The sequence below is a fragment of the Pyrus communis genome, chromosome 14 (assembly GCF_041283825.1).
Source record: "Pyrus communis isolate YQ-2024b chromosome 14, ASM4128382v1, whole genome shotgun sequence".
Taxonomy (NCBI): domain Eukaryota; kingdom Viridiplantae; phylum Streptophyta; class Magnoliopsida; order Rosales; family Rosaceae; genus Pyrus; species Pyrus communis.
This window is the reverse complement of record NC_142578.1, coordinates 10,526,732-10,598,820: the sequence shown is the minus strand read 5'-3', so window position 1 is coordinate 10,598,820 and position 72,089 is coordinate 10,526,732. Positions and strand designations below refer to the sequence as shown.

Below are 72,089 nucleotides of genomic sequence, written 5' to 3'. Positions count from 1 at the left end.
GCTTTGTAACGCATAATTCTATTCTTCTCATTACACTTCCAAATGAAAACCAACTTGTAGCCAATGGGCTTCACATGTGTAGGAGTAGGAGCTACGGGTCCAAACGCCATATGTTTCGCAACCGAATCGAGTTCAACTTAGATTGCTTGTTTTCAGTTTGACCAATCGGTTCTACGTCGACATTCATCAAAGGAACAAGGTTTATTGTCATCGCTCAACATGATCTCAGTAGCTACTGCATATGGTAATGCATCATTGACAATCATCTTATTTCTACGCCACACATCATCTAAGCTAGCATAATAGACCCAAATCTCATGAGTCTTGAGAGAAGGATTCTTCTCTTCAAGGACGCTTATGTAATCTAGAACTTCCTTATGAGTTGGATAAAATGAGTAAGCAATAATCGGATTCACGGTAGGCTCTTCCAAAGCCTGTGCCGTGAGTTTCCTTTTCTGGGGGTATGAATCATTTGAACTAAGAGGTCTGCCACGCTTTTGTGTAGGGGTAGATGATTGGCTAGCCGCTAATGTACGTGGATCACTAAGATAAGCATCCCAGGCCTTCAAGAGGGAAGTCTTTTGTACATTTGGTACATCCATCTTTGCAGGCACATTCGTAGCTGGAATATGTGATTTTGTCACTTAAGCTAGATCGATGAAAGCATCTAGCATGCTCTGAGCTATGCTCTGGAGATCTAATATGCGCTGCACTTTAGTTTCAGACTGAGTGGTGCGGGGATCTAAATGAGACAAAGTGGGAGTCGTGCATGATAATTCGCATTGTTATTCAGGAACACTGACGTTCATATCTCCCCCTAATGACGGGAAGACTATCTCATAGAAGTGATAATCCGCAAAACAAGCGGTAAACAGATCGCCTGTCAAAGGTTCTAAGTTACGAATAATCGAAGGAGAATCATGTCTGACATAGATTCTCATCCTTTGCTGAGGCCCTATTTTGGTACGTAAGGGTGGTGAAATTGGCACATAGACCGCACAACAAAAAATGCAACAGATGCGATATGTCAGGTTCATATTTGGTAACCAATTGACGGACGCTATATGGTTGGGTTAAAACAAGCCTCAGGCGAACCAACATGGCTGCGTGCAATATTGCTTGGCCCCAAGCAACGATCGGGAACTTGGTACATATGACCAACAATCGACCAATCATTTATAAGTGCTTAATGAATGCTTCTGCCAGGCCGTTCTGGGTGCGAACATGGGGTATTAGCTATTTAACTTCAACCCCCACCGACATGCAATAGTCATCAAAAGTTTAACAAGTGAATTCTCCAGCATTATCCAATCGAATAGATTTCATCAGATAATCAAGGTGGTGAACCCTGACCTTGATAACCTAAGCCAACAATTTAGAGAATGTAGCATTCCTTGTGGACAACAAGCACATGTGTGACCAAGGTGTGGAAGCGTCAACCAAAACCATAACGTATCTAAATGGTCGACATGAAGGGTGAATCAGTCCACAAATGTCCCTCTGAATCCGTCGTAGAAAAATGGGAGGATTTGAATGAATCTTGTCATAAGAAGGCTTAGTAATAAGCTTTCCCATAGAACATGTTTGAAATGCGATTTCTTGAATCAAACCTAAACTTTGGGTTAGTGGATACCCGTGTGATGATTTGAGGATACGGTGCATCGTTATTCATCTAGGATGTCCCAAATGATCATGCCGAATTGTAATTTCATGCGCGGTCCCAAAGGTAGGGCTGGCCACGTATTGGCTTTCTATAAGGTGTATGTTCATAGTATACATACTACTTTGGATACGCTCCATCTTTTCTAGAATACGCTTCTGGCCATATTCGTAGGAGGTTATGCACATAAGTTCAACTTCATTTTCTACGTGGGTTTGAGCGTGGTAATTGTTATCTCTAATGTCCTTAAAGCTCAACAACATTCTTTCGGGGACGTGGAGAATAAAGAGCCTCATCAATGGCCAAAATTGTACCATTGGACAACATTATACGTGCCTTACCGTATCCTTCGATCAGGTTGGATGGGCCTGAGTGGGTAGTCAAAGGTGCATTCTTAGGTATGAAGTTAGTGAAATAAATGCGTTCACGCAAAACGGTGTGTGTGGTTGCACTATGTGCCAGACAACTAACTTCCACACTAGTCATACCTAGAATGAAAAAATTAATTTGAATCGGTCACATGCATAAAAGTTCTAAAAACAAATATCCATTCAAAATAATTTTAAGTACTCAAGGATGGAAATTAATTAAAACTTAATATCTAAAAACAAATCACCAACCAATAATCCAAACATAAAGGAAAATTGTTCAAAATTAATAAAAAAACAAGGGTGGGGTTTGGCCACTACTGTGGAATTTGGCCCCAATGTCATATTTCAACTAAAAAATAAGTCTATGTCTAAAATTCTAATCTTCCATAGGTGTGATAGCCTCCTGACAGTCAAAAATCTCTATCTTCGAACTCTCCTGTTTGTCCACTTGCATAAAGTTTGATTCAAACTTCTGACTAGAATAATATTCAATTACAACGGTCTGGGGAGCTCGACAAACACAGGACCAATGGTCATTTGAACCACAGTGATAGCACATATCTGCATCCATGGTTTCAGGTGCTTTGCCTTTATTCTTGAAGTTTAGGGCCTTGGGAGTAAGGTTTTGGCACTTCTGGGCTTTGTTTCCTCCCTTAGATGGGCCTTGGCTCAATTGACCTTGATAGGGTTGCTTCTGACTGTCCCTACCATGCCTCTTGGGCGTTGGTTTGTGTTATAATGTGCTTCAAGCACAACAGTCGCCCCAATATGTTGTGCTTGATGATTTTTCATCAACAGCTAATTCTACTTTTCAGCAATAAGTAGAATAGAGATCAAATCTGAGAACTTAGTGAACTTCTGAGCTCTATATTGTTGCTTCAGGACAATATTAGTAGCAGAGAAGCTCTAATAGGTATTCTCCAGGAGATCATTTTTCGGTTAAAGTTTCATTACAAAACTTGAGAAGTGATTAAATTCGACAAACTTCAGAATTATATTCACTCACAGACTTAGTCTTGGAAGTGAAAATGTTGCCAATCTTGTCTTGCTTTAGGCAAGAAGATGTCATTTTGGTGATCAAAGTAATAAGCCAAAGCGACCTATAGTGCACGTGGATCCTCATCAGCAAGGTATTCAGTTTGCAGAGCGTCATGAATATGTCTTCAGATGAAGATCATAGCGGTGGCTTCTCAGCTTCTCCAACAGGGTTGTCCGTCTCATCTTCAATGACGGGATGCAAATTCTTTGCAGTGAGGTGGAGCTTTACATCTTGGACCACTTGAGGTAGTTCTTTCCAGAGACCTCCAAAACAGTGAAGTCAAGTTTGTTCAAATTCGACATGTTCCTATCACAAAGTAGATGAACAAGATGTGGTTAGTGTAATGGAGAAAAATCAATCCATTCACAGAGGAGTAGAATATTCAGATTCTAATAGACATATATTGGTTAAATTCGCATGAAAAAGCTTCGTGTTTTCATGGGTGGTGTTTTTTAAGTGAAAAACTTCAGGTTTTCAAACAAGGCATGTTTTTAGAAACTTTAGATTTCAAAATAATTATGAACTTTAGGTTCATATGTTCCTGCGGGCAAATGAAAATATATACACAAAAAAAAAAAAAATGCAACAAGGAAATATGCAAATAGAACTTCAGGTCTATAATTATAATTGAATTAATTATTTGGACTTCGGGCCAATTTAAAGTGTGGTCAAAAAAATATAAAACCATTGGGCCTAAAAATAATTAGGCAATTGAACTCAGGCCCAAAATGAGGCCTTAGCCCACGGGTGGGCTTAATGAAAGGGTGCTGTACATCCCAGGCCCAAAACTGGGTGGGTTTGGTTGATCAGGCTAAAGGGGCTTCAGGCCTAATATATCAGAGGTCCAAGATAGGCATGGATTAGGTGGGATGCGGTGCAGTGCATCGATTTTCTAGCTACATGCTGGGATTTGGTGCGTCATCGTGCACGGGAGAACAGTGAAGCCACATGGGCTGGTGTTACTAGTGGATAAAAAAGGAGCTGCTATAGGCTGCAACATGCAAGCCCAAAACCAAAGCTAGGTTTTAGGTTAGGCTAAGATGAACCAAAGCCCAAAGGGCTATGTTGTTAGACCAAAAGAACATACCAGTCGTGTACTAGGTGTGCTTCGCTGAAGAAGAACATTGAACTTGTCGCTTTTGGTAGCGGTCTGGTGGTTCACCGTAGAACCTCTTCCCAGGTGATGGAGAGTGAAATCTCGATGTCGTTGAACCTAGAAACCCTCGGGTTCGAGTTAGGATTTTCGTACTCCGACGAGATTATGAAAATCTAGGCCACGATTTTGATGGGATGACTTCTGGTCGTCGGAAAAGGCAGCCGCGATGGCTGGGCATGGCTGCAGGCTATGCATTCGTCGGAAAATTAGTGGTGACACCAATGGTGGCTTCGGGTTCTGGTGTTGGAGACAAGTGGGGCTACATGGTCTTGACTGGCTCGCGAGTGTGGGTTTGAAGAACCCAAATGGCTTTTTTTTTTTCTTTATTTCAATTCAATTAATTCAATGCATATTTAATTCAAATATTTTAATTCATGTACATATATTTGATGCATGGAAAATATCAAATTCATATAATTCAACAATTATGAATATAATGCATACACAATTTATGTAGAATCCAAAATTTGAAAAACGTAAAGTTGGGTCATGCATTATGGTGAATGTTCATGTTATGAGGGTTGCAAAAATATCGAGATAAAAACCGTTGTTTTGAAAGAACCTGATTGCGTGATGATAGGGATGAACTGGTTTGATGCAGAAAATCTCCTCGTCAAATTCCTAAGCCCATCGGTAGGAGTGTGCTGATAACGTGTTGCGTGTTGTAGCCTATTTATCTGACAAAGGAGAGAGGGCCGGTGGCAAGGGAAGAGAGAGAGAGAGGAGAGATGTGTTTGTAGAATTGTCGGGGAATTGTGTGTTGAAGATATGTTATTCCCCATACGTAGTGTCTTTATGTATAGTAGTAAAAAGAAGAAGAAATCCTTCATCCCCAAGGAATACAAGTCCATATAGGAAAAAAATAACTATAATTAAATCTAATTTAGGATTTACACAATCACACTTAAACTAGGATAGTTCATAACAAAACTAACCGATAAAATACTCTAAACTCTGATTAATATATAGCATTGAAGCCATAAATCGAACAATACGATTATTTTAAAGGTTCTGAATCCTCCCATGCAATTAGACTTGTGTGGTACAATACCACAACGATTTTTGTTTCCTTATATATATATATATATATAAACGCAATGCAATGAATGGCGGCCTGCACCTTATACACAAGATATTGGTGGACGTGACGGCAGACTAGTGTTTTTGAAAAGTCTATGCCTGCTGGGACATCCCCTTTACCAGCAGAAAAGTAGGTAGAAAGAAATTAAGAAAGGGAGTACACTTTCAGTTGCATATGACGTAATGGATACGTGGTCTATTTACGTACGGCATCAAGCAAAGTGATAAGCATGGCTAAGATAATGAGCATCTGGTAAGTTTGTAGCCCTACCAACCCCACCCACCCCCCCCCCCCCAGAGGGAAAAAGACAAGGCTGTAACTGGTGAGACAGTGACTAGGGGGTTCACATAGACCGTCAACGACTGCTCCGTTTGTAAGGACTATCAATAGTTGTTCCATCTTGCTCTGAAAATTTCATTTCTTGCTGCCGAAGAGTCTTAGACACTGCTCAAATTTTCTTTTCAAATGGCATTTTAGTTTTCACAATCACTTGACTTCAGTGCTTTCCTCAAATCAAAATAGAGTCTTCAATACCTAATGAATGTCATTTTTCAATTTGATGCCGACGAGTACAATTATGACATATTAGGTGAAGATAAATTATTTGGTGTGAGAGTAGAATTAACACTTCACGTTGTCTCCAACCATACATTTGACATGAATCCAAGCTCAGTCAAATTTTATGGCCACATAATTGAAAATTCTGATATGTTTTTAGAAGCTGAAAAATTCTGACATCAAGAGCTCTTGAGCAATTGACTTTTCATGTAGTCTCAATGGTAGAATATGCGGGTGCTGTTGTACGTAAAATTGTTCTACAAAATAAGAAATGTTAATAAGATTTTCACAAAAATGAAACTCGTCACTGAATCTTCTTAGCATTTCTCATTCACATTTTTTTTTCCTTTTTGACAAAAAAAAACCCACCTATTCATTACGACCAAAATTCTTGCCAAGTTATCATCTCATTTATGTGCATTATGACTTAGAAAAAAAAAATGGTCTGAACTTTCATTATGACTTAGAAAATTAGTCTCTCTTTGTTTTTGGGAAAACTTTTAAAATGTCTAATCAACTTATACATATTTTTTAATTTGTTATATTGACTAAAATTTTAAGCAATTTGTCATATGAATTTTCTGAAATAATTAATTAGTCATCTCACTCAAATCTAGTTAAGTTTTTCATTCCAAAGAAATTTATTTTGGACTTTTGACTTCATTTTTCACAAGTTTATTTATTTATTTATTATTTTTATACAAAGATATATGTACACTAGGGGTGGGCTATAAATTGGTTTTCAACTTTTGATTGCCTTTTCACAGGTTTACAACTTATCTTTTGGTACCAAAAAAACAAGTCACATTCTTTTCATAAACTTATGGTGAACTACTAAAAAAGTACATAAAGTTTACTAACGTGGAGTTTAACTAATTACAGTCTTTGAGAATTCAACATGGGCAATCATATTCATTAAAAAAAAGTGAGTTTAAATGTCTGAAATAACTTTGAATGTCCAAAATTATCTTGAAGGGGATCAGAGTGGGAAGTTAAAATGTCTGAATGAACTTTAACAAGTATGACCACAACTTGGTTGCCCTTGGCAAAAAAAAAAAAAAAAAAAAAATTAAGAAACAGCTTAGAAGAAGTTAAGGGTCATGCATGTCCATGAAATAATGACAACAAGTATCATGTTTTCCACATGCACGGTTAAGCGGTGATTGATATACGTAACAAAACTTTTCGAACTGCCATTGTAACCTTATATACGTAACAATTATGTTTTAATTGTATCCACTATACTAATAGATTGTCGTTAAAATTTGTTATTAATGCGAAAAGCAACTCGTTGTTCGATCTCCAGTTCTATGCATATGATGTGCATGTGGTGTGCATATAGTGTATATGGTGGTGACGTCACAGGTGATGACGTCATTTTTCTAATTTCGAAGAGAGCTGTGAGCTCTGGGTTTTTGGGTTAGCTCAAATCTTTTAATGGGATTTCCAAGATCTAGGTTTAGGTCAAAGATTACAGATCTCTAAGGGATTTCTACAATCTAGGCCCCCACATATCCCTCAACATTGTTAATTGCACGATGCCCGTCCACAACAAAACTGACATCTATGCACGTATTGATATAGATAACAAATTTGGGATTTTCTTCGAATTTAGAAGGAGAAGGCGTTCATCGGCGGAGGAGAGAGAGATTGCAATAGAAAAAATGGTGTCCTTTTTTCATAATGGATTTTCTTCGACATCTGAAATTTTTTTGGACTGCAGATTGGTTTCGACCCATATGGGTTTTGAATGAAATTTTGATTTTGGGGAAGAAGATGGTGATTTGAGGAAGAAATCTCCAATCTGCAACTATAAGCACGTAAATGTGTTCTAATAGGAGAATATTTATGCTACTTAGTTATGTTGTTTCCTTGCATTTAGTGAGTTAATTACTATTTATTTTAGTCTTTTAAGCTATTTTCGTATGTTTTTAGGTCCTAATGGCAAAAGGAGCAAGAAAGGGCATTTTGAAGCTAAATGGAGCAGTTTTGGGCATGGATTGGATAGCTTAACCATGGAGCAAAGAGGATGGACGAAATTGAAGTCAAGAAGGGCTAGGAAAGGCTAAAAATCTGGAGAAAGGAGTCCAAATGCAAAGAAGATAAGGAAATAGCAAGAAATAAGGAACTTTATCCAACCTTATCTTATCCTATCCTAACCAACCTTATCCTTTCCTAACTCTAACATTATCCTATCTTATCCTATCCAAATCAGGTTGTGCCTTAAATCTAGCTAATTAGAAGGGATTAGATGTATATTTAAACACTTAGAACAGATTCTAGAAACCTCATTCCTTTGTATGCCGCATAGACACCATTCCTTGTAGGATTCGGAGTTGCAATCCTTCCTACACCTATATCATATGTCCTTATCCCTTTAGGACCAAAAATCTGTTCTAAAATATTCTTTCTAGAACACATTATCTTCTCCCTACATGTATGCCACACCTATCCTTCTAGAAGGCCCTAAATCCATGCCCTGCATTACCTATCCCATTCCCCTTTGGTTTCTGCCTAGACTTAATCCTTTTTCTATGGGATTGTGAAATCCTTTTCCTTCACTAATTGTGCATAATTAGCCTATAAATACAGCCCTATGCCACACCATTCAATTCATCCACTCACTCATTCATTCATTCATACTTTCAACCATCAAACACCACAATTCACCCTATACCACCATAGTGCCGCAAGCAAGGAAGGAAGGAGAGGAGGACTTGAGCAATCTGACATCCAAGGGAGTGCCGTGCATGCCATTGGAGTGTGGAGCGTTTTCTTGGTTCTTTCTATCCTTAGTCTTAGTTTAATGTTTATGTGAATTTGGTTTTCAATTATGATGAACATGAGGAACTAATTTCTTTTTAGTTGGAGGTGAATTCGAAGCCATGATTATATGTTTCATATGAATTGATTACGTCCGAAACACTTGTTGAGTCTAAAATTGAGTCTTTTTGATTCCTGGTTGCTGTTTTAAGTGTCTAAAGTTAGTTTAGAGTCTATAGAGTCTAGTTTAGTGTTTTTGAGTCTTAATTGTGTTGATTAGCATCCCTAGTTAATCCCCGGTCTAGAACGATCCCTACTTACATATCTACTACAATTGTCACAAATAGGGTTTAATTTGTGTGTCAAGTTAATTTTCACATCAGTTCCCTTCCCAAAAGGGCCAATCAACAAACACAAAGAATCTCCAAATAAATCAAATCTTCCAACTAGGTTTTCGAATTTAGGGAAGAAGATGATCATTTGAGGAAGAAATTTGCAATCTGTAACTATAAGCACATAAATGTGTTCATTTCCCAAAAGGGCCAATCAACAAACACAAACAATCTCCAAATAAATCAAATCTTCCAACTGGGTTTTTCATTATCTTTCACTAATCTAAGAACATCCAATAAATATCAATTTTATATAGAGAGAAAGAGAGAGAGAGAGAGAGAGAGAGAGAGAGAGAGAGAGAGAGAGAGTATATAGAGAGAAATAAAAAAAATTAGTGGAAAAAACCCATTTACATACGAGGGCAATTTGGTCATTTCAAGGTATAGAAAAATCGTATTTCTGTTCGATTAGTGTTCAATTGGTGTGCATGTCATGTGCATATTAAAAAAAAAAACCTATTTATGCCCAAGGTTAAAAAAATATCATTTTTTTGGGTAGTTCTTTAAATAATTTGACATCGTATAGAACAAGAAAGGTTTTTCCAGGTGCTTATGGTAACTTAACCTAACACTTAAACCGAGTTGATGACTACTTCAGCATCAAAAGTGATAAGTGTGATCGTTAAAATAACCTCAAAGAGACAAAGTACGTAATTTTTAGTGATCAAATGACTTTAATTTTAAGATATGGAGATGTGTCACGTCCTCCATTGAAAATTGAGGAGCGTATAATGTAGAAGACACATCTAGATTATGAATTTTCAATGAATTGCAAGATGCAGTAAGTGATTTTTCTTCAATGGTATCATTGAGTTGCACAAAAAATGAACGACTGAGATTGAAAATAGAAGATCAAATGGTTGTGAAAATTAAATTCAACGGCTAAAAATCTCGTAGCACTAAATGCTACGGAGAATAGAAGCCACACTAGTATTAAAGTCTCTTAATCTTAATGTTGATTATATGAGCGGACTATGATAATGAATCAGATATGAGGGTAATAAGCCAAGGTTTGGAAAAAAAGGTTACTTGAGATAAATCCTAGACAATACCACCAAAACCAGCCACGCCCGAGGTGAACCACAAGCCGCACTGACATTGTTAATGTTAATTTGAAAAGCACAAGAAGAGAGCGAAAGAACCCTGTAAGCACCCAACCTTCCATGCACTCCAAGCTCTCTAAATACATAGCTCTTCAACTGGAGTTTAACATAAAATTCTTACCCCAATAATTCACCTCACAAACTTACAAGCGAATGCCATTAATCAACTGATTAGTTGGAAATTTTTTTTATTCCAAACATATTAAATTTCTTTTTTTTTTTTATTGATTTTATGTTGGTAGCTTCATCTAACCAAGTGTGGTGCAGTTCTCTGGCGATTAATTACACCCAACCACCCGCAATGGATGTGGATGGGGGAATTTATTACTTACAATTATTCCCTACAATTAATGAAGATAATAGCAATACAACTACTCTTTGATCTTAACTGTACAGCAAAATCAACCAACTTGCAGCAGAAAACAGGTACTTGGCACTAAACCTCTAGTTTGTCATCGTTTTCTTTACTTACCACATAGAAAACTTGCAAAAATGAGGTCTGTGGGTGGACACCATATACTACCCGACAATTAACTTCAGTCCTAGTAGATCCATCACTTTCACCCTTGTTCGAAGAGATCATGAAACATGTAGCATCAGAGGATACATGAAGTAATTGGTGGTGGAGTTGGTGGTGCATTTGGAGAAGTCAATGGATCTCATGACAATGGAACATGGGGTTAAGCTGGTGGGGGCGGCTCTTACCAACAAGACTTTAAATAAGTAGGGGGTTAGGAATATCTTGCGGTTGGCATGGAAGGAAATGGGGGAAGTTAAAGTCAAATAGGTCTGTGACAACACCTTTATCATTATAGTATAGGATGGAAGCATTGCGTTTAGGATCCTGAACCAGGTGCCTTGGGTTGTCATGAAACATAATTTTTCTGTTAAGAGGTGGCCACCACAGTTAGCTCTTAAGGAGATTCAAGTGGAGTTGGTCCCATTCTGGGTCCAAATTAGAGGGGTTCCACTCAGTTTGTCCCATTCTGAGTCTAAATTAGAGGGGTTCCACTCTCTCTCAGCACAGAAACAAATGTGAGGTGCCTAGCAAGGGCAATTGGGGATTTCTTGGAATTGGAGGACCTTGCAAAAGCCCAGGGCTTTCTTCGTGTAAAGGTGATAGTCAACACAAGGAAGCCACTAGTTACAGGATGCTGGATCCCAAGGGAAAACAATAGAGATATATGGATCAAATTTCGATATGAAAGGTTACAGGATTTTTGTTATCATTGTGGGAGGATTGGCCACGTCAACAATGAATGTTCTTTAAAACCCGGGAGGGGGATGTTGTGGCATATGAAGATTGGACAAGAACTGGACCAATCCGTGAGGAAGTTGATGTACCAAGACCTTTAGCAGTCAATGTTGGGGAGAAGAGAGTTGCTGGAGCCATTAGAGGCGGAGCAGGGACAACCTCTTAGAGGCGCGTGAGGGCCACGGAGGGAGCAGAAAGTGAAAGTTCAATGGGCTATTCGAGGGACCCCTTCTCCTACAACAGGAAGAGGCACACATATCAAGAAGTAGGCTGAGGAAATGGCATAAGGTGCGGAACAGATTGGATGGTCAGGAGAGGGAAACATATCAATGGCTATTGGAGGAGAATGTTTCCTATGTGACCCCTCACGTGGTCAGGAGATATGGGCCACTAGGCCCTTAGCCCACCTATCTTTTTTACCTTCAAAGGCCAAAAGCTATTAATCAGGTTGTGCGGATCCATGAGATACAAGAGGAGGGCGAGTTAATACCTGCGGGCTTGGGAATTGAGATTAACCTAAGGCAATTAATTACCCATAATGTGGAACACTTCACAACCCACTTGCAATTCAACTTTGTGAACCCTCCCTACAATGGAGAAGTGGATCAATCTTCTCATAAGAAGAAGAAGGTGGAAGAATGTAGTTCTGAGAGGAGACAACATGCAGTAATTAGACTCCGAAATATGGCTGTGAGGGAGAGATGTCTAGAGATTGAAAAAGATTTATATGCTGAAGATGAGTTGCTGGAGTTTCCCATGGAATATCAGGAACTGTGGGAAAATTTGGAAGATATCTCAAAAATGAAGAAAAAAGCTATGGTGGAAATAGGGAAGGGTGACTTTTCACAGGGTGGTGGCGGTTGGCCCTTAACAGCTGCAAGGGAACCATGATACACCTACTATGGAACTGTCGTGGTCTTAGGTCGGATACGATAGTTCAAGCCCTTTATGGGCTAATTCGGAATTACAGACCCTCTATGATCTTTCTCTCTGAAACAAAAATGAAGGATCATATAATTGAAGGTGTTAGACGATGTATGGGGCATCCAAATGGTTTTAATGTTGCTCCAACTGGGCCTGTTGGGGGTTTGAGCATGTGATGGGATGACTTTTTAGAGGTGGAAGTTGGGTTTTCCTCCAAGCACATTATTGATGCTCGGATTAGAGTGGTGGGTGTGGAGTTTTGGGCCTGGGTCAGTTTACAGAACTGCATATCAGGCCGAGAAGGCTCTGTTCTCGGGTTGGATGAAGACTTGGTTTAGGTCGTCCAATCTTCTATGGCTTTGTGGATGTGACTTTAATGAGTTCTTTGGGATCATGAGAAAACAGGGGGATCAGAAGTCTAATACAACAGACTAAGGTTTTTGGAGGAATTTATGACTAATGTGGAGCTGATGGATTTAGATTTCAATGGGCGTAGCTTCACTTGGCGTGGCACTAGGAATGGACAGTTAGTGGAGGAACGACTAGACAAGGGTCTATCCAACAAGCTCTAGAAGGAGAATTGGCCCAATACATCGGTGACACACGGCACGGTTATTGGGTCCGATCACTGTCACTTAAGTATCCAATGCCAGCCAAGAGGTTAACGATTGAAGAAGCTTTTCAGGTTCGAAGCTTTTTGGTCTAAAGAGGATTGGTGTAGAGAGATTGTGGAAAGCTGCTGTGGGTATCGATGCAGTGGTGACGGGATCACTCGGTGGCAGAAAATGATGAATGATTGCCGATCACAGCTAATATGTTGGAGTTGAAATAAATTAAAGGAAAAAGGGAAAGAAATTGAAATCCTTCTGCATTAGCTTGGGGAGCTTCAATATAATTGGAGTATAAATTGGGAGGAAATCAAATTGATTTCAATGAGACTTGAAAGGTTGTGGGAGTTGGAAGAGAGCTACTGGCAACAACGTTTTAGGGTTAAGTGGCAGGGATGGAGATGCAAATACCACATTCTTTCACCAGTCCACACTGCAAAGGTGAAGGAGAAATAGTGTGGTGAAAATTAAATATCGGAATGATATGTGGGTCGACAACCAGGGGCCGCTCAAAGTTTAGTGGAAGAGCATTTTGTCACTCTGTTTACTTCTTCGGGGCATAGGGCTTGGGGTCAGTTGTTGGATTGCATTCAAAACTCGGTAAGTGGGGAGAAGGCTTTAACGAGTCTAATTATAGATGAGGAAATTAAAATTGCTGTTTTCCAAATGGGGGGAATGAAGGCCCCAGGATCTGATGGCTTCCAAGGATTATTCTACCACTTATTTTAGGAACCGTTAGTCACTAAGGTCAATGGTGTGGTTTGGGACATCGTGAACGGGGTAAGTTCTCCTCAAAGACTAAACTTTACCCATATTGTATTGGTCTCGAAAGTAAAAAATCCAGAATCTGTAGAGCAATTCAGGCCTATAAGTTTATGCAATTATTCCTATAAGATATTGTCTAAGGCGCTAACTAACCATTTTAAATCCATCCTTTCAGACATTATTTCTCCCATGCAAAATGCCTTTGCGGCGGGGAGGCAAATACAGGATAATATTGGAATTGCTTATGAGATATTCCAGTTCCTAAAGCTTCAAAAAATGAAACTAAAAATTTGAATGGGAATTAAGCTTGATATGCATAAGGCTTATGATAGAGTGGAGTGGGACTTTCTGGATAAGGTGATGGTGAAGATGGGATTCTGTACGAGGTGGAGAAATCTTGTTATGGGGTGTGGGAAATCGATGGATTTTGCGATGATTGTGAATGGGCAGTCGGGAAAGAAGTTTGTCCCTTCAAAGGGTATTCGTTAAGGCGACCTGTTATCCCCGTATCTCTTCCTCCTTATAAATGAGGTCTTATCTCGGCTAATTCAATCGGCGATTGATAGGCGTGAGCTAATGGGCTTTTGTACAAACTTTGGTGGCCCTATAATTTCACATATATTTTTTGCAGACGATACTTTGCTCTTTTTTCGGGCCAACCTACATAATTGTTGCAACCTGGTAAAGATTATTGATGCTTACTGCGCGGCATCTGGATAGCAGGATCTACAAAAATCCAGTGTTTTCTTTGGTGCTAACATCTCAGGAGGTCTATCTGCAGAACTCAGTCAGGTTCTTGGTATGCCCACGGTTGATGACCCGGGTACTTAATTAGGTTTTCCATCAATCTGGGGACGCTTGAAGAAGTAAGGCCTTGCTTATGTTAAAGGTAGGATTCTGGAAAAAATTCAAGGTTGGAAACAGTGCACTCTCTCACAAGTTGGGAAGCTATCCCTGCATACCCAATGAACATTTTAAAATTTTCGACTACTTTGTGTTTGGAATTGGACTCATTGATTGCTGATTTTTGGTGAGGGCAGCATGAAGGGGAGAGGCGAATCCATTGGGTTTCCCGGGAGCTTATGGGGCTACCAAAGCATGTGGGGAGGGGTATGGGCTTTCGTAATTTTCGTGATTTTAATGATGCCTTTGTTACTAAACAATGTTGGAGGCTACTGCAAGATCTAAACTCGTTACGGGCTTAAGTTGTTAAAGCCCAGTACTTCTATAATTGCTCTTTTTTGGAGGCCAAACGTGGGGGCAGGGCTTCTTTGGGATGCATGAGTCTGCTGGGGGGTCGTGATATTCTACTTTTGGGTGTCCATTGGCAAATAATGAATGGGGAAAGTGTTCGACTTTGGCATAACAGATGGATCCCGTCTCTTCCTCTCGGGAACCCTATTCCACAAGGTAATGTACATGTGTTGAGGAATTTATGTGTGAGTTCTTTAATTTGTGGGCCTACGTGGACATGGGATATTGACTTTCTCTAACCCTTTATATTGGAGGAGGAATGCAAAGAGATAATTGACACTAACATTGGCGACCAATTGCGAATTGATAGGCTGGTATGACAGAGAACAGGAATAAGATCTACACTGTGAGGTCGGGATACCACAAGGTACATTCCCGTGCGGTGCCAGTGGTGGCTAGGGTTATGTCCACATCGTTCTCAATTCCTTCCTAAGCTTGGAAGGTCATCTGGAAGTTGAAGCCCTCCCCCCCTCCCCCCAGCTACCACAGCGAAGATCCGAAGCTTTATGTGGAGGGCGTTGAATCGAGCGTAGGCTACAATGGAAGATCTTTATAGGCGTCGGTGTTTTCCCTCTCCGCTATGCCCTCTCTGTAATGGTCATGAGGAGTTGAGCACTTGCTCCTGTTGTGCCCGTGGGTTGAAACCATTTAGTTTGGTGGTTCTCTAAATTACAACGTGGATAGGGCTGGCATCACAACATTGGCTAATTGGTTATCATCTCTCATGAGTTTAAATATAGGGTCGAAGGAAGAAACTAATTGGCTCTTATCTTATGCAACCTTCACTTGTTTGCACATATGGAAGGCTAGGTGTAACTACCTCTATAACCAGAAGGCTATCGCACCACAACAGGTTATTATGTCTATCTCTTCCTCAGCTGAAGCCTTTTTAGAGGCTCCTCGTAACCCAATAGGGAACTCTCTTCTTGTGTAGTCAGCCCCTTCGTGCCTACCTCGCTGGTCTCCCACATATTCTCCGTTTACTAAACTAAATGTGGATGCGAGCTGGGCTGCGGCCAATGGTGAGGGTTTTGTTGAGGTCATTGCTAGAAACGATGAAGGGAGGTTTGTGGCGGCGAGAAAGTTGAAAATTAAGGCTCTAAGTGCAACTACGGCGGAGGCTCTTGCATTATTATATGGTTGTGAATTTGCTAGCTCACTGGGTTTAGAAAGAATTGTAGTTGAGTCCGACTCAAAGGAGAACATTTCCTGCGTAGTAAATGATAAATCCTCTGGCAGCTGGGAGGCTTTCCCTACGTTGACAAAAAATTTGCGGATTCGGAACTCCTTTCAGACGTGCCGCTGGTCTTAGGTTCCAAGATTGGCCAACATGGCGGCGGACCATTTGCTGTCGAGTTACAATACGGAAATGTGCAGTTCCACTTGGATTAACCATCTCCCATCTTCATTGGTGCATATTTTGAACAAAGATGGGCTCCCTTGTCCTCCGTAATTTTGTTTTGGTAGTAAAGGGGGCGACGCCTTTGCACTTGGTTTAGCCTTTGTACCCTGCTTCACTGCTTTATGTATGTACTTTCCTTGGTTCTTGCTGCCTTGTAGGCCTCCTTGTACTTTTGGCTCTAGTCCTAGTTATGCATATTTCCAGTTCTCCCAAAAAAAAAAAAAAAAAAACAAAAAAACAAAAGAACATGCCCATATCATACCCCACCATATTATCGACCATATTAACTTTGATACTTTGGGATATGAAAGACGCTTTTTTATTATTATACATATATATATAAACAAAGGATATTATCTACACTAAGGGAACGAGGGAGTGAGTTAAGCCTCACATTAAGCTAGCCATAATAATGTGGTTCAAATTCGCTTTGGTGAGAATCGTACTTAAGATATTTCACTTACAAATGAAGAAAAATATTATTAGACCATAGTATTAAGTGGCATGAAACTCTTAGGTTAAAAGTGAATTTTTTTTTTTTTCCCGGAGCATGTGAACGCATATATATGGTATTTGCCAATTCAAGGTAGCAATCAAATGTTTTATTTTTATTCTTATTTTTTGATCCGAAATTCTCAATCAAGTCACCACCCATAGAACCGAGACTCCCAGCCAAGCCTCAGTGAGGCCACGTGAGACCATCAATGGAAAGGATATGAACAAAAGCGGATGGGAGTCTGGGAAATCAAACTTCCAAACATATCCCTCTTCTACAATGGCAATCAAATGTTTTACTTGATTCAACGCATTAATATTTTTTTTACTGCTTATTGCGTCCAAGAAATATTTTATTCTTGTATGATAATAAAATAAGCTATAGACTCAAGAGAAGAAAGAGGTTTTTCTGTGTATTTGGAACCCAGACACTTAATTATATCATATATCATTATATAAGTGAAAGGGATTCTTGAAAAGATTTTCCTCAACTTTTATAATGACATGATGTAACGTCCTTTACTCTGGACACATTAAAATCTCTTTAAAAAAAAAAGACCCTTGCAAGCAACAAGCACAAAGCGCCTTGTTTCGTTATGCGTGAATCTTCTCTTTAACTGGTACAATGGAGAAGCCGTTTATTTTCATGAATATTTGATTTTTCTAGAACACACCTCTGTTGAGGTGATGTATTTAGTTCCAAATCTTGTCATTTGGCCGTATTTGGAAATGAAATCTACAATTTCACTGGTGTAGAAGAAATGTGTTACATAAGAGATGGTATTTGCTTTGTTGGAGGTGATGTATTTAGTTCCAAATCTTCTATCATAATATAGAAGAAATGTATTAGAATTGAATAAGTAGTTTGTTGTGCATGTAGTCATACTGGTGACAAATGAATATATGCACAACAAATTAGAACTTTATTTTATTTTAATAAATAAACCTCAACTAAATATAGATAGAGATATATAATCATCTCTGTAATTATTGCATATGTTATAGGAACGTATAATTCCCAAATGTACAAGGAGTCATATATCTACATAGTATCAAAGCAAGTCGTTTCATGTGTAAAGACCAACAGTCACACGTGCTCCACATCACTCGATATGTATTGCCTACGTGCTAGGCTTGAAAATTGGCCACATTTGAGGAGGCGTGTTGAGATTGTGAATTCCACATCAAAAAATTGAAGGACCTTTGTACGTATAAATAATTGAACTACTCTCCAGATTATCAATTAATTTTGTGATTGTACCTCAACTTTATTCAATTATTTTCAACATCAATCTGGGGCTCGGGGTAAGCAAAATATTCGTCGACGGAGTGTAATGTAAAAAAACAGGGGTCAACTTGATGGAAAGGCCGATATTGTAACAATCCATAACTTTATACTAGTAAAGTGTCAATTTTTTTTTTATAAAAAAAGATAGCCAAACTGTTACATGCCCTAAACTATGAAGGTGCAAAATGTAACTTACCCATAAGTTAAACATCCTCCCGTTCCAAGTAATTAACATCCTGGAGGCTATACCATATTATATAATTGAGTATTGCCCGCAAATTAATTGATGTCATTGATCATCATGACAAGGAGAAATAGGTATAATTGTTAAACAGTTAGACATATATGAGCCAAGCAAATAATCATATATAAGAATATATTGTCTAGAAAGTTATAGAGACTAGTTAAAGTATTTTTTTAACAAAATTGTATAATTCTTCTTCTTCTTGGACAAAATTGTACCTACGAAACAAATAACACCTTAGGTCAAGGCCAAAAGCCTCGCGCGCCCACGATGATTTGGGGCCGGGGGGGCCTTTGCCGAAGAACCTCCGATGCCAAAGTTAGAATTTTGAGGGAAAAATGTTTGGAGAACTTAGAGAATTTTGCAAGAGAGTTGGAATTGAGTTTTGGAGAAAATGAGGGTGTTTATATAGGGGTGTGGCCGGCCCTTTTGGGAGGAGATGGACCGGCCACTTGGATGGTTTTTTGGGTGAGATTCATGATTTGTAGCTAATTAATAAATTAATTGAATAATAAATCAATTCCAAAGTGCATGCTTTGTAGCTCATCCCAAAGTGCATGCTTTCCATGATTTTGGGTGAGATTCATGATTTGTAGCTCATCCCAAAGTGCATGCTTCTCTGCCAAAGTGAAAGAGCCTGCCAGAGTTAGATTTTTTTAAATGATTAGTTCTCCGAATAGCGGGTGGTCTGCTGGGAGTCCTTTTCAGAAGGCTGCTCTAGCCATCGAGTCATTGCATCTGACTATCATTGCCTTCTCTGCTTTGAACCTCTTCACATAGTTGCGAAGCGACTCCTTTGGTTGTTCTTGACATTGAACAAGTGGTAAGACTTTTTCTTGATTGAGCGATAGGATGAATATTCTTTGGTAAAAACCAAAGAAAATTCGTCGAAACTCCAAATGGATTGTGGCGGCAGGGTGCATAACCAATCTTGCGCCTCGCCTTGTAGAATGGTGACGAATATCTTGCACATGAGATCGTCGTTGCTTTGATAGATGATCATTGCGCTTCGGTAATGCTTTAGGTGTCTCTTCTGGTCTTCATCCTTTTTGAAAGATGTGAAATGTGGTATGCTGAACTTACATGGAAACTCTGCCTGCTCAATCTTATCCATGAAGGGTGACCTGCTTATGTTGGTCATGTCCCATTGTAGTGCCTCGTTAGTGACCTTGTTGCGTCGGAAATCACGCAATCGCTTCGGTCATGAGCCTTTCTACTTATTCCTGAATTTTCCTTTGTTGGGGGTAACAAAGCTCTCGGCTACCCCTAGTCGTGACTTACTGGTCTAGGCTGCTCTTCTACATGCTCTGCTTATCTATGTTGCGGCTACGGTGCATGTGGTGCGTTCCTAGCAGGTGAGGGAATTCTTTGCAGGCTGCTGGTTAAGCTTGAGCCGGACTGAGTGACTGCTTCTCTCCATTCGTCGTGCTGCTTACTCTGATGTGAGGTGGAGGATGCTCCTTACGGGCCTAGCCGTGAATGAACACTTCACTTGGAAGGTTGCTTATGTTAACTATTGGAGTGTGGCCCCAATCATGAATGTATGTTCGTCTATGGGCCTAGTCGAGAGTGGACGCTCCTCCGCGTGCTAAGATGAGAGTATACGCTATCTCGGGGGCCCATTCGGGAGTGTACACAACACGAATACTCGGTTCGTGGCTAGTTGAGTGGTTGATTATCGGTATGTTACTGGAGAGGTTCTTCGTCTGCCCTTGTCTTACTTCGGGACACCTCGTCTGGGGCACATTGCATCTCAGTGCGCTACAAGAGTTGATTTACCAAGGTTACCTGCTATGCGATGACGGTCGTCAATTCTATGACTTGTCGAGACAAGTGTTGATCTCTATTTGGGTTGGAAGAGCTTAGAAAGAATGCGTCTCCTTGAGCAGTGGAAGTGTGGTAGACTCTGAGTGAGATATTTGACTTGGAAAATGTCAAATCCAAGGAGAAATGTGGTGAAAATGCCCTCGGTTAAATCGTAGGCCCAAAAATTTAAAGCTGGGACGGTTAAACTAATCTTGGATCGATTGAGGCTGCTTGGAAGGCTACGGGAACAAGCTGGGCCAATTTGTGGCACTCGTGGGTGTGAGGCTAGGGCTCGGCTTGGCAACGCGTTGGGCTTGAGTGGCTCGGGCCGTCTCACCTTGGGCTTGGGCCCATGTGGGCTTGAATGGCACGACTTGGGCTGTGGTTGTGGTGTTGTGGGCCTTGCTGAGGGTGGCCACCGTGGTGGTTGCCACGATGGTGCCCCGTGGGGGTGGTGCCACTCCACTCTTCGTTGTGTTGAGCCTCGTAGATCACCGTGGTCCTAATCCTTGAACGCTGGAATTTCCATTCATCGAGGTTTCCAAATCTCTTGTCATTGTACTTTTCTTTTACATTTTATCGAGGAATTTTTAAAAATAAAAATTCCAAGAATAAGAATGTACAAAAAATCTACAAGTGAATAAGAAAATGAAAAACCTTGAATGCGAGAGTCTTCTACGAGCATTTGATCAAGACTCCCAATGAAAGCACCAATTTGTGGATGCAAATTTCCGTCTTCCTCTTCTTGGACAAAATTGCACCTACAAAACAAATAACACATTAGGTCAAGGCCAAGAGCCTCATGGGCCACGATGAATGGGGGGTTTTGTCCGAAGAATTTAGAGAATTTTGCAAGAGAGTTGGAATTGAGTTTTGAAGAAAATGAGGGTGTTTATATAGGGGTGTGGCCGACCCCTTTGGAAGGAGATGGACCGGCCACTTGGATGGTTTTTTTGTGTGAGATTCATGGTTTGTAACTAATTAATAAATTTATTGAATAATAAATCAATTAATTAGCTAATGAATATAATTTGAAAGGAAAGATTTGGGGGTTACCTTGTGGAAAATATTTGATGAGGATGGATGAAATAGGTTTTGAATAAATACCTATTTTGAGCACTTTTGACTTGATTGAGGGACGGTTATCCACTGCTCGCGTGTACGAGTTCCGGTGTTCCTCGAGGCTAATTTTGTCCTTTTCACCCTAGAATCCACGTGTCACCTCTATATTCTTCTTGATTATTTTTTGGCTCCACAAGCTGTCCATTTATTTGATGAATATGAATAACTAAAAAACCTCTAAATAGAATGATTTTTTTTGCCTATATGATTTTTTTTATTTTTTTTAAATTTTTGCATATATGATCTTTGGATAATGAGTATGAACGGTTTTGATTCATATGATGATACATTAATCATAAATACAGAGACAAGTAGGTTCCTCTGTGCGGGGAACATAAGCATTAGAGGCATGAGCTGTAACTCATGATGCATATGAAAGATGGTCAATTGAGATTAAAAGATGCGTTAATTTTCGGCCAATTAAAGTAAAACGGCAGTATGGGTTAGTGCAAGGTCATATTCATAAAGATCAAATTTTTACAAAAGAAAAATAAAATCCAAGTTACTGTATTAAGGCTAATATCACACGAAATACTTCTCCGTTGGAATTTTTTGTTTTATCGTTTTCTAATCTTTTGGTTTCTTTTGCGGTTTTACCTACTAGGTACAGAAAATAGGATATTATTCTTTAAGCACTTGTTATATAACACCATCACATTCTTTTTTCTTTGTTTATTCATTTGACTGCAACGTAAGTCTATTGTAAGGTTGGATTTGGATATGTGTTGAAAGTTAAAAGCATTTCTCTAGATCTATTAGCATTGGAAGCTACAAGCATTATTTTAGGTATACAAATCAACCTACCCAAAATCTTACAAGCTCGTTAGTGTAAATTCCTGTAATTGAAACACTTCTTCCTTTTTGTTACGATTTATCCTGAAAATTATTCTATTTTAATTCCCGAAAGTATGAAACAACCAAAATGCTCCTAGAAAGGGAATCTGTTTGACTTTAGTTGACCTTTTTAGTTGTGATACCCATGACCTATCAAATTAGCATATTTTTATAGTACTCATCGACACGAACGCATGGGCTTAAACGGAACAGAATTCAAAGTTGAAATGAAGATTCTACGAAACTACAAAGTTCGAAGGTGTTTTATTAATTTTCCAATCTTCTAGATATTTCTTTTATTTTAATCTGTTTAGGTTTTTTGTCCACAAAGTTCAAAGGGTATGGACTTATCTTCAACCCTTTGAAGCGTTCCCCAGAGGAAAACCAGTAGAAAACAGGAGCACATTAACCTTTTTATCGGGAGCCCCACGAGCTACTTGCTCCTCAATGGCGTGAATTTCGTCCAACTCATGTTATGGAAGCCCAAGGAATAGACGTGCTAGAAGAACCACATCACCTTGTGCGATCGCTAGGGCCAACAGGATCACTTGTCGATGGAAGGTGTCCTTATTGTCACAGAAGATGAAGCGGCTAAGCCATAAACACAACATGACTTCAAATATGTAGTTCGATCAACTCCTGACTCTTCTGCCAAAAGTGCTTAATCCATTTCATTAAACCATAGGGCTTTGCTTGGAGAAGTAGGAGCACCCTTCTTCAGAGTCTTGTACACCTCATCATCCACGGGAGGAATGTCATAGTGGAACAGATCCATGTTCCCCATGTTGTCTTCCAACATCGAAGTAAACTCTTCCCAAGCACAGATGAAGGTGTGGGTCTCCGTACTCCAGCTCTTGACCACATGTCGGAGGAAATCAGGCTCCACACAGAAGCAACCGGACATGCCATTGGAGCAGCTGACACCTGTTTTAATTCAGATGTGTCTCTACAATTGCTGATGGACGAGATTGGGCAAAAGAAATGCCATGAGGTCCACAGCGTAGAAGCGAGAAGGGTTCAGGACGTCGAGGGATCTTCTTCATCTAGCTAATAGCCTCCAAGTGGGACGTCTTCTAGACTACAGTAGTTGGAGATATAGTTAGAGGCCATGCACCAGCGAGAAGAAGAAGCCCGCCAGTGAGAAGAAAAAGGGCGTTAGGAAGGAGAAGCTCGAGAAGAAGCTGCGCACCAACGGGAGGAAAAGTTTCGGTGTTACATTGCTGGGATGACGCAAACAATGACATGCTCTAGAATTAGGCTCCCTAATCGGGCGAGCAACCTTCAATCACCGCCCTAAAAGTAGTTTAACATATTTTACATGTATACATTTGTAAGAATATTTCAGTTTTAATATAAATATTTTTTTTTTAATATTGTGATTTGTTTTGAGATTAATATAATTAAAACTAACTAATTTCTTTAAATTATAATTTTTTTCTAAAAATAAATTAAACATTTGGCCAATGGCTATTTTTGTCGTGCATTTATTTTGTATTTATTTTTCTTTAATTTCCTTACCCGATGACTAGTTCGTCAAGCAAACGTTTTTAATTTTTTGAAGTTCCTAGAACTTGATGAAAAATTGTTGTCGGACAAGTTAGATTAGCTGGGCCAAATTGGTCAACTCACTTTGCTCGACGAAAATGTTTTGTCCGGCAAATATTGTTTAATTGACAGAGTTCTACAATTTGTCGGGCAAAAGTTTTGGCTACAACCTTTACCCCGGCTAATTTTTCCCTATGGAGTACCGTTGGACAAAAACTTAGATGATGAGAAGCTTATTTGGCCCGACAAAATCCTTTCGTATGAAAAGGGTGTTCTTTTTGTGTAGTGAATTGACACTACAAGAAAAATGGCCATTGCACACAAAAAAATTAAATGTGCCCTATGAGGCCTAAGGACACCACCATATGTGCCCATAGGGCAATAACAACAATGCAGCAATTAAAACATCATGTGTGCCCTCTATGGGCATGCCCTTTGGTCATTGGGCACAACAATAAGGTGTTTTGTGCTGAAACAGGTAAGCACCAATCAGGGGCTTTTGTGCCTCTGTTCTGACACTTATGTCAGATGACTTTTTCGAGCCATGTTTGCACAATTTTGTTATCGTGCCCAATAAGTTAAATATTAAAAAAAAAAAAACATAAATTCAAAATTACAAAATCAAACAAAATAGTGATACCATCAGTAATAAATTATTCGGCTGGTTTTACATGCACATCCAGGATACCAATTAAACTAAGGGCAAAGCTAAACATGCTTCTAAAATTTAGTTCTACAATCAATTCATATAGATATAAGTACCATGTAAGCAACCAAATCCTTTTAGTATCTTGCCTAACAATATGATTCACCCACTGTGAAAGATTCATGAATATTTACTTAATAGGGATAAGAGAAAATAGTGCGTGTTAAGGCCAAATTTGTTCTCAATAATTACAAATCAAGTGATATAATATTTTTAGAGCCAGAATTTGATTCCAAGTGCAAACCAATCCACAACTATAATGCCAGTAAAGAAAAAGACCAACCTCTGCCTTCTCGATGACTGGAGACTTCTTGAATGGCAGTAAAATATGTGGGAGTAAATACATATAGACCACAATTGATCAAGTCACTCACCTGCATTTAGAAAATAGATAACCCTTACATAATGTGGCCAGGAACAAAGCACATAAAACAAAGAATTGAGATCATCAAGCACCAACTAAATGAACAATTTAGGGACAGTAATTGCATTGTGTACATACAAAAGTCTTTGGCTTCTCAGTATAATGCAAAGTTCTTTGGTGGCAGGATCAACAACTAACTGCCAAAATTGGTTTGAAGATTCAATAGAAACTTAGAAATGAACCCAAAAATGAAGCATGGCATGACGAAAAAACAAGAGGAAAGAGCATTAGGAATATGGGGGACAGTTGCAACATTATTCAATAGTTCAAGCTGTCTGTCAACAAACTAACCTTTTATTACAAACATCATACCCATCACCTTATATCCTTTATGAGCATCTGCAATAACGAACAACAAGAAGCAATAAAAGGAATTAACTTTTCGAAATCTTATCTATAATTCCAAGCAATAAACTTCCAGTTAACATAGAGGAATATGAAACACAAAACTCACCAAGCATGTATGTAGACATGTAAATTTCGTTGCATGCAAATGATGCATCACAAAGCTCCACATGGCATACGACTCATCACAAATGGACAAGTCATCAATGACATGTGGCACAAATCAAGCAAAGGATGTACAAAACCTCCCTAAAATTCGGCAAAAGCCAGAAAATATCCCTTAAAATCGGCAAAGGGCCCAAAGTGCTCTCAAAACCGGAAAGAAAGCTAAAGCATCTTCACAAAACAAGCAAGAATTGAAGATTGATCACAAAATAGGCAACAAGGCCTATAAATTTCGACCAATATGAGGAAAAGTGGCTGAAATTAAGACACAAAACATGCCTAAATTCTCCCATGGACGAATCAAGACACAAATCAAAGCTAAATCCATCCAAAGGCATGGTTTTGGTAGTCTATAAATACAACGTCCCAAGACACACATAAAGGTCGACAATTTTTACATTGAAGGGTCAAAATTCTCACATCCAGAAAAACCTCTGCCAAATCTTTGAAGACTAATACCCTGCCAAAGCTTTCTTCAAAGAACGCACAACTAAAGCCGAAGCTTTCAGTCAACCAAAGCCGAAGCATTCCATCGAAGAATCAACAAGCACTTGTGCCGATTCCTTTAAGACTTTGTTGCAAGCTTAAAACTTGTAACAACGTTCGGTTCAAGATCAAGTCGCCAAAACCCTTGAATCAACGAAATTCTACATCAACACTCCCTTTGCCACAGTCCTAAACTTGAGGTGAAGGCTATCCACACATTGTTTCAAGCTCAAAAATTGAACAATCGCTTAACCATTCGTCCGAGATCAAGTTATTACGACCCCTCTTGGATCAACAACCTGCACATCTACGTCAAATTGGAAGACTGAATCATAGGAAAATTGTAAACAGAGATTGTAACCCTACAAATTCATCAATACAAATCTACTTTGTACATATGTTCTCGTTTCATTCCTTAAAGAATTTTCATGTTTACAAATTTGGCACGCCCAGTGGGACTTCTTTGCCTTTCATCTCTGTTTTCAAATCCGCAAAAAGCACAAATGGCATCAAGAAATGATCAACTTGTTCCTGCAACCAACGCGAACAACAAAAGCATCCTTGCCATAAGTGGTGGCAATTTGGGCATCACAACCCGAAGCAAGGCAAAAACTCTCTCTACCATGCTTTCCAGCCTTACGTCAACTCTGCCGAATGAGCAAAAGCACCTGAGGCACGAGCCCGTGATCACCCTGGCCTTGCTAAGGGCACCAAAGGAAGAAAGCTCGAAAAGGTATTGCGAGTCGTTGGCTTCCAATGCCGACTCAAGTAGCAACTCGTATGCCATAGCCATGCAAGTCATAAATACTGGTGCGACTTCAATAGAATAACAGCTGGCACAAATGAATGAAACAATTGCAAGGCTGACAAGGATAGTGGAGGAAAATGACTTACAGATTACTACACTCGTCAACCGTCTGGAGGCACAGCATGATGAGAAAGCTGACTTAAAGGTTGATCCACCAAAGAAAGAAACTGACGAAGAAGAAGAGCCTCTAGTGGAGAAAACCGAAGAGAAGCTAGAGGTAGACCGAGCTGCAACGCTCATGGGATTTCTCTTTATCCAACAGTTGCAAGAGATGATCATAAGCACGAACAAGGCATAGTACGAAGGGAGCTCACATGATTCTATACTGTATTGAGATGTGTGTTCAAGGCATCCACTGGGGGTTACATTACATCCTCCAAGGCACAAAACCGAGAGCATTTGAAGAATTGGCAACTCGATCCCACGACATGGAGCTGAGTATTGCCAATCATGAGAAGAAGGAGCTGGTCACCGATTTAAAAAATGATAAGGTGTTCGCCCCAAAGGTAGACAAGACTAGGAAAAATCCCACCAAGGAAGCTTTTGGAGTCTATACTACCCCTATCAAGACCTCCTCCGCACCCGTTAAGATCTCCTCCTAAAACAGAATGAAGGAGATGAAGAGATGTGAGCCTTCTCGCACCCAAGATAGGTACAAAAACACCTTAAAGGAACTGGAGCAGAAGACGTACCATTTTCCAAACTCTAACGTAGCTGCAATGTTAGACCACCAATTGGAGAAGAAGGTAATCAAGCTGCCTAAATGCAAAACGTCTTGAAGAGATGAATCACGTTAACAATCCTAAGTATTGTAAGTATCATTGTATCATGAGTCATCCTGTTACCAAGTGCTTCATCCTTAAGGAGCTCATCATGAAGCTAGCACAACAAGGGAAAATTGAACTGGACCTGGAAGACACAGCAGCAACACACACTACCACGATTGTGTTCGGATCCTTTGATCCCGTGCCTTTCCAAGTGAAGCATGACCACTCCCATCCATGCTCAAGCCACACAGCACCTTCTCCACAATCATTGCTAGGGGCAAGAGACCAAAATGCACCTACCAATGATGAAGAAGAATGAACCTTGGTGACCTACAAAAAGACAAGGAAGCCAAGACCACAAGCCACGCGGCCAAAGGTAGAACAAGGGAGAAAACACCGTCGCTGCAACAATAAGAAACCCAAAAGGATCATAAGAGCTGCTAAGCCAACATTATGTAGGGAATCTATGGAGCAAGAGTCACGCATTCCCGTCTCCTTACATGAGTACTTCCTAAAGGACTTCTTCTAACAGTGCACTATAGCTGCCTGTCACATAGTTGAAGTGGAGATAAAAGAGCCTTCAAAAGGCAAAGCTATTACCATCGAGGAAGAGAAGACCCTTACGCCCAAAGAAGGCCTACCAACATACTTTACCATCGAGGAAGCACTACGATTGCTCAAGGAGATGCGAAAAGCACTAGTAATAATTTTAGCGAGTCTCGACAACCACGAGGTGCAAAAAAGCAAGGACGAAAGCTTGAAACTTCAGCCACATAAATATGCCATATGTTGTGCTGCCCATGATGCAATCAACTTCACTAACAAAGACTTGCTGCTAGGGTCAAAGCCTCATAATCGTCCTCTCTTCATCTTTGGGTACGTGAAAATGAACAAAATAAATCGCATACTTATAGATGGTGGGTCGACCATAAACATCATGCCAAAGTTAACAATGACCATAATTGACATCAAGGTGGATGAACTATCCCGAAGCCGCCTTCTAACCCAAGGCTTTAACCAAGGAGGACAAAGAGCGATGGACATGATCCAAGTCGAGATGACCATTGGCGAACTCAAATCAAGCATGTTATTCCACGTGATTGATGCAAGAACTTCCTACAGCTTGCTCTTAGGAAGGCCTTAGATTCATGAAAATGGAGTAACACCATCCACCCTTCACCAATGCTTAAAGTTCTACCAAGAAAGAGTAAAAGTGATACAAGGTGACACCAAGCCATTCACCAAAGTCGAATCACACTTCGCGGGTGCCAAGTTCTACATGGATGAAGACATAGTGCCCAAAGCTCTTCCAAAAGAAATCAAATCCATAGGCAAAGTCGTACCTAAGAAATAAGAGTGGCAAGGCATGCCTAAGAAATAAGAAGGGGAAGCCGTGTCATCTTCAAGTAAAAATGATGATAAGCCTGCTAACCCACAACAACCAAAAAGAGTGTGATGCCCTCAAAAGGACCAAAAACACCCATCTTCTGGTACATCTCCATATCAAGAAGAAAGAATGGGCAATCCTCATTCAAAACTGGAACAAGCAAAGTCGACACACAGCTACACAAGGACAATGTAAAACTACTCAAGACAAATGTCGTTTTACCTCTAACACAGCCAGGCGATGCTAAAGTTTCAAAACAACCACAAGGTTTCGTAAAACCCCTGCAAAAGAGGGCAGAACCAAGCTCTCTTCCAACCAAGAGGACCGAAGAAGGTTTCGACGCAAACGCCTACAAACTCATGTCAAATGCTGGGTACGATTTCGCCTCCTCTTCAAATCTTGGAAAGAAGAATGCAAACACCGGTAATAACAAAGAATGTAACCTTACCAAAACTCAAAAGAAGTTGAAGAAGCATGGTTACGGATTTCACAACAACAAAGCTAGACTTGGCTTCACACCAAATACACCCGTGAAGATTTCAAAAAAAGTGAAAGATGGTAGTGGTCAACGCATCAGCGTAAACGTTGAACAAGATCAAGAGAAGCCTAAACCGACATCTCGAACATCAATCTTCGATAGGTTGAATCGTTCAAAACCTAGAATTTCAGCACTTGATTGCATTGGTAGTCAAGACTGAACTTCTGTCTTCACACGGCTTAACACGCCAACACCCCAAAGCTCTATTTTTGAAAGGTTGTCAAAACCTAAGAAACAAAGCAACACAGTTGGCTCTCCTCCACAACGGTCGCCCTTGGAAAGACTTGAAAAAACTAAGCAGCCTTCTAGAAAAAGGAAGACAATACCAGAGGAAGAAAAGTTTGACGGTCTAACAGAAAAAGACGACGTTCGAAACTTGATTCCTTTAAGGATGAAACGCCAAGCAACCTTGGAGGTTGACACAAAAGGACCACTAAAGGTAAGGAGACACACCATTGTCCATACTGGCCAATCTTTAAGCCAACAAGCCCAAGATGACAAGATTGAACAGAAAGTCCAAGAAGTCTTCCACATCATAATCCAATAAGACGAAGAAGGCAAAATCCCTGAGGAAAACATCAGTGTTGCGTCACCACAACTCAAGGATTGGGGGTAAGCCATGGTTGATGATCTCAAAGAGCTTAAGTTAGGCACAAGTGAAAAACTGAAGCCTATCTTCGTAAGTGCATTATTAAGTGTAGACGAGATCGAAGAGTACTACCAACTTCTAATGGAGAACAAAGACGTCTTTTCTTGGGCCTACAAATAAATGCTCGGCCTTGACCCTACCATTGCCATACATTATCTTACAGTTAAGCCTGGAACGCGAGCGATATAGCAAACTCAAAAGATGCTATCAATCAAAGCTCATTCCACAAATTGAGGTTGAGTTTGACAAGCTAATCGAAGAAGGCTTCATTCGAGAGGTACAATACCCTAAATGGATCCCCAACATCATTATTGTCCTTAAGAAATCTGGACAAATACATATTTGCATAGATTTTCGTGACCCCAACGATGCTTGCCCGAATGATGACTTTCCCTTACCAATCATTGAAATCATGGTGGACACAGCCACTGGCCACGAGGCACTATCATTCATGGACGACTCCTCTGGATACAATAAAATCCACATAGCTCCCGAAGATGAGGAACTAACAACCTTCTGCACTCTAAAAGTTATCTACTGCTACAGGTAATGCCCTTTGGCTTGAAGTACTCTAGGCTACATATCAACGTGCAATGCAGAAGATCTTCAATGACATGCTACACAAAAACGTAGAATGTTACATAAATGACTTAGTTGTCAAGACCAAGGACATATCCGATCACTTGAAGAATTTATGAATGGTGTTTGACAAACTGTGGCACTACAACCTCAAAATGAACCCGCTTGTCAAGCACCGTGGCATTGAAGTTCCTCGGTTTCATTGTCAAGCATCGTGCCATTGAAGTGGACCAATCGAAGATTAAGGCCATTCAAAGCATGCCCGAGCTAAGGAATTTACACAAGCTGAAAAGTCTACAAGGACGGCTAGCCTTCATTAGGCGCTTCATCTCTAACCTTGCTGGACACTGTTAACCCTTCAGTCGACTCATGAAGAATAACACTTCATTCATATGGGATGATGCCTGTTGCAATGCCTTTGAAAGCATAAAAAGGTACCTGGCAAGCCCACCTGTCTTAGGAGCTCCCATGCTTGGAAAGTTGCTCATCCTATACATTGCCACATAAGAGGGTTCCATTAGAGCACTACTGGCATAAGAAAATAAAGACCAAAAGGAAAAAGCACTCTACTACCTAAGTAAAACTCTCACTGGTACCGAGCTCAACTAGTCACTAACCGAGAAGATGTGCTATGCCCTAGTCTTCGCTGTCCAAAGGCTAAGACACTACATGCATCCTTACACCATCCACTTGGTTGCTAAAGCTAACCCAGTCAAGTAAGTTATGTCCAAACCCGTTTTGACAGGGTGACTAGCTAAATGGGCATTGTTTCTCAATCAATATGAGATCACCTACATCCCAGCTAAAGCCGTTAAGGAACAAGCCTTAGCAGACTTCCTTGCCGAGCATCTAATCCCAGCCAATTGGAAAATCTCAAATGACTTGCTTGACGAGGAAGTGTTATACATCGACATCTTCCTGACATGGATAATGTTCTTCAACGGATCCGCATGAATGGATAGAGTGGGGGTCAGGAGTAGTATTCATGTCGCCATAATGACAAGTACTACCCTATTCCTTCCGACTAAGCGAGCTATACTCCAACAACGTCGCTAAGTACCAAGCACTGATCATTGGGCTCCGAATGGTGATCGACATGGAAATCACAAAGCTAGAAGTGTATGGAGACACCAAGCTCATAATCAATCAACTCTTGACTGAATATGAAATGAGGAAAGATGATCTCATCCCATACTTCCAGCTAGGAACTTAATTGCTACAAAAGTTTGAGGCTGTGATGCTAGAACATGTACCAAGAAAAAAAAAATCAAATGGTGGACGTTTTCGCTAACTTAGCCTCAAGTATGGCCTTAGGAGAAGATGAAGCTGTGGACATGCCAGTTTGCCAAAGATGGGTGATCCCGCACATCACTAAAATGCTACAGGATGATACAAACGTCATCTCAGTACATCCAGTCAACACTGAATAATGGAGACAACCGATGATCGACTACTTGGAGCATGGAAAGATTCTAGATGATCTTATACACCGCTCTGAAATACGCCGACAAGCACCTCGCTTCCTATACTACAAAGAAACACTCTATCGACGCTTTTTTGAATGAGTACTTCTAAGATGTCTAGGTGAGGAAGAGGCCAATCAAGCTATGGAAGAAGCACACTCAAATGTATACGGAGTGCATCAGTTTAGACCAAAGCTGCACTTCCAGCTCAGAAGAATGGCTACTACTGGCCAAGCATGGTGAAGGATTTCTCGGAATACGTCAAAAGGTGCCCAGCCTACCAATTTCATGCCAACTTCATACATCAACTGCCTGAGCCATTACACCTTACGGTTGCTTCATGGCCATTTGATGCATGAGGATTGGACGTCATGAGACCAATCACACCAAAATAATCTGCCAAAGAAACCTACATCCTAGCCGCTACGGACTACTTCTCCAAGTGGACTGAAGCCGTACCCCTAATGGAAGTCAAGAAAGAAACTATCATCCTGTTTCCTCAAAGAGCATATCATCCATCGATATGGTATGCCTCGCTACATCATCACTGATAACGAAAAATAGTTCTCCAATTGATTCATGGATGAGCTCTACGAGAAATACAAATTCAAGCAGCACAAGTTTTCCATGTATGATGCTTCGACCAACGGTCTCGCAGAAGCATTCAACAAGACGCTGTGCAACCTTCTAAAAAAAGTAATCAGTCGAATAAAGAGAGACCGGCACGAAAGAACTCTTACCTAAGCTACGCCTTATTCTGTCGCATTTGGCATGGAAGTTGTTCTGCCACTTGAAAGTTAAATCCCCTCACTAAGGATGGTTATAAAAAAAAGGCTTGACTGAAGAGGAAAATGCAAAGTTACAACTTCAAGAGTTGGAAACACTCGACGAAAGAAGGCTCGAAGCTTAACAACACTTGGAATGCTACAAAGCACAGCTATCTAAGGCATTCAACAAGAAGGTCCGCCCAAGGTCTTTCCAAATAGGGGATCTCATCTTGCCATTATGAAGGCCCATCATCACAACTCACAAAACAAAAAGCAAGTTCACATCACAATGGGATGGACCTTACAGAATACAAGAGGTCTACATCTACGGCGTCTACTTAATCATGGCGGAAAACGGCTTAAAGATTGGCCCCATTAATCGTAGATTCTTGAAGCGTTACTACCCCTAAACCAAATCCACACCAAAATGCTCCTTGCCTGCAGGAGCCTAAACTGCACACGTCACAATGCTCCCCGCTTGCATGAGCCTAAACTGTATACGGTACAATGCTCCATACGGCACAATGCTCCTCGCCTGCACGAGCCTAAACTGTACACGGCATAAAGCTCCTCGTCTGCACGAGCCTAAACTATACACGGCACAAAGCTCCTTGACTGCACGAGCCTAAACTACAAACCGCATAAAGCTCCTCGCTTACACGAGCCTAAACTGCATACGGCACAATGCTCCTTGTTCGCACGAGCTTAAAAGGCGACACACAACACTCCTGGCCCGCAAGAGCATAAACTGCATACGGCAAAATCAAAAATCAAAAGCATCATCAAAGTCACCATCAAAACTATCAAAACCATAAAAAAACAATTCATCATTCCTTTAAACTACATCATGATTTGATCCCTCCTCAACTGAGGGTACCTAGGCAACTTGAAACTTCAAAACTTCAAGTACAATCACATCATCAACAAAAACACAAATACTTTGAAGAATAAAGAGAAAATTCAAGAATGTGAATACTTTATTTCTTTAGAAAAAGAATTCGGCTACAAAGCCGTATTACAAAATGAGCAAAAAAAACAAAGACGGCTTTTCCAGTAGTCGACAAAGTGTTATTCCAAGTTATAGCTCCACTATGGATGCGATCGCCAAGAAGCTCAAACGAAGCCGATGGATTGTCACAAACATAGTGCGAAGGATTCAAGATAAGAATCCTCGATGTACACTCCTTCTTCTTCGTATTTAGTGAACCAAAATCTACCATCTCCTAAGATATTTCAGAAGACCACCACTTGATATGCATCAAGTTGTCTTTTCTAGGACGAACAAGCGCCTTAGGCTAGTCAACAGTGTGCAAAGCTTCAACGTCGTTCAACTATCTTGCAAATCACTTTCCTTCGTAAGAATGGTTATGGTATTGCTCTTAAAGCACTTGAAAAATATCATGCCTGCAACAAAATAAACAAGGCAACATAAGCATAAGAGTGGGACAGCAAGAAAAAAAAAATTGCTTCACCAAAGTAAAAGACATGTGAGACAAACCTCATGAGCATTGAAGGATGACGATGACAAAGTCATAACAATTAAAAGAAATCAGCCACAGCTTAAGCAGCACATCAAAGAGGGCAACTACAAGATAGTCATTTGAAGCACGCTACAGTAGCAAAGAAAACCAAAATGGTACGCAATTGCACTACGCAACCCTGCAATGATTACGTAAACAGTTTCTTGCACTGCATAGTAATGTCACCATCTAGGGAAAACTGTGACCAAAAGGCACTACACAGCGAAACCCCATTGCAGTCTTTTGCATAACACTACGCGGTAAAAAGTGATGCACTGCAACAAGCTCTAAGCAGCAATTACACATGGCAGCAAGCAGAAATAGGGCATGGCATAACAACAAGCATAGTGGCAGTGTACGGCAAGGGTGTGTTGTGGCAAAAACAAACATCCAATTGTCTTATAAATAGGAGCCAATTGCTTCCTAATGCTATAGGGAGATTACATACCAAAAAGCAAAAGGAAAATCAGAACAAGGAAGTACATTCCAACCAAAATAAGGAAGCAAATTCCAAGCAAAAAATGGCAAGTTTCAGCCAATCTGCGCAAGCAAGACATTTTTGGTGATAATTCAACTTTGCAGACGCGTTTTGATGCAAGACCAATTGGAGAAGGAAGCTAAGAGGCTAATGATCATTGTATCCAAATTTCATAATTTTCCCTAAAGCCAAACGTTCCAGTTCTCAAAGTTAATCCCGCAGAAGTTGTTTTCCCGTCAAAACTGCGCAACTGTGGGAAAATGACGAGTTGCAGGCTTTCCCGATTTTTCCTAGTGGTGTGCGATATATATCTGAAAAGATAAAAGATAAAGCTACATTTTCTATATTTTTACAGAATTTTCCAGAAGAGAAATCGACCTCAAACTTGGCATGCAAGTCAGATGACGTGTTTCCCAAACCAAGGACAAGTCTTCAAGTTTCCCAAAACAAGGAGAAAAATACCCTCCTTGCCGTGAAAAAAAGAAAGAGGAAAGGAAAAAATGCAAATCCTACTTACCCAAGGACAAGCATTCAATGTTTCTAAAACCTTGAAGGAAATCACCAAAACTTTCCAACACTTCGAAGGAAATCACCCTCATTACCAAAATTGAAGGAGGTTCCTACGTAAAAAAATAAAAAAACATTTTTCCCACCACCACAAGGAAAAAAAATCAAGCCTCAAAATACACCAAATGTATTTTGCCAAAAATTATGGAAAATCAGTACACACAATAAGTATGTGCCGATTTATCCATTTCCAAAATTTCTTTCAAGATCAAGCCTCTATAGCTCTCTAAGAAAAATTTTCATTTCTTTCAAGATCAAGCCTCTACGGTTTTTGGAGAAAAATTTCATTTCTCTCAAAATCAAGCCTCTACGGCCCTTGAAGACAATTATCATTTCAAATCAAGATCAAGCCTCAACAGCCTTGAAGAAATGTTTCGTTCAAGAAATATGCCTTTACAGTCCTTGAAGAAGCGAACTAATTCAAGATCAAGTCTCAACGACCCTTGAGTTAGAACATTCACATTGCAGGACTTCAAAACACTTTTCCTACATGTGATAAGCATATGCCTACAACGCGCCTTGAAGTGGGGGCATTTGTAGACATATAAAAATGCAAATGATGCATAACAAAGCTCCATGTGGCATATGACTAATCACAAATGGACAAGTCATCAATGACATGTGGCACAAATCAAGCAAATGAAGTACAAAACCTTCCCAAAATTTGGCAAAGGGGAGAAAATATCCCTTAAAATCGGCAAGGGGCCCAAAGTGCTCTCAAAACTGGAAATAAAGCTAATGCATCTTCACAAAACAAGCAAGAATTGAAGATTGATCACAAAATAGGCAGCAATGCCTATAAATTTTTCCCAATATGAGGAAAAGTGGCTGAAATTAAGATACAAAACATGCCTAAATTCTCCCATGGACAAATCAAGACACAAATCAAAGCCAAATCCATCCAAAGGCATGGCTTTGGAAGTCTATAAATACAAGGTCCCAAGACACATATAAGGGTCGACAATTTTTACATTGAAGGGTCAAAATTCTCACATCGAAAAAAACATCTACCAAATCTTTGAAGACTAATAAGTTGTCAAAGCTCTCTTCAAAGAATGCACAACTAAAGCCGAAGCTTTCATTCGACCAAAGCCGAAGCATTCCCTTGAAGAATCAACAAGCACTTGTGCCGATTCCTTCAAGACTTTGTTGCAAGCTTAAAACTTGTAACGATGTTCAGTTCAAGATCACGTCCCCAAGACCCTTAAATCAACAAAATTCTACACCAACACTCCCTTTGTCGCAGCCGTAAACCTGAGGTGAAGACTATCCACGCATCATTTCAAGCTAAAACTTGAAGCAATCACTTCATCGTTTGTCCAAGATCAAGTCATCGTGACCCTTGGATCAACAACCTACGCATATATATCAAATTTGAAGACTAAATCAGAGGAAAATTGTAAACATAGATTGTAACCCTACAAATTCATTAATACAAGTCTACTACTTGTACACGTGTTCTCATTTCATTCGTTAAAAAAAAATTTTGTTTACAATGTCTTAAGTGGAAAATTCCAGCAAACATCACAATTCAGCAAAAAGATGTGCAACTGTTCCAGAGACACAAATACAACATCAGATGTGCAGCTGACTCCGAATTCAAAGGCTTCCACGATGGCGATGAAATATTCATGAGGACCACAACTCCTCACTCCCTCTCCGACTCGCACCTGCCCTTCCCTCATCAACACCTCTAACCCGATGCACCTCCCTCCCATGAACCATCCCTATAGGACTCGGATCCCAACGTGATTTCCGATTTAGGCTCTACATCCACCGATCTTCCCAAACCCGACCCACCCCCTCCCCTGATCTCTCCATACCAGACCTGATCTTCCCAAACCTTCCTCCATCACGTGCAGGTGGTTTCTGCTAGGGGATTCTGGCAATGATAGAGCTCAAGAGCCTCCACGATTTGTCTGGAGAAGGTAGAGAGAGAAAAAAGGGTTGGAAAGAGAGAGAGAGAGAGAGAGAGAGAGAGAATTTGAGGGAGGCAAAGTGGAAAAGGAATGTAAAAGGAAAGAAAGATGAAAGAGAGTAAGGTTGAGTAGCGGAAGGCTACTTCTAATACTAAGTGGGATTGTAGGGTGTTGACCAATAAAATTAATATTAAAGTATAAATTATAATTGTGTCCAAACTTGTGAAGTAATACACGAACTATTGTGCTAATAAAACCAAATGATTTAAATATACTAAATCAATGACTACAAACAGAGGGTCCTATTAAAAATTATAATACTTTTAGCCGTTTGATCAAATTTCAAGAGCTCCGATTTGTGGATCATGAAAATTGGGTGGAAGGGATCCGGAGAGGATCCCTTTCCAAATTAAAGGGCACAAAACTGTTTTTTGTGCGTTCATAAATTAATAAAAAATTATACTTACTAATATCCATAAAAAGTAACACAAACTTTTGTATTCAAATTTTGATAGGCACAATACACTTTTTGTAGACACAATGTAATGTGTCTTTTTGTTCAAAATGCACATTTGAGATAATTTTGTGCTCAATGAAACTTAAAAACACAAATACATATATGTGCTCAAGGAAATTGAAAAGGGCACCAATCAATTGTTTTCTTAAACCTTTTTTTTTTTTTTTTTTTGTGTGTAACAAATCACCATTACAGACGATACGTGTAACACGTTGAAACAAATCGCAACCACATCCAAATTCAATTTAAATAAGATCAACAAATAAAAGTAGATATAAACGTGTACGTGTATTCCATATATCTGTGGTGGTATTTTTGTATTGTATTGTCCCTCGCGGGGAGTATTAGGTCCTTTTGCCTCTCTCGCCCTCTCTGCTCCAAAGCTGTCTGCTTCTCTCTTTTTCCTCTGTCTAATTGCTGCGCTCCGCGTACGTCTTTTCCCTGAGATTCCGAGCAAACCGCGTTCGACGACGACTTCACTCTTTTGTTCTTTTTTTTTTTTAACAAAAAAAATAAAACAAAACAAAACTCACTCATCACCCTCCTCACCTTCATTTTCACAAATCTTATAAAAACCACCGCCACCACCACCTACTCATCTTTAAATTATATACAAATCTTTCTGTTTTCTTTATCAATGAGGGCTCATCCGAGGCACGAGCGCCGATGGGCTTCGGACTCCGTCCCAGAGAGGTCCATAGTCAGCGCCGGATCATCATCTCCGGCAATGACCGACGACTCCAACTCCAGGGATCAGGAGTTCGTCGAGGTAACTCTCGACTTACAAGATGACAACACGATTGTCCTCCGCAGCGTCGAGCCCACCACCGTCATTCACATCGATGACCTCACAGGCGCCGGAAATGAAACTCCGACGTCGGCTTCAGCTTCTTGGTCGCCATCCCCGATACGGAGAAGCTCGTCCAACAATCGGATACGGCAATTCTCTCAGGAGCTCAAAGCGGAGGCCTTGGCCAAGGCGAAGCAATTTTCTCAAGAGCTCAAGGCCGAGCTGAGGAGGTTTTCGTGGAGCCAAAGCCACAGCTCGAGAGTTCTCTCCGCTTCAACTTCTCAGAATGCATCAGCCGGTGGCGGCGGAGGCGGTGCGTTTGACTTGGCGCTGGCCGCTCGCGCTCTGAGGCGGCAGCGAGCACAGCTCGATCGCACTCGCTCCGGCGCTGAGAAAGCGCTTCGGGGATTAAGGTTCATTGGTAACTATAATAGTACGAAGACCAATGGCGTCGATGCTTGGAACGAAGTGGAGACCAATTTCAACAAGCTCACCAAAGACGGCCATCTCTTCCGCGCAGATTTCCCTCAATGCATCGGTACTTCTACTACTAAAACTACTTCAACTCATATGCACATTATATATCCAACTAAGAATTTTGTAAAAAAGATTCGTGTTTCAAAAAATAAGCGATAAAAAAAATGATCGGGCAGTTTGCTGCCTTCTGTAATATTACTATGTTAATTTTGGTACATTATTGATTTTTGTATGTGCGTTGTTTTCGTTTGATTGTTCTTTTTTAGGAATGAGAGATTCGAAGGAGTTTGCGTTGGAGTTGTTCGATGCGTTGGGTCGAAGACGCAGACTGAAGGTTGAGAAAATCAGCAAGGACGAGCTCTATGAGTTTTGGTCCCAAATTTCCGATCAAAGTTTCGATTCGAGGCTCCAGATCTTCTTCGACATGTAGGCATTAATTAATTAATTAACTAATTACAATTATTGCTCGTCAATTGTTTCCTTAACCTGAACTGTATATTCATTTAAAGCAGACACTTGGACAAATACGGCCAAATCACCGATGTCATATTTCACTTTTCTGATATGTTCAAACTTATATGTAAATATTTTAATTCATTTTTATATATTCCAACAGGGTGGACAAGAATGACGACGGTCGAATTACAGAAGAAGAAGTAAAAGAGGTATTTTTATTTTATTATATTTTTATTTTATATATGTTAAAATAATAACATACATGATGTTCATGAATTAGCCTAACTACGCACCGACCTAAATCATCAAGAAATTTGAGCTCTCTAACAGACAAGTCATGCATAAGCTTCTTTGGTGGTTTCATATTTTTATGGCCTACACGGTGTCATTTGCTTTATTATAATTCATGGTAGGCAAGATTGGGTGACCATAAATCCATGAAAATTCCAAAACTAACTACCACAATTAAATTAAACAAATACTTAATAAAGGAATTGATTAAAATGTCTCATTTTTCTTGGTTCATACGCATCTTTTTCCATTATTAGTTGGGATAACTAGTGCACAAACGACTTTACATTTTTGTGAGTTTGAGATTGGACGCATGGCATCTCTAATTCTCTGATCTTACCAAATTTTTGGGTATGGTCTAATCGTTTTCAATGGGGTTGGTGAGGGTTTTTAAGTCAATTTCTGGCGGTAAGTGATTTGGTCGTGGTTTGGAAAATTTTAATTAATGTGAACTATCAAGTCAGTGTTGGCTGGAAAATTTAGATTTCTTTTTTAACAAATGATATTATCTACATTAAGAGATGACTGGAAAATTAAGATTTAAATTCTTATTTTATTTTTTAACAAAAATAATTCTTATTTTTTACCAAAAATAATTCTTATTTTATTTGGTATTTATTTTATTTCTAATGGTTAGATCATCATGTTGAGTGCTTCTGCAAACAAGCTATCAAGATTGAAGGAACAAGCAGAGGAATATGCAGCTTTGATCATGGAAGAGTTGGATCCTGAAAGACTTGGCTACATTGAGGTAGGCCCCAATTGCCCAGTTATATCTAAATATAATTTCTTTGTGCGGCACAACTTGTAGTTGGACTTTTTTTTCTCTTGTATATAGTATTTCTAGATAGCCATAAGCGTAGAGATTATTAAATTTCAAATCTTGGAGTCTGTCTTTGTTTGTAGTACGACTTTTACTGTACTTTGTAATGGAAAATGATATATGAATAATCAAAAGAAAATTACTTGAACTATAAATAGGACGTCAATTTTGTAGCTGCTATTAATTGCTGATTCAGACATGATTTTTTTTTCCTATGAAAATTTGCATCAATAAGGTCGAAAAATAGTTGATGAATAATTCCAAAGGAAAAGGTAGTGAAATTTTTTCCTAAGCTGGTAATTAAATACGTCATCCAACCATGCATCTTTTCCATTCTAAAAAGCATTTCATGACTGCTTCAAACACCTTTCTTTTATCTTAAAAAAAACACGATTCTTTTATTTACATCTAAAGACAGAAAAATATTTAACTAAACCAAACTTAGAGGAGATATTCGAATGATTGAAAAAGATGCGACTATTAAACGTCATAATCTTGTGATGATGTTAACGTAATTTAATCATACATGTTGAAATAATCCTCACCTACTACACTTGGCGCGAGTGCCATTCTGACATTCACACGTAGTTATGTTCGCGCGTGGACCTTCTACTTCTATGCTTAATTCTCACTCAAACACGTAGGCACGCGTGTGGGGTTATCAGTTGACATCGTGCACATTTCTGAAATCTTTCTTGCATTGCATGGTAGTCATCTTTGGAAAAGGATCCTCGCTGGATCCTTTCAGAGATTTCATGATCTCATCTATTTATCGTATATCGTGCGATCAATTTTCGTTAGGTATTATTCATATTTAATTTTAAATTTTAAATTTTAAAATAATTTTTAACCGCAAGATATACGATTAACGGGTAAGATCACGGAATTCATAGGATCCCTAAGAAAATGATCCGGCGAGGATCCTTTTCCGTCATCTTCAATATCTCAAGAGGTTGTCCAAAGTGGTATGGTTTTGCTATCGAACTGGGTTCGAGTTCTAACTTTGTCTAGGAAAAAAAAATATATCTCTGATGATTTTGTTGTTTATAACGTGGATGATGATGACGACAGTGAAAATGTTGATGCAGTTATGGCAATTGGAGACGCTTCTACTACAAAAAGATACATACTTAAACTACAGCCAAGCACTAAGCTACACGAGCCAAGCCCTAAGCCAGAGCCTCCAAGGGCTGAGAAGGAGAAGTCCAATACGCAAAATGAGCACCAACTTAATCTATTATTTGCAGGAAAATTGGAGGAGAGTCTGGGTTTTGACATTGTGGTTTTGCATTATGATTGCGCTCTTCACATGGAAATTCATACAGTACAAGCAAAAAAGTGCTTTTCAGATAATGGGTTATTGCCTTCTCACGGCCAAAGGTGCTGGCGAGACCTTGAAATTCAACATGGCTCTTGTGCTGTTGCCTGTTTGTAGAAACACCATCACTCGGCTCAGGTCCACCAGGCTTGGCTTCTTTGTGCCTTTTGACGACAACATCAACTTCCACAAGGTACACACGTGCATGACAATCTCACTCTTTATCTTTCCTTATTTCATACCTTGGTCCCACTTATCTTCGGACCCATTTAGAAAATAAGAAATGTTATTGACACTCCAAAAATCTAATTCTACACTCCTTACAAGTATATTTTTCTTTCCAAATATAGAAAGTTTAGAGTGTTAAATGAGATTTTTTAAGTACCAATAACAATTCCCTAGAAAATATAGCATATTTGTTAATATTTTTTAGTATGACTGTACGGAAGTTTAGAGTTTTTGTAAGCCGTGACTCACACGATGATAGTTAGAAGTAGGGATGGTAACAGTTCGGTTTGGAGACGGAAATACTATATCCATCCCTATAACCATGAAAATTAATCATATCCATAACCACAAATTAACCATTGGGTATTATCCATAACCATACCCATTGGATAACAGATTCCTCATCGATTAACGATTATATCCATTTTTGTTGATACAAAAAAATATATTCATTCAATTGACGCATGATAATTTAGTAAATATTAATTTCGTCATTAAATATTTGATGTATAAAATGATTTAATGAATGGATCTTGTGGAGCATAAAAACTAAAGTTAAACATTGATAATGTTGGCTGATTTTTGATATCTCCCATAAGTACCATTGAATTCTCATAGATTTTGATTCATATCAAAACTTATGAACTTTCCCATAAAATACAACTCACATAATGTAATTTTTGTATTTACAGGGATTTGGTGAATAATGAATATACACGTGTGTGTGTACTTTAATACTTTAGTATTATGAATAATTATATTATATATTATTTGGTTCAGATTTGGAGACGGATACGAATACGGATTGGGGATTTCTATAACCATATCCAAAATCATAACCGAATAATATTCATGGTTTTTCCTCACCCCAAATCCAATCTGTTCGAACGGTTATCGAGTTTAACGGTTAGAATTGTCATCCCTAGTTAGAAGAATTTAAAATGTTTTTGCGAGTCTTCACAATCCTAAAAAGAAGGACTGTTGTGGCGAAGCCACTAGCTGTTCCCCTTTTTTATAACAAAAGAATTTTTGTAAGGCAATTACATGATCGATTTCACATGAACGTCTCTATATAACTTCACACCTGCAACTAAAGGTAAACTTGATGATAACATTTAGGCCAATGTAAGTTTTAGAGCTAGTTTGGAATTGTTGCGCTTTAAAAAAAAAAAATTACTTTTGTTGTATTATGAGAATAAACAGTTGTAAAATAAAGTTGTTAAGTGATTGATAAACTTTTTTTGTAAAAATGCTTTCAACAAAATAAAAAATAAACAACATCTAGGTTTTTGAAAACTTTTATATAAAATTGTTGTGTATATGTTAAGTGACTAAAAAAATAATATGGTATTTAATGTGATATAATAATTGTTAAAGAGAATAATGCAGGGGTAAAAATTGTAATTTTGTAAAATATGCAGGGGTGTAGTTGCAATTTGAAAATTTCATTGAATGGGTGTTATTCACTATGCTTTGAAAAAAGAAAAAAAAAATCCTTTTTTAGAAGCATGGTAGACCCTACTTCTGTTTTTCTATGCTTTATATCGTCATTGACAGTAATTCTTTTAAAAAAACACTTTTTTTTTTGTTTTACCAAACATATTTGGTTTTCTAGATTTTTTTTAATAAGATGTGTTTTTTTTTAAAGCACCTCAATCTCAAATTAGCCATTGGAAAACACTAGCTTCATCCAGAAACTATGGATTTGGATCCTCTCTGGATTGCCTCATTGGCGATCCCGAGGATCAATGCATAAGGATCGTTTATCAAAAATCGTGCGATCACAATTAAATGTTTTTCACGTAAAACGAGGTTGTTTTACTTTTTAGAAATATAAAAAGTATTTAATTGTGGCCGCACGATCTTTGATAAACGATCCTTATGCATTGATCACCAAGATCCCTAATGAGGGGATCCGAAGATGATCCAAATCCAGAGACTGGGCAGCAAATGTTGGCGAAATATCATGTGCTATAAGTATTATTAATACGGCCGGTTGTGCAAATATCATCACTTGTTCAGGATCCGAAATGGTCACCTAAATCTATCCATAGGTGATATTGTAACCGTCCTATGAGGTGCCAAAACTATTATAGTAGAAGTATTAAATTAATTTTTAGAGGTAATAAATTAATTTTTTTTTAATTTTTTTTTATGTCAATATAGTTCAAGTGTAGGATTTAGGTGAGGGAAACTCACTGGAATATATTCTGGTTTAGGTAATTGTGGATGATTTCCTCTGCACTTTGGTTCTCTACAATATAATCGTAAATGCAATGTGCCTTATTGTGATAGATATTTTTTCATGTATAAAAACATGACGCATCAAAGTGAGACTGTTTAACAGCGAGAATGAAAGTGTCCTTGGTTTGTGGAGGTTCTGAATTTTTTGATTAATCTTGTTACCTAAATCCCTGACTAATTAAACTCAATTTGTGATATGAGATGGGTGATAATATGTGACATCCGTCTGAAATGTGCTTTCCTTTGATAACCTTTGCAGACAATTGCTGCGGCCATTGTAGTTGGTGTCATTCTCCATGCTGGGAACCATCTCGCTTGTGATTTTCCGAGGCTTATAAAGGTTTCCGAATCAGTCTACAAGAAGTATTTGCTTCACGACTTTGGAAAGCATAAACCCAGCTATCTAGATTTGATTAAAGGGCCAGAGGGGCTGACTGGAATTATTATGTTGATATGCATGATTATTGCTTTCACACTCGCTACACGGTGGTTCAGGCGTAACCTCGTTAAGCTTCCCAAGCCCTTCAATAGGCTCACTGGCTTCAATGCCTTCTGGTATTCACATCACTTGTTTGTTATTGTCTACGTCTTGCTCATTATCCATGGCGTTTTCCTCTATCTCGTGCACACGTGGTACCTAAAGACGGTAATCATTTGATATCCTTCAATTGATTAGAAATATATCTTCAATTAAGTAGGGTTGCTAATAATGTCTAAGTTGCTTAATAAAGAATGTTATATTCATGTTTTTCAGACTTGGATGTATCTTTCTGTTCCTGTTTTACTATATGCTGGAGAAAGAATCTTGAGAATCTTCCGGTCTGGCTTCTATACTGTCCGTCTTCTGAAGGTGATCATATGAAGGGCATTAATACGCAACTTCTGTTGTTAGAAAACTAGAATTTATATATTCTTCTTTGATAGTAAATTGCAACCGAATGACTTATTTGATTAGACATTAATCCTGAACTTGTAGGTTGCTATTTATCCTGGAAACGTTCTCACATTGCAAATGTCGAAGCCACAACAGTTTAAGTACAAGAGTGGACAGTACATGTTTGTACAGTGCCCAGCAGTTTCTCCGTTTGAGTGGTAAGTCACCATGGTGATTCCCATTTATGAAAAATACTCAATTTTAGTCCCCTGCCTATAATTATTGTATGGATGTTGTTTCTGATTTGCGCATCTGAGTGTGAATTTGTTAAAATATGTATTTCAGGCATCCATTTTCGATTACATCTGCTCCCGGTGATGACTACCTTAGTGTTCACATTCGTCAGCTTGGTGACTGGACGCAAGAGCTTAAGAGGGTTTTCTCAGAAGCTTGTGAGCCTTCCTTAGCTGGGAAGAGTGGTCTTCTAAGGGCTGATGAGACAACCAAGACAAGGTGTATATCATGATATTATTAGTATTTTGCTCTCAATTTTAGTATGATATCTAAACACAATTTTCTGGGCACCAGTTTGCCCAAGCTTTTAATAGATGGGCCTTATGGTGCCTCAGCCCAAGACTACCGGAATTATGATGTCCTGCTGCTTGTTGGACTTGGAATCGGTGCAACGCCATTCATCAGTATTTTAAAAGATCTGCTCAACAATATTGTCAAGATGGAAGAGCAGGCAGTAAGTACATGTATAACTTGTGCACCCATTCTGCTTATTGTTACTGCTTTTTCACTATCCCAATGTTATCATCTAAATCTGTGTCTCTTGATCATCAAGTCCTTTGCATCAATGAGAACTCACAAATTTGCTTTCTTCTCTTCAGGATTCTGTTTCAGATTTCATTAGAACATCAGAACTAACTTCTGGGAGTATAGATTCTCCCAATCCCAACAAGGTTTATCCAAAACGAAAAAAGCCACTGAAGACCACTAATGCCTACTTTTATTGGGTAACAAGGGAGCAAGGCTCATTTGATTGGTTCAAAGGAGTGATGAATGAAGTTGCAGAGCTTGATCAAAGGGTAATTAGACATGTTCCGTGAAATTGTTTAGGTATACAGATCGATGACCATAATTAAGTTACTTATAACATTGTCATGATTTGTTATTTACTTTTAGGGTGTCATTGAGATGCACAACTACTTGACTAGTGTGTACGAGGAAGGTGATGCTCGATCAACACTCATCACCATGGTTCAAGCTCTCAACCATGCTAAGAATGGGGTGGACATTGTGTCTGGCACAAGGGTAAGATATTTGATCTCTTTTATTCTATAGCATCTCATGCATGCTGGCCTTTCAAGCATTGCTCTGTCCACCACAGATTTTTGTGGCGTCGAAGCTGCAACCAATGCCTTAATTTGTCATTTTCTTTTTCTTCCCATGACATAAACTTGGGAACTTTTGCGTTACATATGAATATGATTCACTTGGGATGTTGTTAAGTCACCAAAACTGAGTGGATAAATGGTCCATTGTGGTTCTGTTTTCATTTCATAAATAAGATACTAGCTAGTTATATCCGTGGCAGCCCATCATTAGTCCTTTTTGGGTATAGCGTCGAGGTGGCGAGCACTTCCCTGGGTCATCGTCGTGACAATAACCGTACTTATTATTCTTCATTCTTATATAATTAGGTGCGGACCCATTTTGCAAGGCCTAATTGGAAGAAAGTTTTCTCAAAAACTTCCTCCAAACACTCTAATGCAAGGATTGGTAAGTCAATATTCTTAACCCTATAAAACATAAGCAGAATTTGCTTGCTTTCTCCTAATTCTTTTACTAATTAACCGTGTTCAAATATTGGATTAGGGGTATTCTATTGTGGAGCACCAGTTTTGGCAAAAGAACTCAGCCAGCTTTGCTATGACTTCAATCAAAAAGGTTCAACCAAGTTCGAATTCCACAAGGAACACTTTTAGAACACTCTGGGGAAATACTTATATATAACTACCATGCCTTTTAGCTTCTCCATTCAAATCCATATCCCTTCCTAATACCTTCCTTCCTTGCTGAGTAAGAAATTTTGCAATAATCTTAATTCAATATAAATAAGAAAATGAATTTTGTACAGTCTTGGCTAGAAAAAAGAAATAAAAAGAAATTTGAAGTGCATACATATATACTTATACAAATATTCTCTACCTAGTATTTAGCCATATAAAATAATGTAAAGAACCACAACCAGAAAAAAATATTCTCGTTAGTGAGAGGACTATGAAAATTTTGATTGCTGCTTTCATCCTGCTTTTGTACACATGGAAAGATATGATAGGTGGTAAGATGTACAAGGTGATCTAAAATGCCATTGTTGGGGACCTAGTAAAGCTAGAGTGCGATACAGCTTCAATGGAGAAGTTTACCAAATTGGTAATGATTTGACTTGGATGGGGGGTTAATGGAAGAAAGCATTCATATGAAGACAGATTGGAAAAAGGAAAAGTTAACAGAAGAAGGTTCTTTCCGTGGACTATGGAGGTGGAGGAGTGAGATGGCTTTGTCTGTTGGAGTGATTGATCTCCTCCATTTGTGAAGTGGGCACAGATAATATCCTTTTAGAATATGTGGATGATGCAGTTGCCATGCAGGCTGAAAGACCACTTGCAGATGCATTGTAGTTACTTTTCAGGTTACTTTGCAGTAATAAAATTTTGCCTGTAAATGGGGATCATACTTTTTTTTTCATTGTGGTCAATCCATATGAAAGAAACATAATATGGAATCTCTTTTCTCTATGAAATTATGTTACCAACATAAGTGTATTTTCTAAGAAATTCATGAGTAAAAGTTTTAATTCAGAAATTGAGATTCCAAATCTAAACTTTTTATAGTTCACAAGATATGAGTCATTCAAAATATAACACAATCAATATGCAAATTGGAGTTTACTAGCAAAATTTTGCAATGACATGAGATATAATAAGAAATTTTTCGTTTGTTCTGGACATCTTTGATAGTTCATTATGCAATCACGTTTACATTGTATATTGATCTTATTAATTTGGAGATTTTCATATGGCATGGTTGTGAGAGTGATTTTGAGAGCTTGAAGTAAAACAATTTTGAAATACACATTAAAACTAATTTAGCATGTATTCAGAAAATAGCTTTCTTTTTAAAATCTTACGTGGCCTAAATAATATGTGAGGTGCTAATAAAAAAAAACGTTGGCTAAAAGTTGCATGAGTGTGGATATTGATTTTTCTATGATCACAACAAACACAAGAATTGTATGATTATAAGAGAAGGGAAAAAAAAAAAAAAAAAAAAACCTAAAGAATTTGTAAAATAGAACGAATACAAACTTTAATCGACGAAAATCATTTTTAACTCAACATATTCAGGGGATTTCATGGTAACTGATTACTAGAGCTATAAATTGGCTCAAAACAGTTTAAGATCGCACCGGATTTGGCTCATCAAAGCTCGGTAGTTCAAGCTTGACAAGTAACAATACTTAAATGAATATATATATATATATATATATATATATATATATATTAAATTGTTGTAAAAATAATAATAGTTTTTATTTTCGTATTCTTTGTATAATACGTATTTAATTTTAGCTCACATTCCGAATTCGAGTTTTTTCACTAATTCCAAGTCCAGGACGTGACAAACATGCTATCCAACGTTGAATGTCACCACGCACCTATGAAGATCGACATAACTCCGGTGTCGACTTTGGGCTGTTAATATACAGGCACGAATCAGAGTAAGTGCACTCTTAAAAAATGAGCTGGCTCAAAGTTCATTAAATCCACCTAAATGAATAGCAATTAACTTGATTGAACAGTAATTGGTCAAATGCATCTCCACCACTAAAAAATAAGTTGGCCTAAAGTCTAGTCAACTCGTATTAAAATATTACTAATTTTTTATGAAATAATAAAAAATAATTTTATTTTTAATTTTAATTTTGGATAGAATTTTTAACCAATCTTGTCACGCCACATGTCATTTTCCGAAAGTACAATTTTTGTAGAAGATGGTTAGGTATTTATATAAATAAAAAATCGTTTAATTTTTTTTTAAATATTTTTTATTAAGTTAATTAATCTGGACCGTTGGATTTCAAAAATGTTGAAATTCAATAGCCCAAAAAGTGGACATGTGGCCCACGGTGAGATTCTAACAAAAGAAATCAGCCATGGCTGACGTCATGTTGATGTCAGATAGTCCGGTTCCTCACTCAGCCCATTCTGAGACGGCCTAGAGACTGGGGTGGACTTTGGGCCGATCTATTTTGTGGGGTGGAGTGAGGTTCTGTAGCAATCTGTACCTTATGCAAATGCAGTGTAGTTATTTTTAAGGTTACTTTGCAGTAATGGAATTTTGCCTGTAAATAGGGATCATATTTCATGGGTTTTTTTTTTTTTTCATTGTGGTCAATCCATATGAAAGAAACATTTTTTTTATTTAAATTTTTTATTATTACTAAGGAGAGAGGAGATGGTTCGAAACTATTATAGTAGAGGGGAGTTTCGAACTTGGAATGCATGAATAGAAAAAAAAAAAAAAAAAAACATAATATGAAAATGTCTTTTAGAAGATTTTGGCATCCAGTGTAAAGTACCAAATTATAATTAATTTTAATCTCTATCAATCTCATTCACTTTGGTCGTTATAATTAATTTTATATGATTATTTGCTAAACCATTGAAGTCTTCATTCTTTTTTGGATGCCATAGTCTTTAGCTTTGGGACAACACAATAACTTATAATGTAAAGGTTGGGATATCTTTTCTTTATGAAACTACGCTCCATATAATAATATTCACATATTAAACCTTGGAATCTCTATGAAATTTATGAGCGGAAAGTTTAAATCAGAATTAAGGATTCCAAATCTAAACTTATATAGTTCACAAAATATGAGAGTCATTTCAAATATAACACAATCAATATGCAGATTGGAGTTTACTAGCAAAATTTTGTAACGACATGAGATGTGATATAACCTACCCCCACTCCACACCAACTCAAAAAACAGGAAAAAAGAAGAAAACAAAAAATCTTTAATGGGCTTCGGGTTTACAGGCTTAATTCTAGCTCAACCTGTTTTAAATGGGCTATGGACTTTCAACACTCCGATTGACTTCGGGAGGTTTTGAGACAGCTCTTGTAACTCATAGCTAAAAGTTGCATGATTCTGGAAATTGATAATTGATTTTTCTATGATCACGACATACGCAAGAATTGTGTACTTATAAGCTCACCTTACCATATTAAGGTGATTTACATGGTACCTGTCTAACTGGTCACATATTGAACTATAATTATCGAAGATAGATATGTTCATGTCATACATTAATCGGGAACTATTGTCATGAAAAAAAATACTACTTTTATCAGAAATCATGCATTTAGAAGTAATCGTATTCCGGGGTCAAAGTTCAGAGCCACTACTCGGGTGATTTTCGGATCGCTCTTTCGATTATTCCCAGTAAGGTGCAGAGCCCAGGTTTGAGTGTGTAACCCACAACCCTTAGATTGCATAAATTTTCCAGAAGTTGGATGGTGCACTGGAAGTTGCCGAACAACAGGGTCATGTCCTAATGTCTGTTGTCCTCCTAAGCGTAATAGCGCTTAATACGACTTGAGCCTCATAAGTTGCTAACAGGAACACCACGAAATGGGCTATAGGAGACTCCTCTAACACAAACACTTTTAAATTTTTTAGACTTGCACCTTTGTATAGTTTTCAAAGCAATGTGATATATGGGATGTTGGGTATTCCTTGTACTATAAAAAATAAAAATGGAAAGGAAATAACAAACAATAGTCATGCGATATTCAAGCTACATTCTTATTATAAAAGAATAGGGGTTTGATGGGGGAGAGGGGTGTGATTGCTTCTGTCTTAGACTGCCTACATATCTCCAAACTTGGAGAATCAAATCTCAAACATAGTTCTAAGAAAATATGATGCAATGTGCGTTTACATTAGGGTTCATCTTGACGAAAGTGCCTGGACATAGGCAAGCTTTGGAGATACTTCTCCATGGCTACGCATAGACGGGTGTTGATGCTCTTTGTGGCTGAATCTATGGTTGATGACCTACATAACTTCTCATGTCAACAAAGAATCAAACCACGTCTAGTCCACTGCATATTTTTAGTAATACATCTGGACTTGGGGATATTCTACCTTTTGGTGATCGAAGCTCTACCCGTGTGTGCGAAGTTGTAGGTTCCTTTGCTTTCACGTGCTTTGGCATTGGCCAAATGCTCTTGCTCCCCATATAAAATTGATGCTGAGGATTGACTTTTTAGCTGGTCGTCGGTCTTCCTCCTTGTCCATGAGTTCATACTGCTTGGACTTACCTTGACCTTTCTTTTCATTAGGTTTCCCTTTGTTGGCTTTGTCATTCACAAATTCCCAGCAACCTAGCAATATTCCTGATCAAGTAGATCATAGATATGATCATGGAACGTACTGCAATTTTGAAAAGTGTGGTCGTGGCATAGGTGGAAAGAGCAGTATTCATTTAGTGTCTTCTTAGCTAGATGATCAGGAAGAGGTTTAGGCTTTTTAAGGAAAGGTTTGTCCTTAATGTTGTGGAAGACTTTGTTGATTGTAGTATTCAAGGTAGCATAATGCTTTGGTAGATGAAGCTGGCTTGTCCTTGCGCCCTCTCTGGTCATTCTAACAGGGAGAATAAGGCGAAGTATCATATCCATCCCTCTTCCGATCGAACCTCATGTCTTGATCCAAGTCAAAGTTCATCCTTTGAGCTCTGTCACCCTAGCCAGTAATGTCATCGACTATGTCAAACCATTCTGCCAAAACATACGTCATTGTTGTTATACAACTCTTAGCATTCCGGTAATCCATAATGTGGTAGTTTCGATCTGATTCTCCATAAAAGTATTTTAACCTGGGCTCAGTAAACTTTTTCGGATAAGGTGCATATTCCATGGTTAAAGAAATAGGATCTCTAGCCTTGTTGACAACTTTGCTAGAGAGTTGATTCCGAGCGTCCCTTTGAGCATTCCTAAGGTTACCATGGTTTAGTGGCATGCGCCATCCTTACTCTTCAGATGAATCCGATCGTCAAATTCGAGGTGCCGAAGTTCCAAGTAAAAGGCTATCGTAGTGTCCAAGGGGTCGAAGTTACGCTAAACTCTGATCCTGTATGAAATGGTCTGACTGACACTCCGGCCATCATGTTGTTCCGCTTGCGAGTTCAAATTAGCAGTGTTGCCGGGGTAAAAATAGGCATTGGTACAATCGGCTATCCATCAAGGGTGATGGAATTCAAGCTTCCAAAACCGAAGATAGGGACTTAAGTTTGCATAGCAGTTCCGTGAGTATTCTTTAGAGAGGGCAGGGCATAAGCGGATTATCATAAACATCTTAAGTTATGCCTTAGACCCTCACCTTATTTAAAGAAAGTAAAATTGGAGGACTAGCCAAGGGATTGGGAATGACCATAAAGTTGGCAAGCTCTTATTTTCGGAGAAACTTTGTGGCTTTCATGTGCCTTTCGAAGTCGACAAAGTTTGAACGATTCTTAGCCTGAGAAGCCTGAGAAGCCTGAGAAGTTGTAGATCGTTGACATAACTAGTGATCCTTAACAAGGTTTCCCATATCTGGTCTATGGTGCGGGGAACTTCACCAGTAGGAGCGTCACTGTTACCCGGAGCGACAAAGGCATTTGGGAGTTGATTGCTTCCACCCTATGTGTTGGTGTCAACGTTCACAGAGTTATCTTCAGTAGACATGGTGTAATAGACTGATTTGGTAAAAGGACTATGAGTTCACATCTCAATGAAAAACACCAATTGTTGGAGCCAAATTTGCGCACTGGTGGGATACCAGTCAAACGTTCTCCGAAGGTTAAGTTGGTCAGCAATATTGATACTCAAGTAGTGAGCAAGAATAACTATGCGTTACAGTATTGTTACCAGTGTTAAGCCCTAAACAAGGGTATTTATACTAGTCCGGAGAAAGACCTTTTAAAATATGGAATATGTATTAAACTGGATAATCCAATAGGATATCTAGGAATATATATTGTTTCCTCTTACGTTGCATGCCAATCCCTAGATTGTATGAATCTTCAAGAATATAGGAAATTCATTTGACCTTAGCCGGATCATGTTTCCGTATCTTGCAATAAGAATGGTCAAGCTTAGTAAAGTCGGTGGACTTTGCCTACCTTTCCGTAGCACAGTAAGATGTTGTGGCATCGTGGTCTACTTAAGCAACTCAATCCGATTGGAATTGTTGAGTCAGTGACCGAAATTCTAAGGTAACGATCCTTCTTACTCCGACCTTGGAAAATCATGGTCCCACACTCGGCCCTAAAAAGATTTTAAAAATCCTTCATCAATACATATGCTTTCACTAAAATAGTGATTCATATAACTAACTGATTAAGTTGAAGTGATATGATGATGATTAATTGTAAATGGAAAGACTGAAAGCATCTCCAATGCTTATCCTCAAAGCTATCATCACCACCTTACAGACTTTAAAATTGAGGAATAAGGCCTTCAAATGCACCTGAAATTAAGCTCTTAAAGTATAAGGACTCACCAGAGGCAAGTCCTTACATAAGGGACAACACCTAGATGGATTTGGTGGAGCTTAATAGGCATTGGGAGTGGAAAACTCGTCCCACCTACGTGCTTGCTGCTTTGCAGTTGTTACATTACTCCATCCACATGCAGAATACTGCATTACTGGCCAGACAAATGTTGACGTAACTGTAGTCATGTGTCTCGCAGCACATGCTGCTTTATTAAATATTTATGCTGATGTGCTTCATTCAACGATATAGACGTGTTGTGGTGTTTTTTCACATTTTTAACGTTGAAGATCAACTATTTGAATTAAACTTTGAAAGCTACCATTAGAATTCAATGGTGGAGCTTCATCCCACCAACTTTAGTAAGGAAAAAATGTTGGTGTCGGAATTTGAATTATTTTTTGGAAACTTTCGTGAAAAGGGTTTGGGCTAAGTTTATTTTAACCAAAAACCATGCTATAACTTTATTTAATGAAAAAGAATTAAAATTAATGAAAAACCCTTAAATTTTAATAAATAAAAAAAGACAAAAGAACTTAAATTTTAATGAAAATGACACAATTTTAATATAAAAACAAAATTTTTAAAAAATACCTAATGCGTAGGACCCTGCGCATCCATCACAGTCACTGTTTATGAAACTGAACACTATTTATGAAAACGACGCTACACTATTTATTGGTCCAGTTTCATAAATGTTCATAGTTCTTGGTCTACTTTCATAAATAATGCCTAATTCTTGGTCATGTTTCATAAATAGTGCCTAGTTATTGGGTCTAGTTTCATAAATAGTGTATGGTATTTTCATAAATAGTGTCTCTTTCTTGGTCCGGTTTCATAAATAGTGTATAGTTATTGGTTTACTTTAGTGCCTAGTTCTTGGTCATGTTTCACAAATAATGTCTAGTTCTTTGTCCAGTTTCATAAATAGTTTCCACCTATTGGTTTAGTTTTAGAAATAGTGCCTAATTCTTGGTTTCGTTTCATAAATGGTGTCTACTTATTGGTCCAGTTTCATAAATAGTATCCATTTAATTTATTGGTCCAATTTCGTAAATAGTGTCAACTTATTGGTCAAGTTTTATAAATAGTGTCTAATTCTTGATTCAGTTTCATAAGGTTTGAAACTTAGACCCTGTTTGGTCCTGTAAAAGCAACCATTGCACCAAAAACGATGAACCCATAAGTGATCCTTTAAATCAAAACCTCGAGAAGATTATGTTCTCAGTAATTATATTTAAAGATTTATTTTTCAATTACCAAATTAAAATACTGGATACCATTTAAGTTGTGGGAAATTTTTTCCTTATGCTTGTAACACAAGCGGTACACCAAGTGTCATTATGTAAGTGGTGGGAAATTTTAGTTTTTATGTTATTAATTTTTTAACACAAGAATCTCACCACTTGTATAGAGGCACGTGGTGTACCATACCATGTTTCGGGCACATTGAAAAATCTCTTGTCCTCTTGACTACTATTGGGAAACAACCCCACAAAAATAAAACTGGAGAATGCAATTCAATTTGAAGTCATTTTCTTATTCTAAGCAAAAATAAAAAATAAAAATAAAAATCTATTAATGTAACTGACAATGGGAGAAAAAAATGGAGAATGAAAGGGGAGGGGGGGTGGGTGAGGGTGGTGTTTATGCAAGGCATGGGCTTTGACCAACTCCAAAGTAATTGGTATCTAAGTTTCCATAGTGCGTGCAACAAGCAAAAACATGAAGGATTTGTTGTATCAGTTTATATAGGGGACACGCCCAGTGCAAGTTGCGTTCTTTATTTTTTTATTTTTTTTTATTTTTATTCTTTTGTCCTTATCATTAAATAAAGTTAGTGGATGGTTTTTTTTTATTAAAATGTTAAAATTTGAAGCTATTTTTCATTAGTTTTCCTTTATTTTTTGTAGAAATTTTTACAAAAAAAAAAAAAATTACAATAACATGAAGTTAAATTAACTTAAAATGTTTTTAAAAAAAAAAAAAAAAAAAAAAAAAAAAAAAAAAAAAAAAAAAAAAACCTTCTATGAAATTATCACATAAAATTATATAAATCTCGAATTTAGAGTTTATAATGTAAGTGTGACAGCTCGTCCCCAATTATTCGTACCGTAAGTATGAAATGATGATTTTGCACCTAGTGGTTATGTTTCGTTTTGGGGTGTTTGCTTTGTGGGCTTGTTGGTTGCATCTGGACCACACACACACTCTCATCCTTATCACCTTCCCGTATACTTTCCCTGTCTCGTGTCTCTCTTCTTCTTCTTCTTCTTCTTCTTCTTCTTCTTCTTCTTCACACGAACAAGTACCAAAACCTGTGAAAACGTTGTAGATCGAGGTGGAAAACTATATCTTTGTGTTCGTGAGGATTATACAAGTTCAACCATACCCATTTCAGGGAATTTGAAGCTTGTAGGAAGCTTAGTGAGATCCTTAGGAAGCTCGGGTTGGTTCGTTGGAAGGATTTGGATGTCGGGATCATGAGTTGCAGGTTTGGCTGGATTTTGTGAAGTTTCTCCGACGAGATTTCGTGAATTTCAGGGCTTGAAAGTGTTGTTTCACATATAGGTGAAATTATCCCGAGAACGAGCGTAGTCACTCGAGACAAGGGGGTTACGACCCTTCCACATGCCAGTCAGTGGGCTTTTGGTTTTCCGTATATACCTATATACTGTGGTTTTTCCCAGAAAATGATATGGAATGTTTATATGTTTTAAATGCCGTGCATTGCGTTTGCCTATTTATTTATGCATTAGTAGTTGCATATATGTATGTTTGGTGCTGCGGACGCACAGGTAAGTGCCAGGTAAGTTATGGTTTATGATGATGATTTGTAGTTATGTGAGATACGTAGAGAGCTCATAACCTGCACCCCTGGTGTTAGTGCTCCCGCCCAGAGTAGGGCACATTCCTTCACGTGATGTTCACCTCCTACACCACATACTCATCTTGGATCCAAGTTAGGTGCACAGTCTTGTCGTACAGATGACTTTAGGTGGTTCCGACTCGTAGGTGACCCGCGATTAGTTGCCCAGTCTTCACGTGATCGTAGCACTTGAGCGTATTTATTTACACATAGTCTTGTCGTACAGACCACTTTAGGTGGTTCCGACTCGTGTGTAGGTATAGTTAGTGAGTTGGATATTTTAGCTTTAGATTCAGCCGTACAGGTCACGTTAGGTGACTCCGGCTGATATGTTATTTGCATTGTTTGGCATTACCTGGGTTACTTACATTTTTGTGGAGGCATTCGACATGGCATATTTCTGAGCATGTTTTCTTTATATGTGTATATTCTATTTTCTAGGAAACTATACAGGTTTTACGGCGAGGGGTTAAAACTTTTGATAATGAAATGATTTTGAAAAGCTTTGTTTTGCCAACTCACACTTTCTGTTTTGCGCCCCTCCAGGTTCTAGTTTGGTTTGCTCTTTTGGTGGCTCTCGAGGAATTCACGGCATATCTGACAGATTATCACCAGTGTAGGACCCCTTCTAGGTGTGTTTAGTTAGTATTTGTTCCTCTGGACTGGACTAGGTTTTCTGTGCTCTGAATATTGTTTTTCACACTTACACTTGCACATATATGTTAACTACTCTATGTGTAGTTTGATTTTTATTTGTTCGTACTATTATTATTATTCTTAGCTTCCGCACTGTGCACATGGTTACGTCACCCTCACGTGATGGCCAGCATGCCTAGATTTCGGTCAGGGTGTGTCAATAAGCCTTTCTAAGGCCATCTCTAACCGATTCGGCCAGAGGGCCGAAAATAGCTTGAAATGACACGAAAACCGTCTCTAACCATGGGTTAGGCCAAATGGCTCATGGGCCCCATCGGGTCAAAAAAGGGAAAACTGGCCCACCAACTGGCCCAAATGAGCCAGCCAACAAACCCAGGGCTAGCCCAAGCATTCGAATCCAACAGCTACTTGGTGTCAACATGACGCCAACTAGCCGTGACTGTTAGATTTGAAATTTTTTTTTTTTCCCTTGAAATTTTTTTTTTTTAAAAATTTTAAAAAATTCCCATTTTTTTTTCTTCCTATAAGTACCTAAGTCATTCCTACATCATTTTTCAAATAATTTTCACCATTCCATACTATCTTACTTCATTTTATTTCAATTCTTCGCATTCTATTCTCTTACCTCTTCCGATAATCTTTCCTTTAATTTTTTCAATAATTTTCAAATGGCCACATCTGCAATGAAAGGTAGGGCTTAGACTCGAAAAGAAGGTGAAGCTCTTTGCAGGGCTTATAGATAGGTCCCGGAAGATAGTGTGAGGGGGAGTTCTCAAACAAATGAAGGTGTTGGGACTCGTACGTCCAAAAAATACTATGAGTTCTACAAAAGCACCACTCCACCGAATACTTGAAACAACGAGAGTTGTTCTTCAAGATGGAAGAAACATCTTCATCCAAGTTTGAATAAATGGCATCAAGCACTGTTACAGGCCGTAAGCAGACATGAAAGTGTCGTCAATTAATACGACGAAGTAAGTGTTTTCACAATTTATCTTAAATATTTAATTATATTACATTTAATTTCATAAATTAATTTCCTTTACTTTTTGTAATTATATTTTCTAGGTATGCCAAGCGAAGGAATTGTATATGGAGGATAACTTAAAACCCTTTAATCATCATGGTTGTTGGGAAATTTGTAAAGGGTGGGTGTTATTTGAAGATCCACCTCAACAAAGAGTTGGTCCTACACTGGTGTTCGGAAATGCATCCTCAACTGTAGATGGGGATGAAGATGGATCTCCTACGATTCAAGAAACAAGGGTAGAAAATTGAAGGAAAGGGGCTATGGGACGAAACTAGGCCCGAAAATTGAAGGAAAAGGGTAAGGCAAAGGATGATTACACCTTTCAACAAGAAATGGTGGCCTCTTTGCGATTAATGGCGGAGCAAAATGCCATTGTCGTGGAAGAAAAGAACCGTAGGTACGAAGAACGGGCCAAACAAATACAAGAAGAGATGGATGACAACAATACGCAAAGGAACACTTCGGATTACACTCCAATGAGTAAGGCCTATTTTGATAGGAAAAAGAGGGATATTATGGCCCGGGAGTTGTTTACCTCCAACTATAATTCTACAATGGCGGATGATGATGATGATGATTATAGACTTTAAATTTAAGTTGTAGTTTTTAAATTAAAATAATAAATTATGTTTGGCCTACGGCCCTTTGGTCCTCTCGGTTGGAGATGATTTTTTGTCACAGCGCTATGTTTAGCATATGACTCTCTGGCCTCTCGATTGGAGATGGTAAGAAATATGACCTGATACTGTTCATTAAAATAGTAATTTCTTGGAGGGCTATAGGACTAAAACGAGCCCTCTAACCCTCTTTCAGTTAAAGATGACCGAAATGAGTCCTCAAATTTCGTAATTGTGGAAATCCCTCTAATTTAAGGTTTATACTATAAGGAGTACGAAAGGTTACTTTTGATGTGCGTCGTTAGTAATGATGCTCTAATTTAGGGTTTATACGGTCAGGATCATGAGAGGTTCCTTTGTTGTTTGTATAGTTAGCAAGCAGCACAAATGCAATTCAACTCAACAAGTGGACCCTACAATCCGTACTATATAGTCTGTAAATTAACTTTGTGTTGAGTCTATAAAGGCTGCTGCTTCATATGATATATATATATATATATATATATATATATGTGTGTGTGTGTGTGTGTGTGTGTGTTGATAGGCGCAACCCCCGGTTTTTTGTCCATTAAGTGGGTCTCACACGGACATTTCCAACATGACAGCCTTGAGTTGGTGAGTCAGTCGCCTTTATTTATAAAAGAAGATTATGTATCTTGTAATTAGGCACGCCACACGTTAAAGTCGTTAACTGTATTACTCTGAAGGTGTCTTTCTCTTCCAGAAGACAAGAATAGGTAGTATCTAATCTTTACGTGAGAAATGCCCCCACTTGTCAAATATTAAACTCTATCATTTTTAAATCCACGACTAGTCACTCTCTCAAACACTGAAACTTAGGATAAAAAAGGGCATGTAAGGCCATCTTCAACCAATCTGGTTAAAAAGTTATAGGCCTAAAAATAATTCGAAATGATTTCATGTTAACTTCATGTTGTTAATTATCGATTAGGTAATGTTAAATAGATTAGATTTGTAGACACAATTTTGAAAATTAAAAGATATGAAAGTTGATGATTAGTTTAGGGAATTGTTATTGGCACTCCAAAAATCTCATTCTACACTCCTTAAAAGTGTATTTTTCTTTCTTAATATAGATAGTTTGGAGTGTAGAATGATATTTTTGGAGTGCTAATAACAATTCCCTTAGTTTATTACTTAAACGTTAATGAACATACTTGTTCCTATTAGTAACACATCATTTAGTTTGCAAATTTTTTATCCCTAGCATCGCCCTTATCAATTTACATTATAAGACTAAAGTTATGTTGGTAATTATGATTTCACTCAACACGACTAAATTAAAAAGAAATTTACTAATAATTGGTCCATTTTAATGTACAATAAGCAATCCTATAAATCGAGAAATTACCTTTCATTGATAGGATAAATAGTTAAAACTAAGGGGATAGTAAGGCAATGTTTGATACCACAAAATTCTTGGATTCTCACGACACTACTCTATTGAAAAGAACATGACAGTCCTAAAATGTTGAGAATGAATTTCATATTGATGAGATAAAGAGCTTTATATGTGCTTATATATAGTTTGGATACTTTACATGTTGTCAATTAATTTTATGATGAAACTCTAGCTTTCTTTGTCCTATCAGATTAGGTTGTCCAACGTGTGAAATCCAATGACCACACGCTTGCCACATTACCCTATTTATGTTGTCCACATGTTTGTTTTAGAAATTCGTTGCAAATGAGGAATAGACTTTACGTATCCTCAAATTCTTTCATCTAGAAGAAGAAAAAGAAAAATTGATAGGTTTAACGGTTGAGATATTTCACAGAAGCTTCAGTGAAATTGTAGGCTTGTACAATGTTGGTCAGATACTCGAAAGTCTTCCAAACACGTTTTGAAATATCAACAAAGAAAAAATCAAAGATAGTAAGAAATTAATACAATAAAAATCCTACGTCTCCACTTGAATTTCATAAACATTTTATCGTATCTGACACCACAAGAATTTATAAATACTGCAGCTCTGTGATTTCAAGTCATTCTACTCATTCAACTCCTTAGAGCCTTTTACAATTCTTTGATACGTACCAAACCAAGAGCAAAGAAAAACTAGGGTTTCCTTTATTACAAACACAAAAAAACAATCATCATCCATTTTTTTTCATACACAATGAAAGGAGACGGGAAGAACAAGAAGTGCCTAGCATATGTTGCTATTTTCATTGTGTTTCAGATCATAGTTATCACAGCCTTTGCACTTACCGTGATGAAAGTCAAGGGTCCAAAAGTCAGATTTGGCACAATTACTGCAGATAATTTCAGCTCCACAGGCTCCAACTCTGATCCATCTTTGAGTTTGAATTTGGTAACCGAATTTGCAGTGAAGAACACAAACTTCGGTCATTTCAAATATCAAAACAGCACTGTCACAATCTACTACGGTGGACAGGCAATTGGTACTGCTGATATTCCTCAGGGAAAAGCCAAAGCTCGATCGACTCGGAGAACCGGTGTTAACATTAGCATTAACACCGACAAGCTTTCAGGATCCACAAACCTTGGCATTGACATCAACTCAGGTGTTGTGCCTCTGACTAGTGAGGCTACCTTGAAGGGAAAGGTTGAATTGATGAAGATTATCAAGAAGAACAAGTCTGGCAAAATGAGCTGCAGCATGTCAGTTAATTTGACCACCCGTGCTATCCAGGATTTGAAGTGCAAGTGATCAAAATTTTATGTGGTTTTGGTTTGGTTAGTTTCGTTCATTGTGATATATTTATTTTTCCTGGGAGGACTTTATTGAGTCTCTCTCTTTTGTTTTAGTGTTTTTTTTTATATAGTTCATTATTTTTTTTAAGCTTTTGGATCCTGTACTTTGTACTGCCTTTCGGATTGTTGAGTTATATTGATTATATATACATTCTTTTATATTCGTATTCATTTGGTGTTGAGATTAATTTGTGATTTTTTTTTTTGTGGGTAATGGAAGGCAACAATAGCAAGCACAATAATCAAGTACTTTATTTTAACAATAGAAAACTAGTACTTTTTAAAGATTAATTAAAGTCTTTTTGTAGAAAAATGAATTCTAGCATGCTTAAGTGAGTAAATGAAAGCCCTTCCGTTTCTGTGGTAAGCCAAAGGGAAATTGGTGTGAAAAAAATGTAAAGATCATGAATCGTTAAGGGTTAGTTGATGTAATGTTGGTCTATTTCTTTGAACTCCGGTTAAAAGTCCCATCATGATTCAATTAATCCCATTCTTTATGTAGTATCTATCTTGTACGTGTTCTTTTTATCTTAATGAATATCATACATATTCCTAAGCAAAATGTAACAAAAATATAACCCAAATGTAAATGGACGTTGAATTGGAAATAAACATCTATTGTAATTAATGTCCAGAAATATATGTAACTTTGCTTCCTAAGATAATTTAATTAAGGTAGGACCTTATTTGTAGCATTAGAAAAAACAAGGATGTGTCGTATCGGTCTTCTTTTAAATGTGCATATTACGGGTTTCTTTATACCGATTTTAATCTCCCTAAGATATTGAGGCCGCCAAATACGAAACTGGCAATTGGCAATTGGCAATTTGGCACTGCTGGCTGCTGCCAAGCATAATTTAATTGGAAGGCCACCAAAGCAGGTAACATTTTATAAAGAAATTAAAAAAAAAATGGAGGACTTTTTTTTATAGTAGCAAGAATTTATTAAGATTCCACTAAGAACGTACATAGAACAGGTCGGAGTGGGGTGCCTATGATGCCCATTTGGGCAGTGGGGTGCCTATGATGCCCATTTGGGGACTGGTTTGATTGGGATATGAGTGGTGGTTGTTGAGCATGACGTGGGTGCCTATGATGCCCATTCCGGCTGGAGTGCTCAAGTGGAGATGGATTGTACAATCTCGTTAGGACTCTGATGATGGAGTGGTTCTAGGGTATTTGTTGAGAACCACCAAGTTATGATATCTTACGATAAAGACGTGAAGGCGCCTTACTCACTCCGGGTTGGACCGACTGAGTGAGTTCATATATTCACTATTCTGAAGGGGTGGAAAACATGGTCTCACAATTGCCCCTACTTATGTCTTCGAAGGGCCTTGGGGGTATAGTTGAACAAGACTACATCACCTCGCCCAAAGTGAGATTCAAGTCATAATGCATGATTGAGTGGAAGTCTAAGGGATGAAATCTTAGATGACCAGCCAGTAATTGTAGAATTTTTATTCTAACACCAAGTACTTGGCGCAGAGTGGAAGTCGTCACTTTGAGTGGGTGATGCCATTACTGAGGCAATGCACGGAGCTCGAATGCGGTTTTGCCTAATGAGTGTGTCAGAGTCGGCTCGTTTCCGTCGCCTATCATGGTCAGCTTGGGCAACATGCCCGGTCTGAGTGGCGGAACGTGAGCGCGATCTAGTTGGTTGATACTTAGCACTACCTGTTTCGCGGACTATGAGTCGATTCGGTTGAACTGGTCTAGAGACTGGTCTGGGAGGCTGGAGCCAATTTAGGTGCGCAGACGCAGAGGTTGAGCGCTAGGGTGAACATTCGGGTTAGTTAGGCCTGTCTGGCTTGGGCCGGGCGCCAGGCTCATGCGTAGTGGACTTGGGCTCCTTCTACTGGCTGGACCTGTGTTTCTGCTATCTATACGGGCTGCAAGGCCTGTTGTAGTTGCTGTGCCTGGAAGGTTTGGGCTCTTGCTGCCAAGGTTCTAAAAGCGCTAAGCGCTAGTCGAAAGGCGAGTAGGGGCATAGTATTCAACAAGTCTTTTACAATGGCTGTTGCAGTGTTTGTTGCCATCTATTAGGTTGTCGTGGCAGCATGCAGTGGCGACAAAGGGTGTCCAACCACCGTGTTCGGTCGCGAGGAGTGGCAGAGTTGGGCCAGGTCATGGCCTCCATTCTCTAGTCTACATCCAGGTACATAGGGCGTACTATTTGTTATGGTTTCAGAACTTTCAACCGTGTTCTCTTTTCTCAAATGACTAAAAAAATTCAGAGACTAGGGGAGTGCAAGAAAATCGAGGAAGGGGAAATTTGACAAAAGGGATTACGAGAGCCTTCTATGAGAATTAAATTAAGCTCTCAATGAAAGCATCAATTTGTGGTAGGAAAAATCCGCTATCTTCAATCTCGATAAAATCATTTGATCAAAGACCAAAGCCACTCGCCTAAGGATTTGGGGAAGGGGGATGGGTGGTTGTAATACCAAAAAAACAAATATGATTTTGCATTTTGAGATTTGAGAATGCGTATAGTAGTTTAGTTTGAGAATCATTTTAGAGAACAAAAACATTAAAAACGCATCTAGTACCAAATGTCAACTACATATACATACATACATACATACATACATACATACATACATACATATATATACGTACGTGTGTATGTAAATTCATATTTTGAAGTAATGATGGCGGTGGTGGTAAGGATGGTTTGATTGAGACGAGAGTGATGCTAATATAAATGGTGGTTGGAGTAGTGGTAGTAATGGAGAGAATAAATGTATTAATAGCGTTGTGATATGGGTGGTGGCAATTGGGGGTAAAGAGCAATGGTACAGGGAGTAATGAAGGTGGTGAAGGGGGTTGTTGGGATATTGTTAGAGGATGGTTATGTTATTAGTGATTGTGAGGGTTAATTACACAAACACCTCCTGAGATTTATCGAGGTTTCATAAAACCCGCACACATTTGAGATTACACTAACACCCCCTCACTTTTTAATTCACTTTCACATAACCTCCTCAGTCAAAATTCTGCTAATAAATTGACAAGTTTACTCTTATAACTAATTAATTAAATAATAAAAAATATATTAGAAAAGAAAAGATTTAAAATAAATTAATTAACCATTAAAAAATAAATTAAAAACTTGAAAGATCGAAAGGGAAAAAAGACAGAAACCCCTAAACCCTCCCAATTCTACGCCTCACCGTTCTTCCTCCTCGCCATCTTACCATCGCCACGTTCTGTTAGAACCCAAGGATGAACACTCAAGAAAACTTCTAGATAAATGAATGTTTGTGCACTCAATAGCTGGGAGAATATCTATTATTTAATTGAAAGAGCAACAATGACGTTAAATAGCCTTACAAGAAAACTAGAAATAAGCAGCCCATGTTTTAACAAACCTAATAACGTGGTACACGACTAAAGTCAGAAGTAAATCAAACAACTTGTCCCTAAAGAATAGGGATTATTAACAACTACTGTAAACAACCCTACAAACTAGGAAACCTAACCCTAACGGTTAGGAAATCCTAACAACTTCAACATCCTCCTTTAAACTGAATGCTATCAGCAATCAGTTTACATCTAAGAGTGAGCAAATACCTATCAACTCCTGTAGTTTCAGAAACACATCTAGCTTCAATGGTTTGGTCATTATATCTGTTACCTACTCCTGCGTTGAACATTGAACCAGTTCCACAACTTTATCCTTGGTGAGCTCTTGAAGAAAATGGAAACGAACATTTATATGTTTGCTACGACCATGCATCATTGGATTCTTTTAAAGCTTAACAATACAACTATTATCACAATAAATCATTGTGGATTTGCACTGTTCATGACTGAGGCACTGCAAAATCCTTCTTAACTAAACTACTTGACATGTACTCAATGATGCAGCTATAAACTCAGCTTTAGTGGTAGATGAAGTAACCACGAGTTGTTTCTTTGAAGACCATGAGACTGCCCTTGAACTCAACATAAAAACATACCCTGAAGTACTTTTCATATCATCCTGATCTTCAGTATAATCACTATATGTGTACCCAACGAGTTCTTCATTTCCTCCATTCTTATAGAACAGCCCAAGACTCACCGTGTTCTTCAAGTACCTCAACACTATCTTCGTTGCTTTAAGATGCAGCTTAGTAGGTCGTTCCATAAACCTGCTAACTAAACTAATAACATACATCATATCAGGTTATGTGGCAGTTAGGTACATGAGACTTCTCACTATTTGTTTGTACAGAGTGCTATCAACTTTTATGTCTCCTTCATCTTTCATCATTGTGAAGCCAGGAACAAGAGAATTATGAATTGCATTACACTGGTCCATGTTAAACCTCTCCAACACTTCTTGAGCATATTTCCGTTGCCTAACATAGATACTTTATGGCCTTTGTAGCACTTCTAAGCCAAGAAAATAGCTCACTCTTCCAAGATCAGTCATGTCAGACTCAATCATCATAGAATTCGTGAACTCTTTGAACATAGACTTGTCATTCCCAGTAAATATGAGATCATGAACATAAAGGCAAACAATTAACATTTTACCTTTATTCATTCTTTTGACAAACAATGGTCACTTCTCGAAACCTTCCTTCATGAAATAAGACCGTATAAAGCCTTTTTAAGCTTATATACCTTGTGCTCCTGCTTCTTTTGTTCATAACCAGGAGGTTGTGCAACAAACACTTCTTCATTCAAATCTCCATGGAGGAATGCTGACTTGATATTTAACTGGTAAACTATCCAATTATTCTGAGCTGCAATTGATAATATGACTCGAACTGTATCCAAGCAAGCTACAGGTGTAAACATTTCAGAATAATCCACTCCATATTGTTGACTGTGCCCTTTTGAAACCAAGCGAGCCTTGTATTTGTCTACTTCACCTTCTCATTAAGCTTTGTTTTGTAGATCCATTTTACCCCAATCACTTTTCCTTCTAATGGCATCTCTATCAACTCCCACGTATTATTTATTTCTATAGCCTCAATTTATGAATCCATAGTCTTCTTCCACTTGTCACTTTTCATAGCTTCCTCATAAGAGATTGGATTAATATTAGCAAACAAGGCTAAGTGAGCCATGTCTTCCTCCTTGGAGAGACCCTCTCCACTTACATAGTCTCTCATCCAAGTTGGTCATCTTTTGACTCATCCTTCAATGATAGTGTCTTTTGGCTGGTCATCTTGATCAGATTCCCCACTCTTTATTATTGCTTCATCAGTCTTGGATTCCTCTATGTTGTTATCATCTTTTGGACTTTCTTCTTCATCCATTTCCCACTCAAGATTAGCCATGATTACTTCTCTGTGATTGTTGCTCCAGTCCCAAGCTTTATCTTCTTCAAAAATCACATATCGGCTTATCACTATTTTCTTAGAAACTAGATCAAATAGTCAATAAGCCTTGGATTCTTCACCGACTCCAAGTAGGATGCATTTCATACTCTTGTTATCAAGTTTAATCCTCTTACTGTTAGGGACATGTACGTGTGATAGACACCTAAAAAACTTGAAATGTTCCCTTGATGGTTTCGAGCCACCTCAAGCTTCTTCTAGAGTCAAGTTTCTCACTACTAGTGTTGGACTTCTGTTGATTACATAGATGGTTCAATTGACTGCTTTTGGCCAGAAAGCTTTTGGAATTTTTTTCTCGGGAAGAATGCTTCGAACCATATTCATAATGGTTCAATTTTTCCTCTCCGCGACCCATTCTGTTAGGGAGTATAAGCAACGGTCAATTGCCTTTGAATTCCATGACTTTGAGTATAAGCAACGGTCAATCGCCCCCATGATCTGTACGCAGACTCCTTATGCTTGAACCAATTTGTTTTTCAACCCCAGCCTTATGGATTTTGAAAGTATTCAAGGCTTCTGATTTGTCAACCAAGAAATATACCCATGTCTTTTTACTGCAATCATCGATAAAGGTAATGAGATACCTTTTCTTATTGTTGGAGATCAGATTAATAGGCCTATATATGTTAGCATGCATAAGTTGAAGAGTTTGAGATGCCCTTTATGTACTATCCTTCGGGAATGTATCTCTCTGCTGCTTCCCTACTAAACACTCTTCACAAACCTTCGCTTGAGCCTTGAACTTTGGTAAACCCTTCACCATATTCTTTTGTTGAAGAATTTTTAAGCCACTTAAACTTAGATGTCCATATATACAATGCCACAATTGGAGTTAATCTTTTGCAACAATGTTGAAACACTTCTGTTCTTGTGGTTGTGTGCGAGCAAGCAAGATGAACATTCTATTCGCTACCATTGATGTTTCCCAGATCAGTCATCTCTTAAGATGATAAATGTTGCACTTGCCACCTTTTATAAAAATGGCAAAACCCTTCTCTTGCAACTGCCCAATGCTCAGTAAGTTGTTCTTTAAATTCGGCACACAAAATACCCCAGTGATGACCTGCATGATCCCATTGACTTCCATATGAATATGCCCAAGTTCATAGCAATTATAACATTTAAGGGTAGACTTGTCAGGTCTATTCCTACCCCCCATTCGTCCTTTTTCTCTGAAACTGCTGCAACCACGTATCCCACCTAGCCGGATTTCATGAGTCACCTTCAGAGTTTGTTCATCCATCATGTGTTTGCCTATTCTTTGCTCGTGCACTAACAAGCTACTTTGGAGCTCATCGATGGACAAGATGTTGAGATCATTAGACTCTTTAATTGAGCACACCACATAGTCATATTTAGGAGTCATTGATCTCATAATATTTTCAATGACCACCATATCTCCCATATTTTCCCCATGAATCATCATCATGTTGGCTATGGTGAGAGTTTGTGTGAAGTACTCATTCATTGATTCCCCTTTCTTCATGTGCAGAACGTCAAACTATTTACAAATAACTTGTAATTATGCACGCTTGACTCGTGCTGTGCCTTGGTACTTATGCCTCAAGGAGTCTCAAATATCCTTCGTAGTATCTTTCTTTAATATCATCTCCATAATTGATCAATCAATAGCCTAGAACAAATAGTTCTTAGCCTTCAAATCTTTCTACCTTTGATCATTAATGGTTTTCTTTTGTGCATCAATGAGATTCATCTTGTCTGCTACTGTAGGAATCCTAGTCTCCACCAAGTTCCAATATTCTTTGGAGCACAAGAAATTCTCCATGAGCATGCTCCAATGATCATAGTGTCCAACAAATCTTGGAATTGTACGTTGCACAAAGCTATTTTCAGTGGTCATGCTGTTGTTGTTGAAGGATGAAACTAGCTTTGATTATGCCCCATGATGGTGCTTTGATACCAGATGTTGGAACTAGAGAATGAACACTAAAGAAAACTTGTAAATAAATGTTTGTTTGTGCACTCAATAGTTGGGAAAATATCTATTATTCATGTACACACGAAAAATTTTGTATTGAATGAAGCAAAAACACATGTACAAAGTAGATTTGTATTGATTTGAATTTATAGGTTACAATCTCTGTGTTACAACTTTTCCTCTGATTCAGTCTTCAAATTTGATGTAGATGCGTAGGTTGTTGATCCAAGGGTCGCGATGACTTGATCTTGGATGAACGATTGAACGATTGTTTCAAGTTTTGAGCTTCAAACAACGCGTGGATGATCTTTACCTCAAGGGTGTGGCAAAGGTAGTGTTTGATGCGTGATTTTCATTGCTTCAACGGTCTTGGCAACTTGATCTTGAAACGAACGTTACTACAAGTTTATAAGCTTGCAACAAAGTCTTGAAGGAATCGGCACGAGCACTTGAAGTGCTTCGGCTTTGGTTGAGAGAAAGCTTCGGCTTTGGTTGAATGTTCTTCAAAGAGAGCTTTGGCAGCATATTAGTCTTCAAAGGTTTGGCAGAGGTTCTTCTGTGTAGAGATTTTTTGACCCTTAAGCTTGTGGGAGGGCCTTGTATTTATAGGATTTTCAAAGCTTGCCTTTGGGTAGATTTGGCTTTGTTTTATGTCCGAATTTGTCCATGGGAGGATTTAGCCATGTTTTGTGCCTTAATTTCAGCCACTTTACTCATTTGGCCGAAATTATGAGGTCTTGTTGCCTATTTTGTGAGCAATCTTCAATTCTTGCTTGTTTTATGAAGATGCCTTAACTTTCTTCCCGGTTTTGAGAGTATTTTAAGCCCTTGCCAAATTTAAAAGGGATTCTCCCTAGTTTGCCAAGTTTTTGGGGAAGTTTTTTACTTCCTTTGCTTAATTTGAGCCGCATGTCATTGATGACTTGTTCATTTATGATGAGTTATATGCCATGTGGAGCTTTGTGATGCATCATTTGTATGCAAGCACGTTATAGGCATGTGCTTGTCACATGTAGGAAATGTGTTTTGAAGTCCTGCAATGTGGATAACTCATGGGTCGTCAAAACTTGTTCTTGAATCAGTTTGCTTCTTCAAGGGCTATAGAGGCGTATTTCTTGAATTGCAATGATGAATTTCATCAAGGGCCATTGAGGCATATTTCTTGAATGAAACATTTCTTCAAGGGCCGTTGAGGCTTGGTCTTGAATAGAGGTGATGAATTTCATCAAGGGATGTTGAGGCATATTTCTTGAACGAAGCTTTTCTTCAAGGGCCGTTGAGGCTTGGCCTTGAATGAAATGAAACTTTTCTTCAAGGGTCATTAAGGCTTGGTCTTGAATGAAATGAAACTTTTCTTCAAGGGATGTAGAGGCTTGATCTTGAAAGAAATGAAATTTGTTTCTTCAAGAGCCGCATAGGCTTAATCTTGAAAGAAATTTTGAAAATGGATAAATCGGCACATATTGTGCGTATTTGATTTCCCATAATCTTTGACAAAATTCATGTGGCGAATTTTGAATTTTTCCTTGTGGTTGTAGAGAAAATGTTTTCCTTCCTTCGGTAGGAATCCCCTTCAATTTTGGTAACTAGAGTGACTTCCTTCAAAGTGTTGGAAAGCTTTGGTGATTTCCTTCAAGGTTTTGGAAAGATTTAATGCTTATCCTTAGGTAAGCAGGATGTGCATTTTTCTTTCCTTCTTTCTTCCCCACGGCAAGGAGGAGTTCTTTTGTTTCCTCTTTTCTTTTTCCTATGGCAAGGAAGGAGATGTTTTGTTTCTTGTTTTGATTTCCATGTCAAGAAGTACAACTTTCTTTCCTTCTTTTTCTATTTCCCAAAGCAAGAAAGAAGTTTTTCTTTCCCTTTTTGATTTCTTACAGAAATGAGGGTTTTTTTTTTTTTTTTTTTTTTGTGTTTTTTTTTTGTTCCCCACGGCAAGGAGGTATTTTTCGTTACCTTTTTTTTGTTTTGGGAAACATGTCATCTAATTTGCATGCCCAGTTTCAGGTTGATTTCTCTTCTGAAAAATTCTGTAAAAATATGGGAAACATAGCTTTATCCCTTATCTTTTCAGGCATATATCACATGTATTAGGAAAAATCGGGAAAGCCTTCAACTTTGCATTTTCCTATAGCTAGAACGTTTGGTCTTGCATCAAAACTCCAGTTGGCTGAAACTTGCCATTTTTTACTTAGAATTTGTTATATTCTTTTGGTGGGAATGTGCTTCCTTGTTTTGATTTTTCTTTTGTTATTGGGGTATGTATTTTCCTTCTAGCATTAGGAAGCAATTGACCCTTATTTATAGGACCATTGGGTGTGTATTTTTTCACACACACAATTCCTTGCCGCGGGCTTGCTTGGAGCTTTTGTTGTGGGTTTTGCTTGTTGCTGCTGCTTGGAGCTTGTTGCAGTGCGCCATTGTGTACCACGTGGTGCTGTGCAAAAGACTACAGCGTGTTTATTCTGTGTAGTGCCTTTTGGTCATAGTATTCCCTTTGTAGTGACGTTGCCATGTGCATTTGTTGGTGCTGCTGCTGTGTGCATTGTTGCTGCTCCTTGCTGTGCCCCTTATTGCTATTTGGTGCGAGTTGTAGCTACTTAAAGCTTGTTGCAGTGCGTCACCTTTACCATGTGGGGCTGTTCAAAAGACTGTAGTGAGTTTATGTTGCGTATTACCTTTTGGTCATAGCTTTCCAAGGTGGTGACATTGTCGTGCAGTGCAAGAAACTGCTTGCATAATTGCTGCAGGGTTGCGTAGTGCGATTACTTGGAGTTTTGGTTTTCTTTGCTACTGTAGCACGCTTTGAAAGACCATTATGTAGATGCTCTCTTCGCTATGTTAGATCAAGCTTCGTGGCTGATTTCTTGTTGTTGTTGTTGTTGTAATGTTGTCCTTTTTTTTCTTCAATGTTCACGAGGTTTGTTTCGCATGTGTTTTGCTTTAGTGAAACGATTTTTTTTCTTTCTTTGCTGGCCCACTTTTATGCCTATGTTTCTTTGTTTATTTTGTTGCAGCTGTGGTATTTTTCAAGTGCTTTA

General features: G+C 38.5%; 2 protein-coding genes across 2 annotated transcripts; both read left to right on the top strand.

Moving 5' to 3' along the window:
* The first annotated feature begins 38,237 nt into the window (after nt 1-38,237).
* LOC137712741 (respiratory burst oxidase homolog protein A) lies at nt 38,238-48,122 on the top strand. Its single transcript, XM_068451890.2, has 14 exons — nt 38,238-39,078; nt 39,284-39,443; nt 39,634-39,682; nt 40,402-40,515; nt 41,676-42,098; nt 44,637-45,023; nt 45,132-45,227; nt 45,354-45,469; nt 45,597-45,764; nt 45,840-45,999; nt 46,145-46,342; nt 46,440-46,568; nt 46,958-47,036; nt 47,133-48,122. Exons 1-14 carry the CDS (start codon nt 38,388-38,390, stop codon nt 47,240-47,242), a joined length of 2,880 nt encoding a protein of 959 aa, XP_068307991.2. The 5' UTR covers nt 38,238-38,387; the 3' UTR covers nt 47,243-48,122.
* Nucleotides 48,123-60,999: 12,877 nt separating this feature from the next.
* Nucleotides 61,000-61,940, top strand: LOC137713299 (late embryogenesis abundant protein At1g64065-like). The gene has a single exon (XM_068452583.2). It carries the CDS (start codon nt 61,175-61,177, stop codon nt 61,727-61,729), a length of 555 nt encoding a protein of 184 aa, XP_068308684.2. The 5' UTR covers nt 61,000-61,174; the 3' UTR covers nt 61,730-61,940.
* The last annotated feature ends 10,149 nt before the right edge of the window (nt 61,941-72,089 follow it).

Excerpts from the sequence above, each read along its gene's own strand:
- LOC137713299 (XM_068452583.2), top strand. The coding sequence starts at position 61,175 with ATGAAAGGAGACGGGAAGAACAAGAAGTGCCTAGCATATGTTGCTATT.
- LOC137712741 (XM_068451890.2), top strand. The coding sequence starts at position 38,388 with ATGAGGGCTCATCCGAGGCACGAGCGCCGATGGGCTTCGGACTCCGTC. Across the intron at positions 39,079-39,283 it reads AGATTTCCCTCAATGCATCG|GAATGAGAGATTCGAAGGAG; the intron begins GTACTTCTACTA and ends GTTCTTTTTTAG. Across the intron at positions 46,343-46,439 it reads TTGCAGAGCTTGATCAAAGG|GGTGTCATTGAGATGCACAA; the intron begins GTAATTAGACAT and ends ATTTACTTTTAG.